Raw genomic sequence first — 56,209 nt, 5'->3', positions numbered from 1 at the left:
TCCGTAGCATTTTTCCCAAAATTGAAAGTACTCTTAATGATTAACGTAACGTTACGTGTAATTGTCTTCATATGGGCTTGTATATGGAGAAGCAAACTCACCATCATTTTACCAGTACATTAAAGCCCCTCCAACAGCACAAGCACCATATTATAAAACAATATGCCTGTGCCATCTTGTACGCCTGACAGCTTCCGATACAGCCGGTACAGATTAAAACAGTATCAAATTGAAATAAATTAAAATGAAAGCGATTGAATGACGCCCCGTATGGGTCTGTTTCCACCCCCTCTATTAAAAGGTGCGTTTAATTGAAATTACTCCATTAATTACTCAAAAATCCTTTGCCTGCCGCAGGATGTATCGTATCGCGGCATCCCGCCCATACACTGGGACGCTCGGAAGGCAGTGCAAAGAGTGACTGTCAGCCGAGACCGACCGAACTGTACCGAACTTCCTGCCTGTGCAATGGGGCCATGGGGTGGGGTTTTGGATGGCTTTGGGCTGTTTGTTGCCGCCACCGTAATTAAACATGCACCGGAGCCCATCGCAACCATTCGCCGTGGCAGTGTGAATTCTGCGATTTGTCACCCGTACTTCCCGCGTCCGGGACACACATACACATGCGGAATTGTGCAAACAATCGATTGTCTTGCCGTAACGGTGCACAAAACCGAGCGCTCTGTACGATATTGTCAAGATGCTTCTGACAAATGGCTTTTGTGTTTGTTATTGGTTTATGCTCACTTCAGTTCTGTTTTATACAACCTTGCTTCGAAAACGACGAGAAAAGGACCTTTTATTTAATATAATTTTGTCGCAATACGAAAGCTTAAAACAATGAGTGAGAACAAATGACAATATTTACGCTGACTAACTCATATTATTTGGTTATTATGTTTACTTTTTGACACTATAACATTCATAGCACTAGTCTTGAAATTATTTACCGACTGCCAGTTAATCAGCCCTGCATGCTGGTCGACTCGTGTGAAGCCCAACGCCACTATCACTGAACCACCGGGCGCCTCCATCGATAGTGGAAATTTCTAGAACATAAACGTTAGGATAATAATATAATTAAATAATTGCAAAATTTTTTCATTGATATTGCTAAAACTATTTTTAACCTTATTTCAAGTAATAATCTTACGAAGCGAAACACTGGCGTACTATGATATTTTTCTCAAGCATATAAATGATCAACGATAAGATGCTAGAGTACAATGTAAGGAGAGGAAACTGCCTGATTTCCAACAATCGTGTTCATTGTGGAAGCCAAGGGTTGCTAGAATGAGCTATGTACAGTTCTGTAAACCTTCAGCGATCTGGCCCGTGATTCGTGCACCTTAGAATGGTCCCTTCCGGGAATAAAAATTACACCCACACACACACACTCACAGACAGTACATAACAATTCGAAACACAAAACGTCACTGTAGTCGTATGGCTGGCAAAAGGCCAAGGCTAAATGTAACCGATAACGGAGTGGTGCGGATGGTACCGGGGAGGGGAAAAACCTTGAATGAAGAAAAAGTGAAGTTCTCAACTTCAGCCTACCAGCCAACCAGTGCCGAACCTCACGAAGGTATGAGAAGCAAAAGGGTGGCCGATCCGGGCAGATTTACACACCAACTTTTCCGAGGACGGTGGTGCGAGAAATTTAACAAAATTTGTCCAATGAAAGTTCGACTCACCGGGCTGGTGTGGCCGGTTCTCATCCCCACCAGCCCCCGCACGGTATATAATGGCCGATTCGGTTGGGGTGGTCGGCGCGTGGGCGCCCGGTATGACGACAACTTTGCGCCGACATCGATGACAAAGGATCGCGCTTATGTAACGCTTTCGTTGACTTATGCTTTTCGACGTATTTTATTTCACTCGAAACGCTCCACACCACGGGGCATTCCACGGTTGATTGAAACATTTTTCCACTTCACGTTGCTTTTTTTGTTTCCATCGCCGAGTAGTTCGCTGCTTCCATGGACTGTCGCGATGGGCCACGGCTGGTGGGGAAAAGCTATTAAAAAGCTAAAGTGAACGGCAGCGGGAACGGCGGGGAGAGTCTCGAACGGAACGTTGAGAATGAAACCACCACCCATTACTTGCAACGATGGGACGGCTCCGTGGGACGTCGTGTCCCCGTAGCTGTGCGGACATTTTTCCACTGCCCGAAGTTTCCTATTTCCTGCCTGCCACTTGTTAAGCGCGTACGCGGCTATGTGCAGTCTATTGTCTCAATTTACTTGACGGTAACGAGAATGGAATGAGAAAGAGAGCCCCAAACACGGAGGAAAAAAAAACCCTCCCGGAATCCAATCCGTTCGGAATGCCGATACCGATCTCGGATGGGTTTGTCCGCGCCCGAGGAAAACTGGATGGAAACCGAAGGCGAAACAAAAATCCAGACCGTTGCCAAGAGATCGGCCCGACGCTTTCCCCAATGGGGGTTTTCTTTGGGGGGACTTTGTACGGTTCCGAACCGATACCGGTCGCTTCCAACGCCTACTGTGTAAACACACTTGCTTAGTTTCACTTTAACAAGTGTCATCTTGCTGTGGTTCGGTCCACTCGACATTTCTCCCATCGTAGCATCCCTCTAACGACGCTTGATGCCGGGGTTTCTGGGCCGATTTACGATGCCAACAAGCGAAGGCAACGAACAAATGGACCCTTTTTCTACCCTTCCTTGTTAACTCGATGCCTTCGAGTGTGTATGTGTGTGTGTTTTTTTTTCTCTCTTGTCCTTCCGAAGCTCCCTTTTTGATTGGGGAATGAAATTAATCTCATGATGGTGTCAGAAGAGGAGGTCCCTAACGGCATCGTGGAACACTCCAGTGCATCCGATGCTAATGCCAATCGATGTCTTTGGCCTACTTTTCAACGCTGCGAACGTGGCAAAGCGAATAGAAGGAGGTGACACAGGAAATAAAACCATCTGCCATGCCGGCCGCACCGTACCAGTGCCCCAGCCAGGGGGGTTTAGCCGCTAATCATCAGTTTGCAATCAGTCCTTCAGAGATTAGCTCAGGCACATGCATAAGGGCGTACACGCATACAAGAAAAAAAAAACCGATGCCAAGCCTTCCGAACGCCCGATGGGTTGGTACGCGAGAATGTGTGTTTTATCGCAAATTCCACGCCTAATCAACTGATCAGCTTCATCGGATTGAGCATCCATTGGAATTCACTTAGGCGTTTGATTCGTAAAGGCAATCAGGGCGTAAGTCCGGACGGTTCGAGTATATGTCTCATTAGCGCGCGACTGTTGGCAGCAAGCGATGCCTCGCACGAAATGGGAAAATTATGGTCACACATTTGGTGCAAAGAGCTAATTGGGAAAGTTGGGCCCGCTGGTGTGAGTGGGTGTGTACGCCAAACGAGATGTGCTAAATGATTTTTGCTGCCAACATAATGTCTTCATTTTTTTTTCATTTTTATAGAGTTTGCTGCCTAGGGTTGCCTTACGATACGTTCCTAAATGGGATCAGAGAAAAAAAAACATAAAAAAAGATATTTATTAAAGCAGATGCCTAGATTACTATCACGGCTCTCCAATAGAGGGCGCCACCGAACAGTAAAGTAGGATTACAACTGTCAAATATGTGACAAGTGAAAACATTTCACAAGCTTAAACTAGTAAAGTAATTGACTTAGACTCAATTATGCTTTCATTCCATTTTCATCCTTTTACTATTATTTATTTATTCGTGCTTTGCTACCCCAACATTAGTTGGAAAAATGTCGGTAAAACTATGTCCAACACAATACTTGGGCACAAATGTTGTACTCCTCTCGGTGCTAAGTGCTATAGACCTTTTCAATTATTGGAAGCTTAAAGAACGGAATAACCAATTACCACGATTAACTTTCGTTGTTACCAAGCGATGGGAAATAGTTTTGACATTTTCATGGCCGGCTATGATGAAGACTAGAAGTAAAAAGAGATTCAGCTATGTGCTCGAATTTTATCTTAGAACTTCACTAGGAACTTATTCAAATTTACATTGATAAACTGCTTTAAAACTAAAAAAACGACGTTCTTAGTGCGACGTTTCTCCTTTGTACGTAGATATATTACCTAAAAAGAGGTATATTGTGTACAATGAACTTTTAACTACAAGCATCTTATAAGTTTCATGAAGTGTCATCGATGATTGATTGCTTCTGCTGAAATCATCCACCCATAAAAGATAAAGAAATATCATAACAGAGAAGCAGCTCTATCTATTCGTTAGGATTCTAGTGAAACACATTTAAATAACACAAATTAACATGAAAACTGCCTCAATGAATATTGAATTTCCTTTGAATTTTTAAACATACCGAACACTTCGGTTTCGTGATAAGCACACCACATTTGGTCCTTTCCAAAAGAACAAACATCCCCACAATCAATGAAAAGCTTTGCCTGTTCTACGAATTGGTCCATTCGTTCTGTGCATTCAATAATATTCCACGCGCTGAAAATGAATGAATGCCATCAGGAGAAGCTCATTGAAACACTATCACCATCGATCCAGCGGCATCAAGTGGAAGCGAAATGAAAATTTCCAATTTCCAACATTTACCAGCAACGCATTCAACCGAAAATGCTCCTTTCATTAACCTAATTAATCTCTGCCCTACCACACAATTTATTACCTACCGGTACCGAGCCAGAAAGAAAGCGCCACAGCCTACGGAAACATCACTCGACCGACCCAGGGGGGAAAACCGTTCAGCAAACGCACCATTTAATTGCGATTATTGTAGTACAAATCGTCACCAGGTGAGTGTCACAAGGTAGTCGATCGTGGCGGGTACTTGCAATTTCGGTTGTCCTTTAGACAGCGAGTGGAATTTACCACCGTCATGTTCGATTCCACGAACGGTTTTGCTCCATCACTACAGGGCATTTTCAACCCAAAGACAGCCTTTGCCGAAACTGGGGTATTTAAGCTCTAAATGGACTGACTGACGGACGCGATGAAACGGTAAAACGGAACGTCGCAACAAATATGGCCCTTTCCGAACACGGGGCATTGTTAATCCCTTTCACGACGGATAAAACACTGATGAAGGTTTAGGTTAGCCCCTTGTTTACTTCATTTGTCTCTTTAATGTGTCGTTTTTTCACTGAAATAATTTATTATTAGTCTCTTTTTGATAAGCTTCTTCAACACAAAGGCGGTCGGCGCGTGTAAGTCGTGCTACTTAGGAGAAAAAAAGGAATTGTGTGTATTGTTTGTTGGGGGTGTATAATTACTTCGAATTGTTCATTTTGTTACTTTGGTTTTTATTATTTATTTACTCCTCTTCTATTTAACTTAGTGATCTTCACACTTGTTTCGCACTTTTTTTATCGCTTTTTTTTACTTATTTTTTCTTCTAAATCTAATTTAATTTGGCGCGTATGTACACTGAATAAATGTTTTAAAAATTTTTATATGCTAATGCCACAAATTTCCATCATGTTTTGTTATTTCTATTAGTATAGTTTGTTTTCTTATGTAATTTCTCTTTTTTTTATTTGGACAATTTCTTTTTTATTTTTTTTTCTTCATCCTTAATATGCATTTATTTTATTTATTATTGGAAAATATTTCAATATGTTGTGGATGCTTTATTAAAATTTTCCTTCCATTGTAATAGCAAAAGTGCAATAGCAAAATAGCTGTGAAATTGTTACAAGGCTTTAATTTCTACAACGGAATTTTCTGTTACTAACTTTTTTTTAAATTACTCTTTTTGACCCGGAAGGATTCACAAAGTTCATTATTTTATCATAAAATATAGGTAAAACCATATATCTACTACAAATATCTACTAAATTTAATACTAACAACTTTTTTCGGGGTTTTCTTAGGGCCATCTTTTTAGAATTCTACCAAAATCAGTGTTACCACCAAGCGTTGTGCAAACAATCCTAACGAAATGTCATAAAGCCCAATGAGTGACGCTTAAATCATACCAAACCCCACCGAATTAGTGCTATAAAGCGAGCCAGTATTTGCCAGCTTTGCCGAACGTCTTGCCGCAGCAGTTTAACCTCATTCCCCTATGCCGCATTATCTCCTGCACCTTTGCCGACGAGAGGCTTCCGCACTTAGTGTGTACGTGTGTCTATGAGTTTATTTTATAACCATACGCGTGAGTTTGTGGCACCAGCGTGTGCCTAAGTGTGTGTGTGTGTGTGTGATTGCTTGTGGTGCAAGGATAAAGTGAAATGCATATTTACCATCCGGTTGCGTCTTGTGTAATGCGATGTGTAATTGAGCAAACAATTAAATCGCACCAACACCACCGCCAGGAAGTGACAGTGAGCGACAGAAACGTATACCGACCGTGAAAAGGAAGCCATTTTTTGTTGGGGGCGTGGGGCAACAAAACGACAAAAAAAACGTGCCAGGAAAGGTGTGCAATCAAGCATCGTGGTTGGGCGGTTTGGCGTTAGTTACGGATCCTTTCACGGCGGATCTTTAACGGGTGGTACAGCTGTGGGACAGCGCCATCCGGCGAAGAGAAAAGAATAAATCAACCTTGATTCACCAGAGCCACCAGGAGGATCACCGTTCCCGCGTTTCCGGCTGCTGGCGAAAGGAACATGCCCGCGAACGGATCGTCCCATCAGCTACTAGACATCCCGTGGACATGAGTGTAAGTAGCACGCACAGACATTCGCGCACACACACATTATAAAGCAGGAGTACAATTTTCATGCTGTGGTACACCTTCATTTAACGGATGGGTGGCCATGTGCGCTTTCTTCGTATTAAATTGTGTTGCAAAATTATTCATTGACGTACGGTCGGTCCTGTGTTGTACCTTTCCGCCTATTCTTTCCACTTCAAAATTGCTTTCGCTAAAATGGAAGGCAAATTAATTGGGTTCGCAGTACACACACCCGTATAAATGATGAAAAGTTAACGCAGTCCATCAAACAAAAAATCTTTCACCGCTGTATTGTGCACAGGAGAAGTATGCCCGAGCGGCACCATTGTCGTACGCAGCCACAACTTCCCAGTTACGTACGCAGCCATCTGTTTCGCTTGCTTTGATCAAACCGACCCATCCTACAGTAGACACCACCACAATGTGGCTGCAAATGTTTGCGAATAAATTATGCTCACCGGTTTCCCAGGGCATGCTTCGCACGGGAGCTGCTCTTTGGTCGCAAAAATTCAAGTACAGCATTTTTCTTCCTTCACCGGGTTCAAATCGGCTTCAAATCAACGTGCTGGCGGTGACTACGTGCCCAGTGAGGTGGAAAAATGGGTCGTCACATTTGGGCGCACCGTTACCAGAACTGTGCGTCGTAAAAATTTAGATTCTCGCTTGGCGCAGTTAAAGGTACTGCTCGCAAGCGTTTGCCCTTAACTGCCACAGGGCTGCGGCAGTTCTTTTCGATTTCTTCCCATGATGTTTAATTTCTTTTCAAGTGTGCCGGTTTTTTTTTACTGCCAACCGCTGTGAATCGTTCAATTTTACAGAGGTTTTGTAACTGTTTTGGACGCCAATTCAAGGGTTTTTTAGATTTTTTTGAGATTTTATTTTGTAAATTGCTGCCTACGGACGTTTAAAAAATTAGTTTGGTGTTCTATAAAGTAAAACTTGCTAATGACGATAATTAGTTTATAAATTCGTTATTTATAGGACATTAGACAGTAGGACATTTTCATGATCTAAAAGTTAAACTAAATTTATAAATAATTTAAAATATCGCTCCATTTGATGCCATTTTTAACCCCTGTATATGAAGCTGTTCCGCCATTAAATTAACGATGATTTGCGCCTGGTCGTTAGTATCCCTGACCATAACACCCCAACAAAGAATAAAAATGATATATACCGGACGCAGCATATTTAGTGCGCTGAGCATGTGGCCAAAAAAGACAACGACTGAACAATGTTCTTGTTCTACCATCGCCAAACAGAAATAAATAATAAAAATGACCTTTAAAACTGGACCATTTAACTGTGCGCCCATCAGCATCTTTAATGTCAAGGCTCACTAGATTTTTTTTTTTGCTCGCCTGCTGTTGGAAAATTTCCCATTGCGAGAAAAACGGCACCAGTTGCAGTGCGAGGCAGTGACGCAAAACAAGACAGTACGAGGTACAAAACAGCTTTCCTTGCGCTGTTCTAATTTCTCGTCTTTTCCTTTCCTGTCTCTCTGGCGCTCTGCTTCGTCCCGTGGTCACGATTTTCTTTGTTTTCCATCCCACTTGCAAAGATTCCTTACCGTTCATGGTCATCCGGGAGGCATTAATTTGTGGCTGCCGTTGCGCCCTAAATCGGATTTGGTCGCCGCCGCTTGGTGCGGTTCCACCGTTCCACCCCCCAAAAACGGTTACTAACCGATCGCACGGGAATTAACAATCCGCGGTCAAATGCGTACGACGGTGGAATGCATAATTTATGCCCCCAAAAATTCGCTTTTGCGCTGATGCGTTTTGTAAATAATGTAAAGCACAACGGGCGTGTGTATGCGTGTGCGCATGAAAGTGGGGGGAAAAATCAACAAAAGCACCACACCCTTGTAAAGTGCTTTTCGGTGTAGTAGGGAGCAAGGGACAATAGCTCACTGTTCTATTTAGCTACCGCTACCATTAGCATAAATCATACGATACTGTTGGAGCGGTGTTAGCGCTGGAGCATTCTGTTCCTAAAATATTGTGTAATAAAGCATCAGCTAAATGGGGGTTTTTAATAGTATTCTCGTACTTTATAATGCTGATATTCATTAGAACTTGTTTCCATATAGTTTATATTATTTAAAACTTAGAATTTTGCTTAAATATATTGAGTATAAGACAGGTTAAGATCATTATTAACGAGAAAACGTAACTGGACAGCTATAATACTCTGATAAGATCATTTAACGCAATCTTTTTCGTTGCGTACCAAATACCTACCAAAAAGATCATTACTACCTTTCGGTACTACTCTATTACACTCTTCTCACGATTACAACCGTTCCTTACCACCGGAAGGAACGTAACGCAAAATCAAACAACAAAACGCTCCATGCTTCCGGTCCGGTCGCGTTTTTCTTTTTTCTTTTCCCGTGCCTGGCGTCGATGCCACCGACGCAAATGGGCTGGCAAGCCAGCACAATCTGACAGCGGTGTCCCATGTAAACAAAATTATCGGGATTACAATTTCCGAACAAATGCCAAAACGGGTGGCCTCGCAGGCGGAAATGGATGCACGAGGCATAGAACAGAGGGAAAATGTTAGTATCTTGTTCCGCTGAATTTTACATGCAAATTGTGAACAGACATAAATAAACAACATTGCCTAAAGGAGATAAAAACGACAAAATGAGCAGGATACAGTGAACGAATAAATAAAACAACGACCAACAACACACAGAAAAAAAGACACACACACACACCCAACCCAGTTAAAGAGATTTACCCTGCAAGGGCAGTGTCGGTTTTTGTGCGAGGCGCTACAATAAACAGCCACCAGTTTTCCCGATGACAATGGGAAACGAATTTCAATGTTCTGGTGGCACAGTTTTTGTACTGATTCATCAGGTGTGAAGCGCTTCAGTATCGCTTTGCGTCGCCATTCTGTTCCTGTCACAACGGTCTTCATGTTTTTTTTTCTTGTTGTTGATTCCAGATTGTGCAGTCCCTTGTCAGCCTTACAATGATTAATTTTTGAGTTGAATTTTCGGCATGCAGCGAGGTGGAAATTTTTGGTGAATGATTTTCCATGACAAAAGCGGCTTTCCAACGAAGCAACACGACCGCATGTTTGTAGATGTGCAAAGTTTGGGACGGTTTTTTTTTGTGAACTTTTGCGACAGAAAAGGGATTGTTTGTGTGCGTCAGATATGTCACCAGTTAAGTAAATAGAACTCGCTTATATCTGTGTATGATCCATCCAGTATCATTTGCAAAGATAAATGGGGTACACCGTTGGACAATGTGTTGATGGTGGTTGGCAATGTGATGAATGATATCTAACAGATAACGATTAAGATAAACAAATGTATGACGAACCAATCCAAAAATATTGTTGATTTCAACAATCAGCAGCTGGGAATGTTTTAAACGTTTGCAATTTAAGTAAAGCTGTAACGAAATAGTGACAATCCAGTTAATTATCTATCAGAATTATGCAATGGGCCGTGCAAGTATTTGATGAAAATTCACAATAAATGTCATTTGTATGTGTTTGAATTTGCATCCAAAAAGATCACAACGTATATATTGAACTAGCAAATTAACTCTTATCTTAAAATGTTAATAATAGTTTGATCTAGTTGAGTATGGTAATGGTATAATATAGTTGCGGGGGCAGCATGTTGCTGGTGTAATGTACGAGTTTGACAGCTTCGGCAAACTTTGTTGACGACCAAAGTCAACTCGATTTGTTTTTTTTTTTTCGTTAACACACCTCAGCAACCTTTTTCCATTCTCATACCATTCTTCAGCATGTTGCGTAACTATGATGCCTGTACCGATATTAGACCAAGCTCTAAGTTGTTTTTAATACTCCAAAGATCCTTAATGACAGTCCTTGAGAAAATAAAGCGTACGTGCTTGCTTGCTCTTCTACATCTTAATTGGTCTGATCTCTAATGGACACAAATTACTGTGCACTTCATACGCTTCATACTCATACTGTTGTTTTGAAGTCAGTCAGTAGCAGTGATCCACTTTATTTAGATTCTGTTCACCGCACTCTTTGATTAAAACCAATTAAAATTAAACCATCATGTCCAAGGACGGACGTTTATGCTTCAATGAATGTCATTACACATGTCCTCGGTCTAAAACTCTGGCGAATGTAAACGATACACCGTAATAACATCTTGCTATCCCTTTAAGACATCCCGGCATACCCGTGAGCCACACATGGATCTATTTCAATTTCCAACCAATATCCCCCATGCGTTGAAGATATCCCACCGGCACTGGCAGCTAATGCGCCAAGCCCCAATCTTATAACCCCTTCCCATGATAGCGTTATCAGCCAAAGCCAAAGGAAGAAGCTACATTGATTTTACAATAAGCTCTCGGCAGCTCGACGGTGATGGAATTTAACCCCATCGCCTTTTTTTTTCTTTCATTCCCCCTCTAATACCTATGAAGACTCGGTCTGTTTTGTGTCTATTTTTCGCACCTTCCCGCTCTTCTCCAATGTGACCCCATAGTTGTTTGGGGAAGATTGGGTGACCCAAGGCAAGGCTAGCAATAATCCCAGCTTTTCAACACGATCCCTCGTGCGAAGGGTGAAGGAATGCTTTACCAAAGGAACAAAAAGGTGCCTCCATGGTGTAGTTTTCCCTGTGAAGCCTTTCAACATAAATCACGCACCGATGTTGAATTGTTCGTGAAATCGGGATAGGAAGAGAGCACCATTACATCCGGTACGCGATAGGAGGGGGGAGATATTTGGAGCTGTAGAAGAAAAGAATCAACACGAGGAAAAAAACCCATGCGGAGCAGCAGCAGGTTTTGACTATTTGACCCGCATACCCGACGAGACCAACGCTCCATGCCGGGGGCTGTTTCATACACGGAAGCAAACAGTACAAAAATGCGCACCTCACCGGAAAGCGCTTCGCAATAAAAATGCACGGTTTGGCAGCACCAGAATCACACACTGAATATTACACGTCGCATGAATATATTGAACGTTCCACGGGTAGTTTTCCTTTCAAAACACACACCAAAAAAAAAAGTCAGCTCCAGTTTCATCGTACGGTGAGCGAGAAGCTCACCGTTGGGGGTGTAATCTTTGAGTTTCTTTCGTTTGGTGACAAAGAGGGAAAGAAAAGGCGAACCTTGGGAATGAGATCGGTAGCACCGGCCCGAAAGTCGGGGCGAAATCGAATAAAAAGATTTATGCTCGGCAACCGGCGCCTTGAGACGGAAGGTGTGCTTTGCTTTCACGTACAGGATGGCGCTCGCTAGGCAACAAGCCCAAAACAACGTGTAACCCCGGGATGAAATCGAGCGTGTGTGAATGCAAAGCTCCCATGTACCGTACGTATAACAGGCCAGAATATTCCATCTGGAATAGAAAAATCTCTGAATGGCGCGATCCCATCGTTAAAATACATGCAATCCGCGTAGAATTTCACTCACACACACAAAGTGTCAAGCCAAACTTTTCGGCAGTTCCCTAAAGGGAATTCGCTGAAACCGCAGCCAAATAAGCTTAAGCTGCAGGGATCGTTAAAGTTTTTACAGCACTGCCCGGTGTGCGTCAAACGCGTAGCTCTCAATTTGTTGCCAAATTAGTTGGCCTCGCCTTGAAAATCCGTAGCATTACGTGCCATACCATAACCGAAAGCATTATCGGTGGTCAGACTATTGATATGCGTCTCGATACACCCGGGCGTAAATCCCTTGCGGATTTTGGGATGGATTTCTCAATTTCGATTGCAGGAAGCTGGCCAAAAAAAAGGAAAACGGATGCTGATTACGGTGAACGAAGCACCCGGCACCATTCCGGTTTTGTTGGGGACACCCGGAATCCTAAATGGTAGCAGTGTCCTCGCAGCGTCCCGTGTTATTGGGAACGCACATTGGGAAAACATTAGGTTAGAAAAGATCCCCCTTTTTTTTTTGTTTGTTACAGGTTGTCCATTAGTTTTTATTGCCCTGAATTACTGCTTCTTGAGAACTGGAACTGTGCACTTTATTAAACGAAAGAGATTTATTTAGATGTCTAGTATGCTCTTGAACTGTTTCTCGTTTCTTCTGTTGCTTCTTCTCCTTCCACAAGTGACAAGTTGTTAGTTGTTCAACTAAATCGTACAATAACCACAGCCTCCTTGTTCCATGACCGTCCATGCTCGAGAAGACTTGTCAGAGTTTGACAGCTTTTATACACTGGACTGCGGTTAAAATTTTCGAAAATTGGACAAATTTGTGATGGAATTCACAAAGCTAAGTAAGATCCACAACTAAATGCCTGCTAATTATTTATAAGCTTTATATGAAGTACTTTCAGTAATCATTTAAGTACTCTCCTATGGTGACAAAGTTTAGATAAAAACCAATTTGCCAACACGAAACGTAAATATCTCGAACATAAGACGATAATTCTCCATAGTCCACCCAATTTGCTCCTTAAAACCAAAGAATAAACAATCCCTGGCCGATTATTACAGGCCTGCCTTCATGAGTACATCTGTCACAACACTCTGGAACCTTCTCGTTCTCAAGGTCTTCCAGCACCTATTGACCGGAATTTGACCCTGATTCCTAGTGCACGTTGAATAAGCACTTTTATCCTCTCCGTCGTGTTTGCTTGTTTTTGTTACCTTCTTCCGTATTGTTTTGATGTTAATAATCCAGAGCTCGAACCTTTCGAGTTGTCCTTCCCATTAGTGCTGACGCGTCACGTTCTAGCGCTTCCCCATGTTTGATTTTATGGCTGGTCAGTGATCCCCGGGCGAAGACTCCACACTGGCAACAACAACAACAAGAAATGGTCGATAATAGCCAGCCAGCAGATGGAGCATCTGGCAACGTCCACAATCTTTCCATTTGCGAGTCTCCGATTGATGATGGCGAATGGGGACTTTAGCGAGGGAGAAGAAAAAAAAAGTGGAGTTGGGAAATAAACTGACACGATCAACAAAACGACCCAATGAACCCAATGAATAGCCGACAGCTATATGCTATATCCTTCATCATCATGCGAACTACTCCAGGGACTTTCCTTTTCAAGGATGTTTTCGATGCTCTCGGTTGCTCATTCTTGCTTATTTTTTTCGATCACTCCCTAGCATCGGCGCGGAGAAAAGTTTCCATTTCCAATAACGTCCACACTTCAGCTCGTCCTTTTCGCACTTTGCCAGACAAGAGGGCAACTGTTTGTGTTGTGCCTTCACACACATCGAGCAAGCGGCCGTTTCACTTGACCGACCGTTGAGCGTGATATTACTTTCCCGGTGGTTTTGTGTGTAAGAAACGAACACGCCTTCATCACCCAAACGTTGCCCAAACCTGGATGACTCAATGACAAAACATACCCAGCCAAAGTGGCAATTATGCAATGTTCGTACATTTTTTTTTCCTTTCCTTCCTTTGAACCACCTCGAGAAACGTCTGCGGACAGACGCAAGGTGCACACAACTTGTTCAACTGCAGGGAAAGGCCTCTCGTCTGCAGAATGAAACCCTCCGCCGGGTGCGCATCCTCAACTGCAAGGACCATACTTCAGCGCTTGTTCACCACTTCCCAACATTCAGCTAAAGCAAAAGAAAGAAAAAAAAAGAGCACAACCCCTGGCTCAGCATCGGGAACGGGGCAAACATCTAATCCTCCTGACAACAGCGGCATAAAAAACAGGCATTCACTGAAGCATCATCTCGGGGGGGGATAGATTTTCCGCGTTAATGAACTTTTCATTCCGCAAAAGACGAGGCGAAATGATGACGAGGATGATGATGATGATTGCTCGTGAATGACCTATCAAACGCTGGTGCGCGCTTTCCGTCTGCGGGGCAACAACGCGAGCGCTTGCCGCTCAAGTGCAATTTATGTTTTTAATGTTGTTCAGCGCGTCGGTGCCTGGTTTCGCTTCTGTCGCGCTGTTCCGTTTCCATCGGCACTCATTTTGGGCGTTCGCGAAAAGATTTCCCCGCTTTCAAGAGCGATTAGCCCTCAATTAGCTTTAAAGCGAGAAGATTAAGTGAATCATGCCCGTTCGGTCGATGCTTTTTTGGCACGCCGTTCAGCGAGCGAGGTGATAAATGATAAGTTCGATGTGAGATGGTGTGCGATGGTAAATGTTTGCTGATGTTGCTTTCGCTTCCAGGAAGATCATGAAAGGAGAAAGGACGGTTTGCAAATAAAAATTTAGGCTTTTTCGTGCTATTTACGATACACTTTAATATTCAACATTCAGCATCTCTTATATTAAGTATTCTACATATATTATGTATATTATATATATTATAAATTATATTAGTAAGACAAACTAATATAACATAAATTTGTGTGCATATTATATAATATAGTCCCGAGCAACCGATAAAAAGAATGTGTCTTATGTGTCTCTAGTTGAAAAGTCACACGTCAAACATTGCTGAACGTATGTTCGGACATGCTTCATTCGCCGAGTTCTTTCATCACTCAACAAAAAAAAAGCTAATGAAAGGAAACTTTTCCTTGAAGCTTACATCAAAGCAAGGTAAAGCTTCCATCCGATGCGTTGTACTGTTTACTGCTAAAATGTTAGTTTGACATTATCACTGCGCAAATTGAAGACTGACTTCCACGAACCTAACAGTTACAGCCTTTCAATCAGGTGTTCGAAGAAAAAGGTACTTCTCTCGCATGGTAAAAAGGGGTTTTTAGGTCACCAAAATCTAATTTGGTACCTTCCATTTGACATTCCATTTACCCTCGAAAAGTAGTGTGAATGTGAGCAAAGGGTAGTTGAATAATAGCTGACGCAAGCGAATTGTTAATGATTTTGCTGAACAAAATGCTTTATTGCTCATTTGGAAATTGTGACAAATTGAGTAAAATACTTTCATGCATCCATTGCAGGCCATCCAAATAAATCGGGACGCGTTTCCGGTTGCGCGTCAAGGTTTAACTCACAAGAAACACTCCGTAATGAACCCGTCCTCACAGCGGCCCAGTTTTTTCGTACAGTCCGCACAGCTATTGATGGTCGTCTGGAAAGGATAAGCGGCTCGGTAATGTTTATTTCCCATTGCATTTTAAAATAAAACTCCCCCCACTCTACCCTGCACACCTACCTGGTCGTCGCACGAGACTCCCTTCCGACTGAGGTACCCATAGCCACAGTAACGCGCTCCGATGCTTTTACATATCGCACACGTTGGTGCCTGTGGAAAAACGGTAGAGTAAAGGAAGCGAATAAGTGCGCCATATGCAGACCCATCAACGGTCGAGCCGCAATACTCACGTAGACAAACACCATGGCGTCCGCGACGGCTGCCGTACAGAGCAGCACCGCTAGCAGAATGCACACTTGCTTCATGTTTGGGGATTGTCTTTGAATATATTCGTACCACGTACTGGATCAAATCTTTGCCTGCAGAACACTGACGGAAACCCGTAACAGACGCGAATCTTTTTATACTGCATTTATCTCGCGCCCCTGTCAGCCCGCAGGTGATTCACGGCGTGATGGGAGCTTTTATCTTGCTTATATTGTGTTGATTATCGATGAGAATCCGGGTTTTGTTTTGCGCACAGTTAAATAATAGAAAAGAAGCAAACGAACTGTATCATATAGGGCATCTTGATAGGCTCTAGGATGTAACAGAGCGGATAAGATTAAAAAAACCAGCGCGTATTGCTTTATCGATGCGTATGTTCCGCCCGACATGAATCATGAAGTTGTTGATAACGTTAGGCCGCTATTGCAATATCGTGTGCGCATTATTAGTTTCTTTATAATAATATAATAAGTATTGACTTTGTTAAGTTTTAATATTAAATTTTCCAAAATTTTCTCAAAATTTAAATTTTTAAATTTTAAATTTTAGTTTTAAATTCATGTTTATATTCTTGTAGATTTGAAGTATGTACTAGTGATGTGCGCTCCGGAGGACATTATCGCACAGTGGGCAGTTTAAAAGAAATTTATGGATAAAATGAATTATTTAACAAATTTTTGTTTTTATTGATTATTTTAATTATTTATTTGAATTGTGTTGATTCTTCGCCGTAATTACTTTTTTAAATGAAAACTTTTAAATTAAATTTATTCCATTTTTTATCCATTACGTGGAGAGTAATGTTTTTTTACTGCTATTTCATATTATTCGATACGGCAACCAGAAGTAGTAGTCTCACATATCATCACACACACGAAGAATATTGCGTCAGGTGCATATTGAGAGGATCTCCTACTGTATAATGGTGTATACAGGCAGACAAACAGATCACGAACACAACTAGCTTTGAAAGCGACTGTTATTTTCCGTTGTAAAGCAGCTGTCAAACATCATCACCGGCTCCGGAACCGGTTCTAACATTTTTTTTGGAGCCAGTCGGAACCAGCTCCGATTCTGGAGCCGTTTTTTTTTCAATCACTAATATACAAAGCGTACAGCGAATAAGACTCGCCAAGCTCCGGTGGGCTGGTCACGTCATGAGAATGACACCGGACGATCCAGCCCGTAGCGTCCTTTTAGGTCGTCCTCACGGACGAAGTAGGCGTAGTAAACCCAAATTGAGTGATGGCGTGAAATTATTGTCGAGTGAAAAAGCATGTGGGATTATGCGGATTACTCCACTCAACTTTAACAAAAACAAACTCCAAGACTTCTAGAAGACTTCAAGAAGTGTTTTAAAAATGTTTTTCTATTTACGGTCTAAATTTATCACTTCTTTTAAGAGATCTCCATGACTTATGCATGACTTTTATTCTTTCCCGATTGCCTAATGTGGTTTCCTGTTTAGAAAAAAAAGATCACTAAACGGTTGTGTTACATGATGCTGTTGTTTAAAATAAATATGGTTTCCATTACGTGATCATCACAGCCCGCAAACACTAACACACACACAGCCGGTCCAATCAATTCGATTCCAATATCGTTTCCATTCGACATGTACGAACGAAAACAGTTCCATGTTGGGGTACGGGTGTGAGAGTTTACCAAACAGCGATATTAATTTCGCTGCTCAAGGTGTGCAGCTACGTAACATACACTCCGGCGTCAATCCGTTCGGTGACGGTGTGTAGCGTCGTGTTTCCAAGCGCATGTGTCCTGACAAACATGCGGTACGAGGTCACGGTGGCTCACGTTGTAACACCGTGCGGATGCTGATGGTTTTTGAAACTAGCAATTTGATAGAGAATTCTTTTGTACGATAAACGATATGTCAGTGTGCATGAACTGCTTTTGCATAAGCACTTTCTTTTCAACCGGCTATCATATGAAGACTCCACTTAACGTTGGTTGGTTCTATCCGTTCGCTAACTCACTTGAAGTGCGTTCAACTCAAGCAGTGTAAAATGTGCCTTTGTCAGTGGAGATGAGGTTTGGCGCTGAACAATTATTTTCATATCGACGCCCACCGAACAGCATCCCGCCCAGCCACCATCGCCATCTTGCATGCATTGTTAAACCCAAGAGCATCCGTTCGAGCGGCAGTGCATCATCCGTGGTCTATATTGTGTCAGTGCCGTTTCTTCCGCTGCACCCTCGGGCACGACGATGAGATGAGATGGCGATGAGGCATCGTGGGCAGCACCGTACGGACAAACCATCAAGAACGGCATGCAACGTTTCACGTGACACGCAATGGATCCCTCCGGGCCATCCATTTGCCAACGATCCATTTTTATCCCAACTATTTCGACAGGATGGCTGTGGAACGATAAATAAACTGACACTAACAGACCTGAAGAAGCGAAGAACGGTGCTAGTCACCAGTCCATGTCCTGGGAGCATTCGCATTGTGTGTCAAACGAGGGACTGACATGAAAGTGTGGATATCGCTATAAATTTCCTTCTTCAAACTGACGTGCAGGTCACGCTACGCGCGGGTGAGTAAGTCTCCCTTGCCTACTTATTGACCTGCTGGCGGACACTGTACCAGGCAGGTGAGAGATAGCAACCATCACTGTATCATGCTTTATCGCACCGTCGGTTGTTCCACAGAGAGACGCAATTAGTTTAAGCAAGGAAATGAAGCCTTTTGCGTGATGCGTCCCCTCCCTTTTGTAATTGTCTAGAAATCGTCAACAGCATCCATTGGCCTGCGAAAATGGTGTAGTATCTTGTCTGTGGAAGCCTCGCACGTCTTACGATACGAAAATAAGAAAATATCACTTGTGATACAACTTTAAACAAATCAACAAAATCATCTTGTAATATAAGCACTGCTTTATTCTGCTATTTCGTTTGACTACTCCATCTGATGCTTAACGTGACAAACCGGCGCGAATGGGTCGCCATTTCTTGCCTCACAAGATGCACGTCATCAAAGTTTGCGTCTGTTCGCAGGTGGCTCCCCTTCTCTTTGTGCACTCCGCACAGTTTTTGATGGCCGTCTGAAAAGGATTAGCGTTCGCCAATGCTTAGTTGCTCCGTTGCATTTTCAAAAAACCCAACAAAAAAAACTCTCCTCCAAACCTACCTGATTATGGCATGTGACGCCATTCCGTGACCAAAAGAACTCATGACCACAGGGAAAACTTCCGAGCGATTTACATACCGAACACGATTTAGCCTGGTTGGAAAGGGTTTGAGGAAAGAAAGAGAGTATGAGTCGCTGCGTGTGTGAGTACAAATCCATCAACGGTTCAGCTGCAACACTCACATAGACAATAATTTTCTTGGGTGGCAATGGAGTTTTGGCGGCTTCCATGCAGTGCAGCACAGCTAGAAGAAGTAAAACGAACACTAGCTTCATGTTCACGGGCGATGAATATATCTCGTGCGGGATCAACTTCTAATGTGCCGAGCACTGATAAGAAACCGTTCTTTTTATACTGTGGTTTTTTTTTTCTCAGCTGTATCATGCGTTATTAGTTTTTTAAACTATAGTGGTGTGAGTAGGAGAGTTTCTGAGCACAGTTGGACAAATAAGCGATCTGCTCATCTAGGTTAACTATAGTGATAAAATGAAATATGGTATGGTATGGAACGCCTTTCAACGCCGTGTCATGGCGATTTCCATACAGCTTCACCCAAAATCGGATGATGCGGCCCGGAACGTGTTAATGTACTTTTGTTTTTCAAAGATGGAAGATTCGCCCAACTAGACCCCAATAAATATTGATCTCTCGTTTATGATGTGGGTTTCTTTTCTTCGGCAACTACCTCAAGAAGTCTAGAGGCCTGCCTTTTCTGGCTTTCTGTGATTATAAAGTCATCAGTTACCGGTAGCTGGATAATCGACCCTGCGTACGGAGGGGATTGGTACGGATGAGATTTTGGTCTGGTCCATTCGTGTGAAGACCGGCGCCGCCACCAGGCCTCGATGTAAAATCTTCGCAACTTCTACTACTGAAACATACACAACTTCCATGACTTGGCAAAAATATTGATATTGACTTGCGTGTACATTGTAGTGATTGTTATACAATTACGCGAGATACACTTTAGGTTCCGAAATAAAGTTGGATAAACAATAAAGATTTGTTCCAAAATACAGCTTTCTTAAAATTTACTTATTTCTAGCCTGTCATGTCTGGGGATGTTTGTGTTGATGTTGGTAACATCGGGACGATCGGGTAGATTTGGTTTGTGCATGCGTGGGGGTATCCGGGGGCACCACTGGGTGATGTATCTTCGTGTAGATACGTGGCTGTTTCCCGTATCATGTACGCTTTACCCAGTCAACATAACGATGGGTTGATATGAGTGCAATTTCTGATGAGCTATAGATCAGGGCTGATTGTTTTTAGTGTACTAATTCCTGAATGCCAATGATTAAAATGTAGTTAATCTTGATACGCTGCAGTTGTTGAATCCATGTAATGCCTAACGAAATCATTCTAAAATAACTATCCATTTTTTCCAGTAGAGCAGAGTACCGGTTTCACACCGTCTCTAGTCAACAGGGAGAGAAGAAGACATATCTTTCTGATCAAATGAGAGAGAATATTTCGTAAAACACTTGATGATACAACGTTCTGTCGTAAACAAAACAGTTCCAGTACGAAAACACTATTCTGAATCGCGTAGGCGAAACATTCATTTGCATGGCCAAAGAGCTGTGCTCGTAGCATAATAATTGAGAGTCAGCAACTGACAACCGATGGGATTTATCGATTGTGACCTAACTTATCGTTTTAATCAACTCGATAACATCGAATTGCATACAACCTGTTTGCGTACACAAGAGAAGAGATTATTCGAAAGGTGGGACAATTACTTGAAAGTAGGATGCTGCGTCCTTGTGGCAACACATAGTACTAATACTTAAGAATACTAAAATGTTGCTTCAAATTAACATTCATTAGGCAAAGAAGGGCAAATATTATGGAACGATAAACTAACTGATTAGGATAGGCAATAGATGTAAATGGTGATGGTTAAGAAGAAATTAAGAATAGATGTAAATGGTAATGGTTAAGTGAGAATGGAGGCGGCTGTCTAATATTAATGACGATCTAAAGCTTTTGTAATGGTATTATTTATTTTATTTATTTGATTTTACTTTATTTTTTAATCTTTTATATTGACGGCTTTTTCACATTATCAGCATCGCTTGTGTTGAGTATATAACAAAAGCTGCAAGGCATTTCCTTCTTGTAATTTACCTTATCCCGGGCACATTACCGATAAAGACAACATAGAATAAAGGATGGATTAGAAAGGGATATGGGAAAAATGGAAATTAAGGATATTATTCAATGCAATGGTATTAATTCTCATTTCACATTGTTTATTCTTGTAAATTTAAAACATGTACAAAAAATAGCTCAGTGATCATAAGACACGATGCTGCTTCAGAAATTTGTATAACAGTAGTTGACAAAATTGGTTTTATGCTGTTATATACTTTACTTCACAAGATCATGCTATATCGCCGCTTGCTAATCAACAGAGAGACACATTTTATATTGAAAGGAAGTAAAGCCTTTTGAGGGATAGAGTAGAACACATTTGCCCTTGGTTTTGTCTACCAGAAATGTCATCAGCATCCATGGGCACACTATTTGTTCAACTGGGCTGTGAAAATATTGTTGGAACTGCCAGAAGCTATTGTTTTCCCCGTTAATACCTGTACGTTCCGCGATAGAGAAATAACGACACAACACTTGTGACCTAAACCTTTCTCTATTATTTAATTTAATTTCGTCGCTTTTAACGAATAAACAATCTGCTCGAATGTGTAAATTAGCAGACTACTGAGGTTTGGCGGGGCGCGGTCTGATTCACAATGTGCAATGCAGATTAAAGTTGGTAAAAAAACAACGGCCTAGTCTTCGTTGACAATCCGCACAGCTATTAATGGTCCTCTGGAAGTGTTGAGCGTTCGATAATGTTTACTTCTAACTACGTTTTCAAAAATACACCAAACCGTGTAAACCTACCTGACCGTCGCATAAAATTCCTTTCTGAGCTATGTTCCCATAGTTACAGTAGAGAGCTCCTACGCTTTTGCATTTCGCACATGTCGTCGCCTGTAGAAACCGTTAAAGGAAACGAAATGAATAAGTGTGGCATATGTGAGAGCAACCTCATCGCCGGTTGCCCTGCAATACTTACGTAGACATAAACAATGGCGTCCGCGACGGTTGCCGTGCAGAGCAGCACCGCTAGGAGAATGCACACTTGCTTCATGTTTGGAACGTCTTTGAATACACCACGTACTGGATCAAATCATAGCCTACAGAGCACTGAGAAGCGATCGGCCGTCTTATGGTGCATTTATCTCGAAAAAACAACGTGTTCCATACCTTGTATTTCAATTTTTAACTGCTTCCTGGCTGTTTTTGTTTGATCGGTTGCGAATCTGAAAATTTATGAGCACAGTTGAACAAATAACGAAAGCAAGTGAACTGTACGTGCAGGTCAGCTCTGCTGATACAACGAAATATGAGGTGCGATCGTGTAACTCGTTCGTTCCGGGAAGAATCGCTGCGGATGTATCGAAAATCTGGCCTGCTTTGATAAGTTGAACTGTTATACACAGTGATATTCGCTATGGTTTGTATGAAATGAGTTCGCAACTTTTAGTGGTGCGGATGTGTGTCAAAATCTGCAACATTTTGTTTATTAAAATCTTCATTTGATTTGTTTACGAAACTTAAACATTGAAGAAATCAAATCAATAATCATCTGTTTTTGTTTTGTTTTCAAAGCAATGATCATGTTGGATAAACGAATGCTCTTTCTGATGAGATAGGTATAGAAGGTCCAATATCACTGGTATTGACTATACTGATATGCAGAAGAAACGGTTTTAGGAAATCATGTTATATCATGGCGAGAAACTGAGAAACTCAATCAATGATGAAAGATAACGAAACCTTTTGGGTGATAGCAGGGAACAACGCATTTGTTCTTGGTTTTGTTTTTCAGAATTGTCAACAACATACACGGTGGCCTTTATTTGTTCAACTGTTTTGTGAGTATATTCCTGGATAAATGGCCCAACTATATTATCGACGTAAAGCTATGAAGCCCCCAACGTTTTAAAAATACGAACCCACCACTAGTGATGTAATCGCGATTTTATTCTGGAATTTAATTTGATTTCTAGCGCGTTACACCATCTAGCATCCCATTTCCCATACTACTCGAATGTCACATTCTTCCGGTGTTCGGTTTGACTCACAAGAAGCATTGCGAAGAGATAAAGTTCGAACACCGACCCTGTCTCCCAGTACAGCTTCCACAGTTATTAATGGCAGTCTGGAAAGGATAAACGGTTGGATAAATGTTTACTTCTCATTGCATTTTCAAAAAAAACCTTCAACCAAGCAAGCCTACCTGTCCAACGCACGAGACCAACTTTAAATATCCATTGCCACACTTCACCGCTCCGATGCTTTTACATTTCTCACACGTTGTCGCCTATGGAAAGTGAAAAGGGAAAGTAAGTCAGGCAGTGCGGTATAGGCGATTTATTAAACGGTGGCGCTGCAATACTCACATAGACACGTATATTGCTTATGGCGTCCGCGACGGCTGCCATGCAGAGCAGCACAGCTAGAAGAATGCACACTTGCTTCATGTTTAAGATGCCTGTGAATATACCACGCACCACGTACTGGATCAAAGCTAAGTTAACAAAGCACTGACAGAAAACAGATCTTTTTATACTGCATTTATCTCGAAGGCGCACCTTTTATTGGTGACGTCTGAAATCTGAAAATTTTATTGAACAGTTGGTCAAATAAAGAAAGCAAGCGATTGGTGCGTGTAGGTCAGCTCTACTGATACACCGAAATATGGTGGTGCGATCATGTAAATCGACAATCTGGCCTGCTTTGTTGGTTTCCAATAAGTTGAACTGTTATACACAGCGATGTTCGCTCCGGTTTGTATGCAATGCATGCGCGACGCTTTCGGTTGCGGCTCTGAATCAAAAACAATATTTTTTTTTGCTAAAATCTGTAGTGCATGAGTTGAAAAATGTAAGATAATTAAATCAGTGATCTTCAATCATTCGTTTGATTTACGAATTATCAAAGATCATTTCAAGATAATCTTAGACTTTCTTTCTTTTTGGCGAAACGACCTCTTGTGTTCGCCTGTGATTGGTCCGAATTTCAACTGAACTGGTGTTGAATGTCTGTATAGAAACTGTTTTAGAGAATCATGTCGCGATTTTATTTTGTTAATTTGATGTCATTCCTTCCATTGTTTCCATATAGCATCTCATTTATCATACGAGTCGAACGTCACATTCTTCCGATGCAAGGTTTAACTCACAAAAAACACTCCGTAATGAACGAGCCCGAACAGCGACCAAGTCTTCGTTTGCAGTCCGCACAACTATTGATGGCGGTCTGGAAAAGATAAACGGCTTGGTAATGTTTGCTTTATCCGTTGCATTTTCAAAAAGCACTCGACCGTGCTTATTGGACCAAGCCTACCTGACCATCGCATGAGACAAGCCTTCCATTCCCATAGCCACAGTACCGCGCTCCGATGTTTTTACATATCGCGCACGTAGGAGCCTAGGGCAAGTTAAAGTGGAAAGGAAATGAATAAGTGAGAATTCATCAACGGTTGCGCTGCAATACTCACGTAAACATAAACGATGGCGTCCGCGACGGCTGCCGTGCAGAGCAGCACCGCTAGCAGAATGCACACTTGCTTCATGTTTGGGGGATGTCTTTGAATATACCACGTACTGGACTAAAGCTAAACTTAAAGAACACTGACAGATAACCGATCCTTTTATACTGGATTTATGTCGAACACACACCGCGTGCTATTACCACTTTCCTCAATTTTAATCTGTGTCCGTGTTGTTTATTTGATTGGTTGCGAATCCTAGAATGTTAGTGCACAATTGTACAAATAAAGCAAGCAAGTGAGCTATGTATTTAGGTCAACTCTATTTATACAGCGCAATATGTGGTCCGATCATGTAACTCCTTCGTTTCCAAATGTTCAAAATGCCCCGAGTGTTAATGAACTCACAGTTCTGTTCATACTGCCCTAAATGTATACTCATTTTTAATTGTGTTGTGTATAAGTTAAACTGTTATACATGGTGGCGTTCGTTCCTGTTTGCATGAAAAACAAATTCGCAACCTTTTTTTTTGCTGATTCAAAACAAAACTTGTATTATTATATTCTTATCGCTACAAATTGAAGTTTAATGATATACTGGCTAAGATATTAGATCTTTGTATAACTCTAATTTCATTCTTCTGTTTTTCATTTTGTTTAAAAGTTCTCAACAATCCTAGAGTTTTAAATTTGTTTTTGACTTTCGTTCATTCGTTCAACGTCCATTTCGCGTACGTTCATTTTTAAAACGATCGTCGGAAGCTTCCGAAGCGAAAGAGATACAACATCTCACCCATGCACATTGGGCATATTACGGGGTAAAATTTGTTATTTGTGAAAAAATCTTTGTATAATGGACTAATGTTGATGAATTTGGTGCGATCTTGAATTAATGTTTCCTATTTTTATAAGAATACATACTCGTGTTTTGTGATTTGTTAAAAGATTTCAATCAAGAATTAGCAAAATGGTTGTCCGGTGAAACAAAGAATTGAAAATTGTATTTGAATTGCATTTCATGTGTCAGGCAACAGGTACATAAGGTACTAGGCGTCCCCACAAGGACATGACAAATTGTTGTATTTGATTCTAAAATAAATGGTTTTAAAAAAAAATTGGAAAAATTGGGTTTAAAAACAGATGGACCAAGGCCAATGGGAGGTAATGCTATAACTGGGAGTACATGAACATGTTTTTTTGTTTACAGAGCAAAATTGAGTTTGTATCTTGATTTAAATGCATTATTTCTAAGCCAAATGTCTTAACAATGCCCACTTAAGCTCCTAACTTAAGCCGAGCTAATGATGCAGGATTACATAATAAGAGTTCGGTCGTAAACCCCTAGCGTAGAAGAAAGAATTCATTTTAAGTTGCTTAAGCCGATGGCACTTTAGTTGAGTGTCCCTGGCGCTCACCAACTGACAGTTGATCGGACTTATCGCTTTGGACCGAACTTATCGATTATCTTGTCACAATATGATTGTATACAATCCTGTACAATTGGAATGATGTACTAGAAGCAACTATGGATGGAGGATGCAACGTATAAAAAATCTTACTAATAACTTCAAGCGGCAGTAATTAAAGTATTGCAATCAAGAGAGGTTTCCGCAGTACAAATATGTAGTAAAATTAAGTTCTCCTTACTACATCAAATGTTTTTTAAATATATATAGAAGGTTCATGATCTGATGCCAAGGTTCGAATCTCATCTGAGCTGGTGTTGACTACCCGATTATTGATCCGGCCCGATAGGCAGTGCAGCGAATAAATAATTTAGGCAGCAGGATCAAGCTTCATCACCGCTAGTAATTTCACTGCGAGACGCAATCAATGCTGAAAGGAAGGAAAACCTTTTACATGATAGCAGGGAACAACGCATTTGTTCTTGATTTTGTTCTCAAGAATTGTCAATTGTCGATGGAGACAATATTTGTTCAGCTGTTTTGTGAGAATATTCCTGGATAAATGCTCCATCAATATTGTCTGTCTAGATTTGTGGCAACACCACGTTTAAGAAACACGAGCCCATCACTTGTGATATAAACACGATTTTATTCTGTTAATTAATTTCATTCCTAGCGCGCTATACCATGTAGCATCCCATCTTCGGTTCGGTCAGATACATTCCGGCTCGTCGTATGCAAGCGGAAACGGAGTTTAGGTGCTGTGAGTTCGAGGAAAAAAAAACCATATTATTGTACACTTTACATTCAATAATCAATTTACATCAACTTACCATTCCATTACACTGGACGTAGGCCCGGGTAACTGTGGTACAGGACTGGGGTGTACCACGCATCCGGCAAAGCGAACACGAACGGGCCTATTGAAGGTTCGAACAAGCCAACATTATTAATCATTCCAGCATTGTTCTAGCGTCATGCACTACAAATAACGCATCACAACAATACGCCCGGGCACGTAAGTTTACTCACGTAGATGGGGATCTCGTCATCGGCGAAACATAAACCGACGAAAACTGCCATCAGTGCTAAAATGATCAACGCACACTTCATCGTGACACGCGGCTACGCTGTACAGCTAGTTCGGCGCTACTAGCGTAAATCCGTTCGCTGTCACAGTGAGTTGCAAGACGCACGCCAAACTTGGTGTTGTTGATACAGCTGATTTGATGTTTTGTGCACATATTTCACGTGCGTCTGTGGTTTGAATCTCCAGTCTCTATATAGTGGCAGGAAGATTTTTTTTCGATCGATTGGATTGGAGGTATACAGCCGCATGTCACCTTATCTTCCCTGTTACAGCGTGTTGGGGCGCTGAACTCGAACGAACGGAAGAGAAACTGCGGTTTTTTTTTTTCTTTTGGTTTTATATCCAATGACAGAGGAACTTTTGTTGGAACGGTGAGGCACGCAACGGTTGCAACGTTACCTGTGGAAACATCATACATTTGTGACAATGCTTTACAGCCACATACCGTGACACACCGTAACCTTCTGCAGGTGTCTTTTCCGGACAATAAGAAGCAATTTTAAATGAATCAATGAAAAATGTTTCAACTAATTAATGGATAATACTTTGCCATTCCAAATAAAGCCATATTAGGTCTGTAAATAATAGACAATTGCGTTCCACTCAGCTTTATCGTGTGTTTTTTTTTTCTTCTTTCACCTCTCTTCCGTAACTCTACACCAGGCAAAATTTCATTAAAAACCCCAAACAATAATTAAAAAGAATCTTTACCCCACGTTACTTCCATGCCGTTGCACAACAGCAGCTCAGACGATACACGAAACGTTACATTGGCCCGGCTCGCCTAATACACCCACAGTGTGCCCACGAAGTGTCCCAGTGTCCGGACATACCTGAGCATCGAGGTGACAAGAATGTGAACCACGGCAAGAAACACTTTCACGACCATTTTATCACGTTTCAAAGCGCTCCGTGTGCTCGGCTCGGTAGTTGCGCAAACATGCTTTGCCTCAACCGGCGTTCACAACCGGCAAAACGGTGGGCAATCATTGGAACCATCAATCTCAGCCGTTGGCAAAACCCATCTTCCTGCCAGCATCGAGCGGCAGGCGGTGAAAGAAAATTTAATTTATTTTCCACACTGCTTAGAACAGGAAGGTGGCGCCACCGGCGGCAGATGTTTGTAACACGGAAACGCCTTGTGCATCGCTTATCGCAACGGTTCACGATCGCGTCGCCTGATGCCGGAAGCATCGGGGTGGAAATCTTATCGATACTGACTGCAGCTCGGGGCGAACACTTGGCACGGGAATGTGTCCCGGTCACCTTGGTGGAGGTGTTTGGCTTTGTTTTTTTATCTTATTTCCTGTCTCCGCCCCCTGTCGCCATGTCCTACAAATGGCATTTTACGCCCATGCTGGAAGCTTCTGTGTGCTGCTTACAGAAAACAACCTCAATGATGATAGCTAACCAGGTGCTGCAGGAATGACCATCATCCCAGCGGTACTAATCGTTCTGGCATCTAAGCAGCCCACGGGGCCGAACGCATTTACGGGCGACGCTTAATGAAATGGAAGTAAAATGTTCTTTAGTCATTCCTTTGACACGTCCTTATTCTTTCTTTTCCGTTCTTCTGTTCTCCACACCTAGACAAGCGGTAGCGGTCGAAAGTTCAAGGTTTGGTTGGTTGTTAGTCGCCACAATTTTATAAAAGTTTCAAATTAATGATGCTAATTTATTTTCAGCACTTCTCAAAGACACTTCCAGCCAAACAATCAATTCATTCCGGTGTACAAACGTTCTTGTTTTCTAAACCCTATAGACCTTCACGTTTTGCTTTGTGTTTGTGCGTAATGGCACATTTCTTACAGCCCACACCGAATGGCCACAAGGAAGCAAAACAAACGTTTGTTTTTTTTGTTTTCTTTATTTTTACTCCATAAATTACGTTACACACAGAACCATTAGTGAAGCAAATTTCATTCGCAATGTTTGTGTTTTATTTTCTCTTCTCTTCCCCGGCACAGGTCCCATGACTCATCGCGATGCATAAAATTGCGTTATGGCCCTGGTTAGCCATAGCCTGGAGATGGAGAATCGTCATTATATTGAATTTGTTAGCACAAAGCTGGTGCGCCGGCTCTGTCCCGTCAAGTGGTTTAAAAACAAGCGATGGAAGTAGCATCGGGGACGGTGGCGAAGGTGCCAGTAGCCGTGGCCACACGCCGGCCGGTGTACCCAGCCCGGTGGAGCAGGACGGTGTGCTAGCGGGACCCGCGACCATCTATACCGAGCGTCACCCCACATCGCCGACGGAGGTAAGCCATCACTAGTGTCGTCATCACCATCATCATCATCAATCATAGACCGCGTCCTTGAGTCCGTGAAGAACGTTTTCCGCCCGTTTTACCGCTCAATTACCGCCCTACCCGCAGTAGATTAGGGGGGTAACAACATTATCCTCTAAACGCATCAAGTTTCCTATCGATCATAAACTAGTGCAACAGCTTTCGCTGCTTTACGCCAATTCCCGAACGCTATACTACGACGTTCCCTAGCGGGTCATTAGTTTGAGTGTGTATCGCAGTGGCAATTTATGAAAATCAGGTACAAAATAACTCACTTCCCAAGCTTTCCTCTCGACCTCTGCTAGGCGTCATAATACCAGCGAAACCACGTGCCCTTTCAAATTGTCCCTTTTTTGTGGCTCTCAGCTCAAAACACGTTTTTCTTGGCTAAAAAAACCATAGCTTTGATTTAATTAAAAGCTTCATTTAATTAACAGCGTTGAAAGGAAAGCTACACTGCGACCGTGCTTAGTTGCGGGTTAGACCTTTGCAGGTTTCTTTAAAGTTCAACTTTGTTAAGAGGAACCAGCGATAATAGTGTTCTAAAGGTCGTTAAAAACTTCCGGCTCTATTTATAGGTAATGGTGTTGATGGCTATCGTTGGTTCGTTTTTAATTAATTATTAGATCTTACTAGATCACTACAACAAACATACGCTATTGTAGGATGTACTGTCTTGAAGGATAGTTCACTTTGTCTCAAGTAGTCGAAGATCAAATAGTCTCGCTTGCCAAGTTGTCAACAATTTAAAGTTTATAAAAGTGGATAAACTATGTCAGTAGTTCCTGATATTACTGCAACAGTACACACTGCCATATTCCTTGCTGGATCAACTGTACGAGTCGTATATTTCATATCTTCTATATATTTGCATCTTTTTTTTTATAAACTCTTCAGTGGAATCTTCCAGCATAATATTGTTTTAGTAAAAAAAAAACCACCACGACTCATTTTCCCCCAATGTCGCCCAAAGCCTTATTCTCTACTTTGGAGTTCTATAGAACTCCTCACCGGTTTCTGCACTAGACACAAGACCTGATCATTGTAGCGTCTTGCCGAGATGCAAACCATTCATTGATGTCCATAATATGGAGTTCATGATGTCTGTCACCCTTCCACTATCCAAAGAAATTGAGGTAGCTTCAAAGTTTGACTCACAGAAAGCAGTCCGTAATGAAATGATCCGAACAGTAACCCCCCCCACGTCTACAGTCTGCACAGCTACTGATGGCGGTCTGGGAAAGATAAGCGTTTGATAATGTTTGCATTTTCGAAAATCACACAACCGTGCAATCCTACCTGGCCGACGCATGAAACCATATGTCCATACCCAGTACCACAGCGGAACGATCCGATGCTATTACATCTCGCACACGTTGACGCCTATGGAAAGTTATAAAGAATCGGAAGTGAATAAGTGAGAATTCATCAACGGTTGCGCTGCAATACTCACGTAAACTAAAACTAAGCCGTCCGCGACGGCTGCCGTACAGAGTAGCACCGCTAGAAGAATGCACACTTGCTTCATGTTTGGGGGACGTCTATGAATACACCACGTACGATGTGCCACTGGATCAAATCTTCGCTTACAGAGCACTGATAGGAAACAGAATCAGGCGCTAGCCTTTTTATACTTCATCTTGCTCCAATGCTTTCTTGTCGGCGCCAAAATGATTCACCGCCGAGATGAGAACTTTTATCTCGCGTCGGTCATGTTTTCTGTACGTGCGCAACCTATAGGGACTTTTTCGCACCGTTGGATAAGAAAAGAAAGCAAACAACCAGTTTCTAGCACTCAGCGATGAGATTGGATAAGGTTAATGCAGCATCGCGTTAGCTTCCCCCCCCCACATGAGTCATGCATTCATTTATAACGAGAACGGTCCTATCTGCACTGTCAAAGATCTTTAAAGGTTGAATCTTTAAGGCGATTGTACAATCACAGACTGTACAATTTGCATGTAGTACAGTATCTTCCCTTTGTCGAGTTCATGCAGATTTAAAGAATGCACGATACTAAGTAACAGCAAGAGATCGAGTAGAAATAGGGTAAATAGTTATAAATGGCGGGGATTTTTGGTTCCATATAGCGACAATTGCGTTTCGAATAGGAGTAGCACTCGGGCTTGTCAGAAAAGTACGATCAGGAAGCCCGAGCGTTGTCGGGTTAACTGTGTCAACCTATTCTATCCTATGCTAAACTTGTAAAACAGATCATTTTTTGTCTGAAAGAGTTTACAATCTCATTGAAATTTAACCTTATCAAAGACCTTTTCTACGAAATCAATTCTGATTCCGGAACCGATTCCAAAAACGGAATCAGAACCAGGCAGTTCCGAATCCGAGTTCCCACCACTACTCTGCAGTGAAGAGACAGCACAAACCTCAATGAATGGAAATTTAGAAATTCATGAAATTCTACTTTATCCGTCTGATAATATCGATCACAAACTATTTCCAGCGGTGTGTTAGTATGTGAGATCACACACTTTAAAAAAATATAAATTAACTAAATTAAGTAAATTACAAAAATAATCTTAAACGATAAACTTAGCTCTACACAACTAGATTTGGGTGCAAGCAGAACGGTTGCTATAAATTCCCAGAATGGCAAATCTCGTAAAGTTTACTTACCGAGGCAGAATTCATAATTTAACTCTCTAAACGTGCTCGAAACGAACCCCATTAAAAATTCAGAAACAAAAGCGATAATAAACTGGGCTCATAAATAAATTGTACTCCCGAGCACTTTATGGTAATCAAACATCGCTCTTCTCCCAACCACGGTCCACAGATCCATACAAATGTGTGTAATGACGTCATACTAATCACATATGTAATACTCTAATCATGCTTTTAGATAGTTTTTTTTTTTTTGTACGGATTGTGACGTTTGGAGACTTATCCGGAGCCAGTTTCGCAAACAAATTGGCAAGCCTAATTAACCAAATGAAAGACGGTTATATTGTTGACTTACTGAAAGCTTCGGTCAGTTGTTCAACAAATGTCAAAACAAAGCAATTTTTTAGCAGGTCTGAACCAGTTTAGACCATATATCCCGTATGATGGAAATGTAAACAAAAATAAACAATAACGGCCATGCATCAACAATTATCAATCATTAACATTTCAAATAACATCTAAAATATTTTATTTATTTCAAAATCCTGAGAAAGGCACTAAACTGCAAATGTAGATGATTTGAGTTACAAAATTGTTATTGTAGATCATTTTAATTATCATTTTTATATATTGTTCCAAATGAATTGAATTTAAAGATACGTTCTGATTTTCCTCTAAATATTGTTTCTCGTAAAAATTATGTCTTCCTTTATGTCAAAATGTTGTATCTTTTACGAATCCCTTCAAAATGATACAATCTGGTACCTGAATTATTTGACAGATGCCATGGTAAAGCTTAAGTTACTTAATTTAAGCTATGATCCGTCCCATTGATTCAGAAGAAATTGCCACCGTATTCGATCTCTAGGCAACGACACATTTTACCAAAATGTCGAGAAGACTTAATTTCTACACATCACTTGTTCAGCAACTTCATAGTGACCGGGAAGGATGTGGAACTCCTCATAAGATCTGTGTATCCTGCACAAGCCACATGATCCGTATTGATGATCAATGCATCAATGATCACTGTAGCATTGACGGTTTGGAGTTCAGGATTTCTGTTACCTTTCCACCGTCCAAGTTCCACATGAGTTTGACGCTCATGTCACCCAGCCGAATGTCACCTTCTCACATGAAGCACTCCGTAATGAACGAGTCCGAACAGCGACCGAATCTTCGTTTGCAGTCCGCACAGCTATTGATGGTAGTCTGGAAAGGTTAAACGTTTGGTTAGGTTTACATTCCATTGCATTTTCAAAAAGCACTCAACCGTGCAAGCCTACCTGTCCGTCACACGAGACTCCTTTCCGGTTGAGATACCCATAACCACAGTACCGCGCTCCGATGCTTTTACATCTCGCACACGTTGGAGCCTGTGGCAAGTTAAAGTGGAAAGGAAGTGAATAAGTGAGAATTCATCAACGGTTGAGCCGCAATACTCACGTAAACATAAACGATGGCGTCCGCGACGGCTGCCGTGCAGAGCAGCACCGCTAGAAGAATGCACACTTGCTTCATGTTTGACGGATGTCTGTATGAACACACCACGATCTGAACCAAAGCTAAGCTTAAAGAGCATTGACAGAAAACCAAACAAGACGCGAGTCTTTTTATACTGCATTTATGTCGAACGCTCGCTGCTTGCCAGCGCAAAGGGGATTCACCGCCGAGATGGGAACTTTTATCTTGCGTCCGGCGTGTTTGTCGTAGGTGCGAAACCGGGGATTTTTGCGCACCGTTGAACAAGAAAAGAAAGCAAACTGGTTGTACGTACATCTAGATCGCCGGTCGAGCGATGCTACCGAGTGGGTAAGGTTAATGCAGCGCATGTATTTCTTGCTCGACGCGTTACCTTCGTCTCACATGCGTCATGCAGTCATGTATGATGTGAACGATACCACCTGCAGTGTTAAAGACCTTCTGTTAAAGGCTAAATCCTAAAGGAGTTTTAACAGACTTTTCAATTCTTATAGCATAGTATCTTTCATTCTTCATGTGCTTGCTCAGTTTGCACAATGTTACGTTACAATATCATTTGATTTTGCAGCAGAATCTGAGCAAAAGGGGAGTAATAATAAGCTCCAAATGAGTGGATTTTTGACCCAACATACCAAAGATCGAGTTCTCGTTGACGTGTCAAGTTAGATTCATATTTTTTTTTTCAAAGCGTAAAAGCCTGGGGAGGTTTCCGCTAGGGTTTTCTGAAGAAGTTCCTTAATTGCTGGTCGGTTCAACCACACCATCGAATCGTCGTCTCTGTTGTCCCTCATTGATGTCTACGCACCATCTCAATCTCTCAGGACTAGGGATGTTCTACGAATGCCCTAGTCTCGTCCCTTTACTGGGCGATCTGGTCCAACGCTTCGAATGTCTGCCGAATTTAATGGAATCTCTGTTGTGTTTGACTTCAGCATTTAATCGCAACACTTCACTTATGACTTCGTATTATCCCATGGCTGTTACAGTTCTTTGGAATTGTTCTCGACTTTGTTATTTTCGTTTCCTGAAACCGGTTATCTGCAACAATGTTTATCTTGATTAGGCTTAGAGACCCATTAAAGATAAACGATTTGCAATTCTAACAAGCAAGTGTCTAACACAGCTTGTCAAACTAAACGGAGAGCCAAGCACGCTTCATAATGGCAATGTGTGAAATTGGAATCATTTTGTATAACATTAGAGTTTGGCTATAGGCATGATTATCTCTGCTATATTTTGTCCTAAACCACTAGCCACTTACAGTGCTAAAAAAGGTTTTTTGCTCTGCTGTACCTTATTCTAAGGCAGGGATCTCCAAACTACGGCCCTCAAGAGTCTCCAGTGCGGCCCGCGACGCTGTTGCTAATATTACCATTGTTATGAAAATGTCTAATTTGGGAAAGTTGTATTATTTCTTAACTGCTCAATTTAATTACTGTAATAGTTAGCAATAGTTAATAGTAGAAATTATGAAATAAAAATCATCTCGAGCGCAACATCTCTCTAAATTACCCGGAAGATACAGAGTTTTATAATAGATAGAATCTGACGAGCGCAACTTAATGATTCGCGTTAGCTTATAAGATAAACTGGAAGATTGATAGTGCAACACAACGCATTTTACTGAATCGCAAATGCTGGATAAGGAGTCGCGAGCACAATTTAGTGAATGTCAAATCCAGCCGGACTGTTTCCATATCTGCCGGATTCAAGAGTTGAGATAGAATATTCAAAATTAATGTACGAAATTTTAAATAAAGCATGTGCAAACTATCGATTAAAACTTAGGTTTAATGATGATAAATCCCTGAGATTAATTTCCAACTTCATTTTGTAGTTCAACACTTGAATCCGCCTGTACGTAAACAGGCTGACCGATTTGACATTCACTAAATTGCGCATGCGTTTCCATATCCAATTTTAGCGATTCATTGACGTTTGTAGTTTTTGTGTCTATCTTGTCTGTTCGTGCGATTCAGTAAGTTGGATTCGCCATGTAAAACCCTGTAATGTGTAAGTGGCCCTCACGCTATCGTAGGCTCAACCAATGCGGCTCGCGGGTTGAAAAGTTTGGAGACCCCTGTAATAAGGAATCTTTTGAACAATTCATGGTTTCAGTCACTGTGCAACTCGTGATACCGATGCTTGAGTTCATCGTAGAATTGGGTTCAATTGTATGATCTAATAACAATTAATGCGTACCTACTAAACGGATGGACTCAACGATAAAATCTATAAAATTGAACAGAATTGAATGCAGGATTTCTCGAACATAACTTCCGTGAGTAGTCTTGAAATTCACAAGTTATTCCCAACATATCTTTACGAATATCGGTCATCGGTCACGAGGTTTGGATTATTCGTGCGAAGAAGCCTACAAAATTAAACGTCGTAATAAGCTTATTTCTACACAACTACAATTGGGTACAAGCGGAACGGCTGCTATAAATTCCCAGAATGTCAAATCACCCAAAGTTTGCTCTCCGAGGCAGAATTCATAATTTACGGAGTCAAATCGTGCTAACCGTGCACCGTCAAAACGAACCCCATTAAAAATGCAGCAACAGAAGCGATAATAGATTGTCGCTCATAAATAAATCCTGCGCCCGAAAACGAGGAGCAATTTATGGCAGTCAAAAGGTCCCTTCCCTTCCAACCACAGATCCGTGCGGTAAATGTGCGTAATGACGTGCGTTCCTAATGCTGTCAGTCGTCCTAATAGAAAGTCACACGAATTTACGATGCGCATTCGAGCGCTCCATGGACAGGCGTTAATGAAATATTTAAGAAAACAGAACAGAGTCGTAAACGAAAAGTATGCCTGCAATGCTCACACCGTGTTAAATGTTATGCCCCGAAATAGTAACTACAACAACAAAAAAACCCCATCACTACCGGGGGACCCTGGTACGGGGCCGTACCGTACACATCCACGATGTCTGACCTGTTTTAACGCAGTCGTCTTTAAGTACATGCCCGGATATTGGTACAAACCGGTGAATTGGCTGCATAAAATATTCAAAACTTCAAACCAAAGTCGCACGAGTGGTGTGTGGCAGCGCGAACGACCCATCTAAACTCAACTACGGCCGAACATGCTTCGAATTCTTGGCGAATGTCACGCCGTCCCCAAAACGTGTGGCTCACGTGGTGTGCCTTTTTCGCGTCACGTTTCCATTTTGTGTGTGTGTGTGCTTTGCAGTCGGCACGAAAATCGTTTCCGTTTTGATGCGAACGCTTCAAACAGCCTTTCGCCTTTCTTATTTCGCACTCAAAGCCACTTAAATGCCCATGCACACAGCCAAACACACACGTACGGAAATTAGCTTCCTATCTAACGGCAGACGGCTTCCTCTGGCCCCGTAGTTGGTGCCGCACGATAAGGCATTTACTTTGCAGAACGGGAGAACATTCTCCGCGCGTGCCAATCCTTCCCCTCGGGGTGGCCTCGCCGGTTTCATGATCGTTAACCGCATCCGCTTTAAGCGCGTGGAAGGAAATCTCGTCAGAGCCAATTTCTGCACAATCTCGTGCTTTATTAGCACAGCGTGCGCCACACTCTGGTCGCATGCGTCCGGTCCCATCACGTCCGCAACCATTGCCTGCGAAAGATGATCATACGTGGCAGAGTGTGTGTGTGTGTGTGTGTGTGTGTGCGTGAAATCGGAAACGGATGCTAATCGATTGAAGTGTCATCGGCCTCCTAGTTTCGTCCTAAAAGGCCTTCTCTTTTTGCGTTTTTTCCCCCTATATTTTGCCGTGCTCTCTTTTGTATGGTAATAAAAACAAAAAACGAAATAGACAGAGAGCGAGTAAAATCCGTGTTGACGCAGCATCATTCCTTTTTCCCCCGCTTTCCCTAACCCTCCTTCCTCGGAGCGGCACGATTAATATTTCATTCGACGCGTTGATTAGTTTCTGTGCGGTAAAGTGTGCCATTCCAGCAAGCAAGTGCCTCCCGGGGAGGGTTACAACAAAAAAAAAGCGTACGAAAGATGAGAAAATCAGCATTCCCACGGGGCATTTCAATAAACGTGTCTCCAGGGAAGCGTGCTACAGCACAGGCCGGCATTCACAGCGCAAGAGTGAAGGTTCTTCTTTGTTTTGCACCCGTCGGTGAATAAATCAAGAGTGCTTTTGACGGTGGACAGGGAGTCGCTAAATCTCGGCCACAAGAAGGATGCGCACCCGGCGTGCTGTTTTTATGTGTGATCGAGCAATGTTGGGGCATGACAAAAATGAAAAATCAGAACAAAAAGGATGCACAGCTCTCGAGCGTACCTTTTGAGGATGTACCGTTTCCGAAGGGGTATTTGATGGGACGGGGAAAAACGACTGAAAAAAAAAACTGGGTCGAAGGTATGCGGGAATGACAAGCTTTTCTGCTTTTCCGAACAGTTGCGTCCAGCCGGTTTGGGTGAGGGTCTTAATCCGTGGTGGGTTTGATAAGAAAACGTCACACCGGAACGTGATGCAAAAAGTGACTTTCAAACGACTAATACATCATCATCATCATCATCATCATCATCGTCATGAACCACAGCCAGGTGGTTGCCGTTGAACCGAGGAAGATTTTCCCTGCCACCCTGCAACCAATCCACCTTTCAATGGAACCGTCCGAAAAGACTCCGCCGGGATCGGTGATGAATAAACAAAGTCCGGATTTTGAACTGTTTGGGTGTCAGACGGTTCCCAAAAGAAATGACTTTTATCCCGCCGGTGACCAACGTTTTGCATTTACTCGACTGTGGTCACCAGAGGGCTTAGGCCGGAAGAGGGTCGTAGATGTTTCGTTCACTATGGGTATTTTTTCCTGAACAAAAGTCCAAAATTCTTTATGCATTTTTTTAATTTTATTTCTTCTTTTTTGGAAGATTTCTTTAATTAATTTGAAATTAAAATTTTATGCACATGAACATAAACATTTTGATCTCTCAATAAATTTAATTGAGGAAGAGTTTTAGTCTAGGGGTGCAGACATCTCAGATGATAGTAAAAAATATAACTGATAACTGATCAATGCTCTGTTAAAGTTAAACTCACTAGACACTAAGAGTCTTCCTGGAGTGTTTTTGTTTCTCTTTTTAAATTGTTTATTATAAAGAACTTTAGAACTATTTTGTTTGAAGGATAATAAAGCGAGAAGTAGTACGAAGTAAGCAAAAGGGACTCGCCCAAAAGATTGTTTTACCTGAGCGATACTTCCCAATCGGAACGTAAGATTGATTTTAGTATTAACATACAATGGTTGTTAATTTTAATTAAAAATATTCTTACAGAGTTTAACAAATTACTTTGCAATGTGTAAAAATGACATGGCATACTTTGCCGGTCTTCAAAGCCCGAAATCCTAGTGAAAAAGCTAAAGCAATCGTCGCGAAAATCATATCGTGCCAGCGGATTTACATTTTGAGCGAGAGGAAAAACTTCGTAGGAAACGAAATACACTTCCGACGAAGTACGCCATTCGCGTAGCAAAGTGGTTTGTTAAACCCTGTATCGATCAAAAACTATTTTCTAGCCAACATTTGCTGATAACGACCCACTGTGCAAATGTGCAATTCTATTTTAATGCTCCATCGAGACAACCGTAAGCATCTAAATCCATCAAAACCATGAAGAGCAAAAACAATCCCTCACCCACGTTCATCTGGTCGTTAGCTTTGCTGGAAAACGTTTATTTATTAAAAGGGAAAATATTACTCTCTCATCTCTTGGGGCCAAAACGCATTGGGTACGGATGGTTTATGAATTTTAAACTATCACCTTTCATCCATTCACGTATGTGTACTTTCAACTTACAATTTTTCGCCCATTACCTATCAACCGGGCATGCGGTAATGTTTCGCAAGCACACAGCAGAAATGCGCACATCTACAGTGCCAACGCTTTAAATGAAGATAAAGTTTTCGGAGGTAAATATAATCATGAAGACAAACCCCGGTCTTTGCCCCGGTGCTTTGTCCGTATCGCGTCTAGTACAACAAAGACCGTCCCACATCATTTCACCGACAAAACAATGGAAAACAAGATCAAATAAACCACCCCACACCGACCGAACGATTCGCTCGACGGTGTGCGTTCTAGTAACGTTTGCGTGTACGTCATCGTTTCTCCGCCCGGGTCCGTGAGCTAGGCTTTACTGTTTGCACGCGCCTTCCCCGTAGCCATTCTGCCACTGTACCTCTCCTTGCTCCCTTTTGTTTTTCTCCCAGGAAGCCATCGAAGACTCTCTGCAAACAATTCACGACATCGCGACGGAAAACCTGGGTGCCCTCTGTCTGACGAAGCTCTATCGGCCACTCAAGATAACGCTCAACCCGGAGCGCTACACCGGTGCCCGGCAGAAGGCCGATCTGGCCGCGGTCGTACTCCAGGACGTGGGTGTGTCACGCCACAACGGTAAGTGCGTACTGCGGGGGTGGAGGTGGTGCGGATCCACGATTAATAATTAACATCGCCATCCGCGACCGCGAGTGGCGAGGGGATGTGATGGGCGATAGAAAGTTTTCACGTTTCTCCCGTACCGAACACATTCATTTGACGCAATGAACGAACTGCCGAACGGGAACGTTCGGAAGGCGAATTGACGTATCAGAATGGGTAAAGGACCCTTTTGCTTAACAGCGTGCTGAGCATGTATCTAATGAGCTTCAACAACGAACATCCTTCCAATCACTAATTACTCTCAAGAAATCAATCTAATAACTGAAGGGTTCGATGATTGACTCGTTGGAAAATCGGCCACTCGAACCACGATTACGATACGGACAGCCTAGCAGCAACTAATGTTGTTGTTTGCCAATTATGATGCGTTCGATCACCATGGGTAATGTATTGCTTGGTAGAACAAAGAACTTGTTGCGAGTCTCAATGCGATGCGGCGGTTGGACGTCCTTACACGCCACTAATGGACACTTCACCATGAACTCTAGTGTTTGCGTACGGTCGAAATCATGTTCCGGTAGTTTAACACGAACAATTCAGATCTCTTTACCATAAGCGGTGCGTCCGAATCAGTTCTAATCGATGTATTATTCCGCTAAGTAGGATAATTGGTAGACAACCGGTAAAGCCTTGCTACTTGTGAGATGTAATATGATTAATGATTAATGCCCGATGCACAGATTCTGGTGTTTGGATTTTTATGATGCGAATGATGCTATTAGAGATTTATCACACTGGATTAGGAATAGTATTGATTGATATCGATCGGAATACAATCGCCGCAGGTTTGCTGGATGCGCTGGCGAAGGGTTTGCTATCCGACGCACACGTCACCAGTGCCCGCATCCTGTCGATCAACGTTAGCGATGGTTTGCTCACCAACTCCGTCTGGTGGAACAAGGAACCGGGCGGTATGGGTGGCCCGCTGCGCATCGAGGCTGAAGGTATAGCGATCGGTACCAAACTCGATCCCAGCTATCCATGGCAAGTAGCACCCGTTTCACCGTTCGGTGTCGGAAGATAAATCCCCTCCACTTAGCAAACGATTGTCGATTTTCATTAAGCAGGTTTGAGGATGAAACGTCGTCACCCGGTTTACGGTCGCCAAAGTTTACGCCAACACCGCCAAACATTTCGTACAAGGGCTGGTGGACCTACCCATACTATTCCTGCGGCCAGAAGAAGTGGATCCTCTCGTACAGCGTCGCAATCCCACCGATGGGTCGGCACGGGTAATTATCCCGCGCTGTCTGACATTCGGCCAGTTGTCTAACCCCTCGTCTTGGTTACATTTTCCACATTAGCATACGCGGTTTTCTAAGCATCGACATCGACATCAGTGATCTTCAAGTGAACCAGTGCAACAATCCGAATCGCTACGAAATCCTCAGCTACAACCAGCACCTGCGCCAATTTTACCCGTTCTTGCGGAACCTCAGGCTCGGCGAGGATGAACAGCTGCGGCAGATCGAGGCATTCCACGGTTCGCACAAGTGCCACGTGCACAGCATGCGCTGTGAGTACCGCCCGGTCGTCACCAGCGTTATCAGCTCGGCCGCGTCCCTAGCGCTGGGCCCGAATGGTACCGGTCCGGTAATGCAGAGCTTGGTGAATGGTTCGTCGAGCGGACCGAGCGTACTGCTAGCTGCCGGCAGTGCACTGCAAACTGTCGTGAATGGGTGGACCCGGGGTGCGTATCAGTGTCGCTGCAAGGATGGATTTTATTCGTTCCGCCACCCGGATGGATTCAATGGCAGCATCATGGAGGTGGCGTACCAGGAATATCGGGATAACATTAGCTCCTACTACAAGGAGGTGTTCGTCTGCGTTCGGTGTGCACCCGGGTGTGCCACCTGTACCGGGCCGGAACCGTGCCTGGCGAGCTACAATTGGGCATTCAGGTGAGTTTTAAAAGAAGCTATTGCGATTGCGAAACCTTTCTAAGAATACTAAAAATATGATGTAAAGTTGGGTCATGACGCTGCTAATGCGACGGTCGGTTGAAACTACAGTGTGTGGCATAACAATACGAACATTTGTGGTCGGGTGGGAAAAAAGCTTGATAAAATTGCTAAGCGATCCTACGTGTAACAGAACCCTTACTGAAACAATACCAAAAATATACCAAATTCATCGATTTTTAATACAAGCTCCCTGCCTTCTCGAGGAGAACCCAGCTCTGTACCTTGCTTTGTAGCCATGCTATTATTATTAACAACCAAAATTTAACAACATTATCGGCAAATGTGTAACGACCCCTACGTAAATAGTAAAGCATACGTCTCTCTGGAAGTTGAAATAACCGGCCAAACAATGAAAAACAACTCAACTTTGTATTGCGAAAGTGTTTGTCAAGACCAGTGGCCGGTAAGCGTCCTCCCATAAGGACGGGGAGTTCAAAATTATTATTTAATTCAGTAAGAGGCATTAGCTAAGGTTCTGGACAGGCGGCGTTTGGCCACCTTATAGAGCTTCATAGCATTTTTTTCGGTATGAATATGATTCTAGTGAACTTTATTGCATTTATCTACCTTCATTTATTTCTATCAACTTAAGTTTAATTATCAATTAACTAACTGTTCGTATATATATGTCACGCACTGTATCGTTTGACCTGCCAGAAGATAGATTTATTTGAATTTAAAGTACCTTTAATGTGAAATCGAGCAAACCCGATCGATCGAAATACGTTTCACCCTGCTTAACGGGGCTTCCTCATCTTCCAACTACACCCCACAGAACGACACTGCTCACCTTCTCCATCATGTGCGCCGGATTTACCGTCGTGCTCGCACTGTACATGTATCAGCACCGGAAGGTGAAAGTGTTCAAGGTGGCCAGCCCTATCTTTCTCACCATCACGCTGCTCGGTTGTGCCTTCATGTACCTGGAGATGGCGGCCATCTTTCCCATCCTCGACACCTACGCGTGCATCGCCACCAAATGGACGCGGCACATGGGCTTCTGCGTGACGTACACGGCGCTGCTGATGAAGACCTGGCGCGTTTCGCTCACCTACCGCGTCAAATCCGCCCACAAGGTGAAGCTTACCGACAAGCAGCTGCTCCAGTGGATGGTCCCGATACTGCTGGTCATGTTTATCTACCTTGGCACCTGGACGCTCTCAGCTCCACCGACGGCGGAACGGGTAAGTTGACACGAGTGAAACATTCATTCCACCCCGCGCCAGCACGAAACCGGATTATCTCTACCGAAACTCTGCGGTCGGACGCGTGTATGTATGCGACATACCCAATTATTAGTCGGGAAAACGTGAGCAACCCAAGGGTCTAATAGAATTCTGTATCGTTCCTAATTTACGCCCACCCGCTGTAGTCGGGCCACTGTAAGCGTTTCCGGTAAGGTTATTATTATTCTACCTTGCGCAGACAGCGGAGAAACCAACCATCCATTGATTGCGGGTCGATTCGGCAGCGATTCCACTGACCGTTTGCCCGTGTGTCGGGCTGCTTCCAACAGTAAACGCCCAGCAACGACGGCATCGGGACGAGCAATACATTTTTAATAATCCGCTTAATTACTCCTCCGGGCAGCCATAAAATCATTATCACCAAACTTGTTCCGGTGTTGCTGTTTTCGCACGTACCCAGCCAGACGGACTTTGGTCTGCGCGGATGCTTTGGTAAGCTCGAATGCCTACACGATTGGGTAGAGGTGAATGATATACCCGGCTGGTGAATTTTTGTTTTCGCTCATTAAACCAAGTCTGGGATGGAAGGTCCTTCCATATCGTTTTATTTGTTATGCTGAGCAATAAACGAAGCCCTATACGGGGCTTCCTAGCTGCTGTGCTGAACTGGATCTGATAACATTTACTGGGATTATGATTGGATCACGTATGAGAGACAGATATCTAGATAAAACTATTAGCGAAAATGATGACCGTCGGCATTAATTGCTCGAGTGAAATATGACCTAATACCGTTCGAGAAGACATACATAATTAGTTGTAAAATAACACCGAAACAAACCGGGTTTTTGGATGGTGAAATAGAATGGCTCCCCATGTGTGATTGCAAACATTCCCCATAATGATTCTAATCATTGCTAAATACGCACAACAAGCTAATAAATGTAGGGCATGAATCACCCTGTGCTTGGTGACAGTTGGTGCGAAGTGCTGGCAACACGGTTGTCAAAAAAAAAAAGCTAGCGAGGATAGCGACAGAGCAGTCAAGATCGGGAACTGCACTAGGAAGATTATAAGAATTGATCGATGTTAAAATAAAAAAACTTTCTCTTTTTTCCTTTCATCCTACATAAATATCGTGGTGTTATCTTAATACATATGTGCCACATGGAAGAAAGTTAATTTTAGGCGCCTACAGCACCATCAAATTTTATCAGCTCATAATATAGAACTTTCAGTCGATCCCACCTAGTTGTGGGAATGGTTTTAGAATACAGAAACGAGCAAAACTGATTCTTAATTTCGAGGCATAGGGAGTGGATGTTTAAAAAACTCATCAAATTTTTCATACAAGTAGTATTTGGTTCGGGGAAAAGAAATCCACAATTCCAATCCACAACCAGGTTCTACTGTGTATTTGGTGGGACTATGAGGAAATCATTTATTATGAGTTGCTTTCCGTACGGCCAAACACTAAATTCAAATGTTTACTGTCAATTGAGAAATTGAGCAGAAACTGTCATAATTGGTCATCAAAAGAAGTTGTATGTTCCATCAGGACAATGTCTGACTTCAGAACGTCTTTAGTAACACTCCAGAAACTTAGGGAGCGGGAGCGGTTAGGATGTTTAAATACAACCACTATATAGTCTGGACCTGACTGTCCAAAGTACGTTAAATAAAATCATGAACCTTTTACTATTCATTATATGATTGTATATATCTCTTTATAAACTCTAACTGTTATTTCCTATTGCAAACCGTCCAAAAGCTAATGTTTATTTCTGCTAAATTGGCTGCTTGTTTGCCTTCATTTCCAGATCGAGGACCAGTACGGGTTGATATTCAAGCAGTGCTCGTACAACTGGTGGGACCACAGTTTGGCCATCGGCGAGGTACTGTTTCTTGCCTGGGGAATACGCGTCTGCTACAACGTGCGCAATGCCGAATCGCTTTACAACGAGGCAAAGCTCATCTCCTACGCCATCTACAACATTGCGCTGGTCAACACGACCATGGTAGCATTTCAGTGAGTATCGATTATCGTTCTTCCATCGCCATCGCCATCGCACGGTGCTTGGGCGAGTTTTAATGCCATTTTTACTGGCCCTGTTAAGAAGCGTGGGGGCGGTTTTTTTTTATCGGTTGCGTTCAAGCGTCATGGAATGGCCTTCCTTGGCCGGCGATGGTGAGGACTGCTGTGGACAAAAACTCTTAACTTCTCAACCCCATTAGTGGATGGTTTTTAGCTGAAAAATTAATCCTACGCTTCCTATACATTTGCTCTTCTGCGCTTGCTTTCAGCCTGTTCATTTTCCCCCAGGCTGGGCCGGATATTAAATACCTGCTCGGGTTCATACGAACGCAGCTTTCCACCTCGGTCACGATAGCGCTCGTGTTCGGGCCGAAAGTTTTGCGTATCCTGCGCGGCCAGGGTGACCAGTGGGATCAGCGGGCACGGAAGCGTGGCATCACCGCGTCCTTTTCGCTCAACGGCATCGGTCTGGTGCCGGAGGAAACGGCCGACCTATATCAGGAGAACGAAGAGCTGAAGGTGAGCGGGCCGGGATATGAAATTGTGATAGCTGACCGCACTACCCGGTGTGTGCGTCCACCGTGGCAGCTGATTTTTCAATTTTCCCTTCGTGGCATTTGCATTCGACACTTCACTTAACCGGATTCTATGCATATTGTTTTTTTCTTCCTTGTCGTTTCACCGTTCCTACATATTTTATTTAAAAAAATACCCCCACTGGACAAACACCCATTCAATGGCACCGTACTGATTGCGGCATACTCCGTGTACGTGGGATTTTTTTTTCTTCTCCCAAAGGAAGAAATTCAGAAACTCGCTGCTCAAATTGAATTCATGAAAATTGTTCACATGGAAATGAACAATCGCCATCTGAAGCCGAAACCGGGCGGCTACTTTACCATGAAAAGCCCACTCGGCAAATCGTTCGGTGGCGGCGGTACCGGTGGCGGTGGCAGTGGCAGCGGTTCGCACCGGCACAAACACACCAAGGATGACTCGGTGAAGGAGCACAGCGGCGTCACGGAGGATGGGCACAGCGGTACCAACAGTTGCTACTCGGGCACGGCTAACTCCATCGGGTGAGTTTTAGGTATCAAGTCTCTCTTGTTCCGTTCCCCCACCGTCTCTCTCTCTCTTTCGCTCTCTATCGTCATCACGTCATAAGCATAAGCGAGAAACCGATCTCCAATTCAAAACCAAACCAAAATCCAACATTTGCATCAAAATCGACATCAAAAACACAAAACTTTGTAGTACTTTTTTTATTCTTCTTTACCCTGCTGATACCTCGGTGATTTTACTTGTGGTTAGAAATTTGTTGGTCTACAGCGAGGTACCCTGTTTGTGTACGTTTATTGGGGGGAAAATTGTTTGGCATTGCCCGTGGGATATTTGTGTACTTAAGTGGAATGAGAATCGACGATGATTTATGTCTTAAAGTGAGTTTTTATTGATTTCATCGGAAAAGTTGCAATGGTATAAGATTAATGGTTTACCATTGATGGTAAAATATAACTGAACATCGAATCGATTGATTGGTGGTAGCTTTTATACCTGCATTCCGTCATAGAGGATTGAATATAAAATATGAATATTATGCTCATCTCACTCATGGCTTTTTTTTAACAACTGAGATAAATTCCACAATATGTACGAACGATAAACCAATTTCAAGTGTCTTTTTCATAATGCAAGCTCATCTGTTATGAGAAGATACGTCACCAATTCAACATGGCTGACAATGGAAAAAATTAAAGTACGCAGCCAATTACTCAGTGAAAGGTACCAGGCGTCTCCATTCAATCGAACGAAGGGGAAAATCAAATAAATAGCGTATCGATAAGGAAAAGTAAACAGCGTTTTAAGCATATGAACCAATTGATTTACTACCATCACCTGTATGCATTTATTAAAAAAAGGCCTCAAATTATCGAAATGATAACGTTTTTATTAAATTAATTTTAATAAAAGCATCATGATTTTATCTGCATTTCTAATTACTTTCATCTGGTTTTGATTTGCCAAATTTGATTTACAGTTCTTCTGTAATCTTTGTGTTAAGTTGCAACTCCAACGTATTCATGGGCATAAGCATGATTGCAGTTTGCATGTGGTGCAATTTGATGAAACGACTTCTTCTGCAGTACCTAACCGTCCGATTGGACGCTTGCCTTTGAAGTTGCTGCCCGTACTCGTTACCATATCTAACGAATGGTTGCACGCCACGCTCGTGTTTGTCCCCTGCTTTATTTGCTAAATTTTCTCGCCCATTTTCTTCTACCGCCCGTTCGTAGCTTTACATCGCAACCGACCACCGCGGCAAACAACAGCAGTGGGATGACCGAGAAGGTATGACAAGGCACCCGAGATGGACACACGACGGCGGAAGATACCGACACGAGCCCACACCATTCATCGTCCAACTCCGCCACGTACACGGCAACGGACAGTACGAACCATCCCGGCGTTAGCTACAACATCAACTACAGCGTCAACCAACCGACCCGGGTGAAACTTACCGTTGGCGGCGCAAAAAATGCCAACCCGGGCTCCGGTATCAATCTCAGCAACGACAACAACAATGGCAGCTACAACAACGGCAGCAGCCATGGCGGTAGCAACGTAAATAACGTTCCTTACACCACCGTCAGCCACGCTACCGTCGGTGGTCATCCGTGCAGTGGTGATCCTGTTCGCATGATTGCTGCTGCCGGTGCCACTAGCAACGATCACGATAACTGCAATAATAATCAAAGCAAGCCATCGGTGCCGGGCGCGTCTCCGATCGTGGCAGGGACGGCACCGGAGGAGCATAATCGACTGAACAACAACCACATCGTGCCACGGATCGGGGATGGTGCCGGGTCATCACCTGTACCATCCTCGCTGCCGTCGCCGTCGGTTTCGACCCGCAGCTCCGTACCGCGCACGGATGACGGCTCTATCGGGCTCGACTGCACTGCGACCATCGATACGACCGATACCACCAGCACACACACCACCAGCGACACCGTCGATCAACGTTTACCCGTGTACGTATGAGATTGCGATTGTGGCAGGCTGAGGCACCGCTACTGACACGAGATAACTTGTTGTCCTTTGGTATTGTAACTCCCTCCCACTGTTGCCGCGGACAGGCTGAATGATGTGCGGACGTACCCTCCAGAGCGGCGGAACATAAATCCTTCCGCAACACGGCGACAACCGGCAGCAGCAGTGCGGCATTAAATATGGCCGCAGACACCAAAGCACATGCCACATGAAACTAGGGAGCAGGAGCATGGAGGACACCCTCACAAAAACCATCTCAAGCACGTGATAATGAAGAGAAACAAGTGACACGATGTCGAGCGAATTACATTACCAACCATCCAGAGCCAATGGTTGCGAATTCGCTCGCATTTATCCCACTTTTTTTCTCGTCCACGCCACCATTTTGGAACCGGCCACCACCATTAAGCGTTGTTTTCCTGACGATGCGTGTGTGTGTCTGTGGGTATGTGTTTGGTGAGTTTTTTTGTATGTGTGTGTATGTGTGCCGGGTTTGTTATTACTGCCAACTGCCGTCTGTTATGCTTGTTATCTTGTCCTGACTGACGAGGGGCCGGACCACAATTTCTCATGTTCCAAACGCGTGGTCATGTTTTATGCTTAAGTTTGACGCTTTCGCCTCCATCCAGAGCAACCGCAACGCAAAGCAACCAGCAACCAAAAAAAAAAAAGGCACGGAGCAAACACTCTCGGCTAAACAAAGGGCATGTTGTTGTAGCCGCCAACCAGCGGGATGAACCGTTTTTTTCCCTCGTCCTCATCGCCGTACAGTTGTTTATTTTGTGCACTGTAGTTTGCGGATGCAAATAGAAGAGAAGGAGCGATGAACCATCCCATACGACACCCAAGGACGATGATTTATGCTGGTTGAAACAACGGTGAAGGTGAGGTCCTTTGGTTGATAGGACGATTTGTCTGAAGAGTGCCGCTCGTAATAGTGGATGCAGTGGAACGAAGCCAACGTACACACCACCTCTCACAAGGTAAGTAATTGCAATGGAAATTCTAAGTAATGTTATACATAAAGCGTTAGTTAACATCCTTGGAGGACTGTTTTCGATTGAACTGTACAAAAAAACTCCCTGTATTTGTACTCCCTTGACTAACACATTAAAACATTGTGCTACATTTACTCATTTTTACGTGCCTAATGATTATTTAAGTGACTTTTAAATATGTCCACATTTAACCACAATGATATAAGGTCAAAAATAGTGATAGATTTGTTTAATTAATCGAATAACAAATGCTGCTTTTCAGAAATAATAAAACAATTGCAGTTATTAACTTCAACAACAGTTTGGAACACATGTCCAATTTCGAATATTTTACAGTTGAAGTCTTACTATTATGTTCTTCTTGTATTATATACATAATTTGTTCAAGACAACTTTCAAAGAAATGTCCAACAAAGTTGGATATTGTAAGAAGAAAAAAACGCCACTGCCGGCTACTGCCGGACATACAATGTTGTACACCCACCAAGTCCCTCGGCAGTCAAACACGCGCCAATGGATGAACAATTTAAATAATTGCCCTCAGCACGCCTCGGCACGCTGCTTTCTAGCTCAACCGTGCTAAAAAGGGGTAAGGTTGAGCAAACACCGACCCACCAATGATATGCACAACCGGAAGGCACAACGCACACATAAAAAAAAAACGAGGAAACAATCCTACGTGTAACTAAAAAGGGCCAAGAGATCCAAAGTGGGTGACGAAACCTCCAAATGGACCGGAAACTTGACCATGACAAACCCGGACGTGAGATTAAAGGATTTTCCAGTACACGACGGGATCGGTCTGGATGTCTATGCGTGTGCACGGTGCTGTGATGCTGATGGGAAATTACCGACACGTTACGGTTGAATTTATTTGTCCTCGGTTCACTGACGGGTCAAGGGGAACGGACCATGGGTGCCCGCAAACTGCAATCCGCACGAGGCGGATGCCGTACTCCCGTTGTATAACCACTTGTCAGATGCACAAATAGATTAGTGCAGTTGAAGCAGGATAGCATGCTGAAGCTTCATAGGAGTGGTACTGATCCGGGTTCAAAGGGGAGGATCTATTTTTGTAAGGAAATAAAAAGATCATCCATGTGTTTATGTTTTGCGTGCGGATAAATAAAGTGCTCATGCTAGATAATGAAGCTGTCCATTGATTGCCCGTACATGGAAGCTGTCTAACATTGTTAATGCCACTTCCATGTAACAGAACGCAGCTAAATTGTGGAAGGGCATTATTTGACTTACTTAACTGCAATACTATTCCACCTCTTGAACAAACATGTACATGTCGATGTACAAATCAAAATATCAAAATATTATGTAATTGCATACTAACTAAGTACTGCATAAAAAAAAAAATATTTGTTTTGTAAATTAAATATGTTACATGTTTAATATGTCCTACTTGTATGAGAAGCTGACTGCAGTTGGGAAGTTCTATATAAGTAACCACTTTCTCCTGCTGCATAGTGTGATATTGCTTTTCAATCTGCACACCCCTGAAAGTATGCAATATTTATACTTCAAATCGTTTATTGCATACACACAGGCGTTGCTAATTTCGCTCTTGCGGTTAAAATAAGAATTAGTTAAAACCAATTACAAAAATAGATTTTTATGTCCCGTTAAATTGTATGTACAGCAATATCGTACATGAAACATGCATTCAATTTTGCTATCACACCTTTATTTTTATCCACCCTACACATTCTCCAGCCCAATAACGATAACAATGAACGATTTAATCAAAAACTCCCTGCAAATCGACGCGAACTGTTGATGTATCGCTTTTTTCCCTTTATTTCAATCAATCAACTCCAAAGCAAAAAATAAAAACCCGTCAACCTAAATGGCCACCGGGCCGGTTCGGGCTCCGGCTCGTAAAATCTGTTGATGTTTTTACTGTGCATCGGAGCACGATAAATTTATATGACTGCTGCGCAATAAAACCGAGACTCGCCTGTTTGGTGTACATCGATTGGCGCACTCCTTGTACGGCGGGCGGGTGAATTGATTCCGAAACACATCAAACGCATTTGCTGACGAACGGCGGGCCCGATTATTTAGTGTCACTGATTTGCTGTTGAGTTGCAGATAAGAATTGCTTGGTGTAGTGTTGCGCTGTAAGCAATCAAAATTTAGTCATACAAGCAGGAAATTATAAACCCAAAGCCCCAGTGTCTGCTTATTGCAGCAAAATATGGGAAAGTTTCGACAGCGGTAACACTCAATTGTTGCTAAACAACTTTCCTCAACAGCTGCAATCAAATCGCAATTTAAATAATTACAATTCCAATGTAACACAAACCACGTGTACCATCCACTGACGAGTTGGAAATGGCTTCCCATGGGACACTCCCGGGTTTCCCAAAAAAAAAAAACCCCCCGAGACGAAGACACAACTTCCTGTAGGGAACGGTGTGGTTCTGTTTTGGAAAATTGTTACTTCATCGCTTCAGACTTATTGTCACCCCCTGGTTGGTTCGGGTTGGGTTGGGCCCCGAGTTGGCCGTTTGTTTGACGCACAAAATGCTCTTTTCTCGCCCAGTAAACACTCGCAGACTGTTGGCTCCCGTTGCCTTCCAACGCTGGCCTTACTGATTAGTTCCCAACTAGTTCTGTTGTTCGTGTGACTGTGTGTGTGTGTGTGTTTGTTCTTCCTCCCCCCCTCCTCTTTCTCCAGTTCAGCACAGCCAGAAACTCATGCTGCCATGTTTTACATGATGCTTCTCTTTGCCTTTTTTCCTCCGGGCAGCTGGGAAATGCTAACAAGTGTTACGGAATTATGGTCGAGGTTCGTCACCCGCACGGCAAAGCTCGCTCGCTCAACAAAGTACTCGACAACAGCACACAAACTCAAACCCCTTTTTTGTCCACCGGGGCGATGGTGAGGGACGGTAAATGAATCAAAAGTGAACAATCCGCTGGAAGGAGGCGATAGAAAACAACACACCGTACGCCCTAGAACCGTTGCTCTTCCTTTGTGACATCCCTTTTTCCTGATGGGAGAGCATCAGTTTTCCCGAGGTCCCCGGAAACCCCGCACACGCCCTGGCACACAGCTGCAGCATCGTTTGCGACGACGGGTAAAAAAAAACGAGAAAACTTTCCCATCAACGTGAGTATCATCATCAATCAAACTAATTAAAATTTAAATTACCAACAAGCCAACACACGCGCCGTCCACATCTGGGTGTCAGTATCCACCGGTGTGCTTTGGGCACGGTTCTACCTTACGGTAAACCTAGAATCGAATCGAACCCGGTCTCACCTAGTAACCGTTTGACCTTTTTTGTTTGCAAAATGGCCGTACTCCGTGCGACATCCTTACACGGTCGCCATCTGTGAACCACCGATTGGGTGTCACGGGGTTTCGAGGATTATCGTAGTGACAGTATGTCGGGCAGAAATTTATAATCCCGGCGTGGATCTCCTGATTCTCCCGGATCGCTCGTTATCGAACGCAATCGAGCCGAACGGAAACTGACGAACCAACGGCACAGGGTATTGGGAGCTGAACTGGTGGGGAATGCAGTGGATAAACTAGCAACAAAAACAGCTCCTAGAACTACATGCCACAAAAGCCAGTAGCGGTGAAGCTACTTACTGTGCAGCACGTACTTAATAACGCTGAAGCAGCACTCCCGTACCGTTTGGGGATCGGTAAAAAGTGTCCTACACTGCCAGTGCAATGGCATCACAATCACGTAAGGCTTCAGCCGAGGGTTTTGAACCACGACGAGTCCCTCGTGAATTCCACGCATGTGGAACACTCCGGGCAATCCGGATAAGGATTACTGTGAGGTACGGGACTGCGGGACACGCTTGTCATATCTGGCATTCCGCTCTTAATAAAGAGATGAGTGATTTCATTGCAGCGAACTGCATACATTCTTTTTTTCCCTGGATTACGCCGTCCAGACGACGTACGTCCCTGAAGCACAACATGTGGTTGTAGCACATTGCACGAAAAATAATCTCGAGGAGATTGCAGGTGATGTAGTACGAATGTGCAATACCGAATCGATCAGATGAAAGGGAATATTTACAAAAATAATGGAAATGTACTCCAAGTTAGGTTACCTGTCAGATTTTAATACAGGGTCTGACGATAGATAATAATGGCGTGCCAAACTTATTGAATCGCGCTAGTGAATAAGAAAAAACGGTGAGATTGATAGTGAAATACAAAACTTGCACAATTTAGTAAATGTCAATTCGGCCAGGTTGTTTACGCACATACGGATTCAAGAGTTGAGATGTAAAATGAAATTCTTGACGATTAAATTAGAAAAAAAGTAAACACAGTTATTTATCATTATTGAACATAATTTTTAAATTCTATTCTGCACATCATTTGCTTAAAATTTCGTAGAATTTTGTATACTATATGTCAACTCTTGAATCCGCGGGAGCGTAAACAGCCTGGCCGAAGTGACATTCACTAAATTGTGCTCGCGATTCCATATCCAGTTTTTCGATACCGTAAAGTGTTTCGTGTTTCACTATCAATTTCACCGTTTTTTTCTAATTCGCTTGCACGATTCAGTAAGTGGGGCCCGGCGCTTCCTATCCATCGCCAGACCCTGTAAGCTTAAACTGAGCTCACACACAGCTGCTCTTAATGAAAGCTCTTTTTCGGCGGATCTCTTCCTTAATGCTACGCAAGATGCTCGCCTCAAATGATCCCATACAGACGATGAAATACGTAAAATTGTACTAAATTTTATAGTTATTCAACCAACCAAGAGAACACCAACCCACATCACAATCAGTTTATCCATTTCATTCAGGATACGCGCAGAAAATAAATAAGTTCATCGGGGCAAGATCTACAAATTTGCTCCGAAATGAATTGGAAGATTGGAATTTACCGCAAAAATGGTGTAATTTATGTACTATAGCGTTGCCCATTCATGCGGCGAGCCCGAAGCCGCCATAATCGTCCCACGACTGTCTATCAGACCTGATATCCAAAGCACTCCAAAATCATACCTTCCTGGAAACAAAGCGCGTACGGTGCGGCATAGTTTCGTACTACCCTGGAACCGGGCTAAGTTTTCATTAAATTCCACTCATGCGTGTATCCGTAGCCTGGCCCAACCTGTTTATGCCTTTCCACTTCAACAAAATCAAAGCCACTTGCCATCCCGAGGGCTCGAGGCAATTTTTGGGGGCACTCCGATACGCAAAATCCGGAAATCATTCCGATGGTGTTTGAAGCGTGTACATTACTCGGGCGTGCCTTTTTTTTTTGTTTTGTTTTGCTCTTTTCACCACAGACTTCATTCAGTGCCTGAAGCTCGGTGCTGTCCAATTTGGTTCAAATTCCCTGCTAAAGCTGTAATCGGATTAAAAGGTTACTCGCCGAACCACTCGGGTTTTGATGGCGGGCCCGTGAATAACGGGTTGTTTGGGGCTGAGCCGTGCTTATAGCAACATTCCAGCAACGGCTCAGATTGGTATTAGACGTGGCCTCGAGAACCAATTAGAAGGTTTTGCGTTTTTTTTTTTTGTTGCAGACGATGGGTTCTTCCGGTTCTTTTCCGTGCTTAACGAAAAATTTGCTCAAGTTTAAACTTATTTACACGATTAGGCACGGTGGGGCTCTAGAGCGTTGAGCTCTGGCCTTTGGCAGAATGGTTTTATTTTTTTTGGGGGCACGCAAACAATAAAACTAATCGCCTTGCTTTAATGGACATCATTAGGGCAACAAGCTGTACAGCAATTGATCTTCGGAACGATATTTCGGTCATCATTAGTATTGGGGCATGCAGACATTTGAAGTCTGTTCAACATCTTAATCGTTTTTGGCCTCAAAGCTAAACATTTAGTACGTAATGTTTAATGTCCAGAACAAAGCATACTGATCTTGGTACTTATTCTTACAAATAACACTGTAACTGGCAATACTTAGATGTGTCTTACGGCTGAGTATATGCGGAACGCAGCCAATGACGCAAGCAGTCTAATTAACTGCTGCGTATCGCAAACTGACAGCATCTCGACATCACGTGTTAAGTAGCTGTTATTAAGCAACTCGCCTCAGCATTGTCACTAATTAGACTAATACCAACGAGATCATCATTGGTCTTGGTCATGAGGGGATTAGAATGGACTCATATTCACCAGGTATTTAGTTCTACGAGTCCATACCACGGGAAATCGGTCCGGGTGGTACTTGTTGTCTACTCGTGAGACTTCTCGATTGTGACTGACCTTTTATTCTTACAGTACACAAACACACACATAACCACTTATTACTACGTATGCACTACTTAAGCGCTACTTAGTTACACATATTGTTCACTCACACTATTTACAACTCTACAGGACTAAATTAAGATCTATCGGTATATTCGACATAACATGATCAGGTTAATCAGATCGATCGTTTCCCTAAGCTTACTAAAATATGTGTAATACGGGTTTAGTATAACACAGCATTAGTATTATGATTCTCGAGCCCTAACCTTGAGGACTGTACTACGACTTTTTTCTTCTTCAGCGGCATAACAACCTCAACAGGTCTGCAATAAACAGAATACCATTTCTGGCTTACTTTGACTTTATTTAGTCAGTCGTCGTAGTCCGGATGGGATGTTGGACCGGTCGTGTCTTGTGAAAACCAGCGCCGTTACCAATACACCACCGAGCGACCCCTGCTCCTGTGCTACTAACTGGTCTTTGAAGCTTTAAAGTGTGCAATTTGTTTTATGTTTGAAACTTCCCATTCGGAGGAGCTTCTCCATATCAAAATTCATCCATACAGTCCATACATTTGATTTAAAACTCGTAAAGTTGAAATTCTTATTCAACCTCCTGTCGAGGATTTAAGCATTTCGGACGACTTCTATTTGCGAAGTGAATTATAAAACCCCGTCGTATTTAAGTGTTATTATCATGTTTTTTTTTCTCTCTCATTTTCATCCTCTATTTCCAGATCTAGCACATCATTGGAGACGAAAAGTGGGGCAAGAA

The 56,209-nt window shown here is 42.8% G+C and overlaps 7 protein-coding genes across 7 annotated transcripts; 1 reads left to right on the top strand and 6 right to left on the bottom strand.

The window, feature by feature from the left end:
* Positions 1–15,562: 15,562 nt before the first annotated feature.
* On the bottom strand, positions 15,563–15,972 carry LOC128713799 (uncharacterized). The gene is made up of 3 exons (XM_053808668.1): positions 15,898–15,972; positions 15,728–15,817; positions 15,563–15,643 (listed from the first exon to the last, which is right to left on the bottom strand). Exons 1-3 carry the CDS (start codon positions 15,970–15,972, stop codon positions 15,563–15,565), a joined length of 246 nt encoding a protein of 81 aa, XP_053664643.1.
* Positions 15,973–21,834: 5,862 nt separating this feature from the next.
* Positions 21,835–22,243, bottom strand: LOC128711035 (uncharacterized). The gene is made up of 3 exons (XM_053805903.1): positions 22,169–22,243; positions 21,994–22,083; positions 21,835–21,918 (listed from the first exon to the last, which is right to left on the bottom strand). The coding sequence occupies exons 1-3, from the start codon at positions 22,241–22,243 to the stop codon at positions 21,835–21,837; spliced, it is 249 nt and encodes an 82-aa protein (XP_053661878.1).
* Positions 22,244–23,236: 993 nt separating this feature from the next.
* LOC128711031 (uncharacterized) lies at positions 23,237–23,639 on the bottom strand. The gene is made up of 3 exons (XM_053805899.1): positions 23,559–23,639; positions 23,396–23,479; positions 23,237–23,317 (listed from the first exon to the last, which is right to left on the bottom strand). The coding sequence occupies exons 1-3, from the start codon at positions 23,637–23,639 to the stop codon at positions 23,237–23,239; spliced, it is 246 nt and encodes an 81-aa protein (XP_053661874.1).
* A 697-nt stretch (positions 23,640–24,336) lies between these two features.
* On the bottom strand, positions 24,337–24,733 carry LOC128713494 (uncharacterized). The gene is made up of 3 exons (XM_053808353.1): positions 24,659–24,733; positions 24,505–24,588; positions 24,337–24,417 (listed from the first exon to the last, which is right to left on the bottom strand). Exons 1-3 carry the CDS (start codon positions 24,731–24,733, stop codon positions 24,337–24,339), a joined length of 240 nt encoding a protein of 79 aa, XP_053664328.1.
* Positions 24,734–29,130: 4,397 nt separating this feature from the next.
* LOC128716006 (probable G-protein coupled receptor CG31760) lies at positions 29,131–47,525 on the top strand. The gene is made up of 10 exons (XM_053810929.1): positions 29,131–29,403; positions 39,753–39,939; positions 40,770–40,968; positions 41,052–41,216; positions 41,289–41,885; positions 42,724–43,132; positions 44,956–45,164; positions 45,440–45,689; positions 45,969–46,249; positions 47,465–47,525. The coding sequence occupies exons 1-10, from the start codon at positions 29,131–29,133 to the stop codon at positions 47,523–47,525; spliced, it is 2,631 nt and encodes an 876-aa protein (XP_053666904.1).
* On the bottom strand, positions 30,588–30,961 carry LOC128716009 (uncharacterized). Its single transcript, XM_053810931.1, has 3 exons — positions 30,887–30,961; positions 30,733–30,816; positions 30,588–30,668 (listed from the first exon to the last, which is right to left on the bottom strand). Exons 1-3 carry the CDS (start codon positions 30,959–30,961, stop codon positions 30,588–30,590), a joined length of 240 nt encoding a protein of 79 aa, XP_053666906.1.
* LOC128716007 (uncharacterized) lies at positions 33,187–33,576 on the bottom strand. The gene is made up of 3 exons (XM_053810930.1): positions 33,502–33,576; positions 33,342–33,431; positions 33,187–33,267 (listed from the first exon to the last, which is right to left on the bottom strand). Exons 1-3 carry the CDS (start codon positions 33,574–33,576, stop codon positions 33,187–33,189), a joined length of 246 nt encoding a protein of 81 aa, XP_053666905.1.
* Positions 47,526–56,209: the final 8,684 nt, after the last annotated feature.

Source organism: Anopheles marshallii, chromosome 3 (genome assembly GCF_943734725.1).
Source record: "Anopheles marshallii chromosome 3, idAnoMarsDA_429_01, whole genome shotgun sequence".
Classification (NCBI taxonomy): Eukaryota; Metazoa; Arthropoda; class Insecta; order Diptera; family Culicidae; genus Anopheles; species Anopheles marshallii.
The sequence above is the reverse complement of the archived record's forward strand: the minus strand, read 5'-3'. Positions and strand labels throughout refer to the sequence as shown.

Bases quoted from the DNA above. Each gene is read 5' to 3' on its own strand.
- LOC128711035 (XM_053805903.1), bottom strand. From the start codon at position 22,243: ATGAAGCAAGTGTGCATTCTCCTAGCGGTGCTGCTCTGCACGGCAACC. The intron at 22,084-22,168 runs GTAAGTATTGCA...CGGTTTCTACAG, and splicing joins ACGCCATTGTTTATGTCTAC to GCGACGACATGTGCGAAATG. The intron at 21,919-21,993 runs GTAGGTTTACAC...CAACACTTCCAG, and splicing joins GAATTTTATGCGACGGTCAG to AGGACCATTAATAGCTGTGC.
- LOC128713799 (XM_053808668.1), bottom strand. From the start codon at position 15,972: ATGAAGCAAGTGTGCATTCTGCTAGCGGTGCTGCTCTGTACGGCAGCC. The intron at 15,818-15,897 runs GTGAGTATTGCG...GTTTTTCCACAG, and splicing joins ACGCCATGGTGTTTGTCTAC to GCACCAACGTGTGCGATATG. The intron at 15,644-15,727 runs GTAGGTGTGCAG...TATCCTTTCCAG, and splicing joins GAGTCTCGTGCGACGACCAG to ACGACCATCAATAGCTGTGC.
- LOC128713494 (XM_053808353.1), bottom strand. From the start codon at position 24,733: ATGAAGCAAGTGTGCATTCTGCTAGCGGTGCTGCTCTGCACGGCAGCC. The intron at 24,589-24,658 runs GTGAGTATTGCA...AACTTGCCCTAG, and splicing joins ACGCCATCGTTTATGTTTAC to GCTCCTACGTGCGCGATATG. The intron at 24,418-24,504 runs GTAGGCTTGGTC...TATCTTTTCCAG, and splicing joins TTGTCTCATGCGATGGTCAG to ACCGCCATCAATAGTTGTGC.
- LOC128716007 (XM_053810930.1), bottom strand. From the start codon at position 33,576: ATGAAGCAAGTGTGCATTCTTCTAGCGGTGCTGCTCTGCACGGCAGCC. The intron at 33,432-33,501 runs GTGAGTATTGCG...AACTTGCCACAG, and splicing joins ACGCCATCGTTTATGTTTAC to GCTCCAACGTGTGCGAGATG. The intron at 33,268-33,341 runs GTAGGCTTGCAC...TAACCTTTCCAG, and splicing joins GAGTCTCGTGTGACGGACAG to ACTACCATCAATAGCTGTGC.
- LOC128711031 (XM_053805899.1), bottom strand. From the start codon at position 23,639: ATGAAGCAAGTGTGCATTCTTCTAGCTGTGCTGCTCTGCATGGCAGCC. The intron at 23,480-23,558 runs GTGAGTATTGCA...CACTTTCCATAG, and splicing joins TAAGCAATATACGTGTCTAT to GCGACAACGTGTGAGAAATG. The intron at 23,318-23,395 runs GTAGGCTTGCTT...TATCCTTTCCAG, and splicing joins TGGTCTCGTGCGTTGGACAG to ACTGCCATTAATAACTGTGG.
- LOC128716009 (XM_053810931.1), bottom strand. From the start codon at position 30,961: ATGAAGCAAGTGTGCATTCTTCTAGCGGTGCTACTCTGTACGGCAGCC. The intron at 30,817-30,886 runs GTGAGTATTGCA...AACTTTCCATAG, and splicing joins ACGGCTTAGTTTTAGTTTAC to GCGTCAACGTGTGCGAGATG. The intron at 30,669-30,732 runs GTAGGATTGCAC...TATCTTTCCCAG, and splicing joins TGGTTTCATGCGTCGGCCAG to ACCGCCATCAGTAGCTGTGC.
- LOC128716006 (XM_053810929.1), top strand. From the start codon at position 29,131: ATGCATAAAATTGCGTTATGGCCCTGGTTAGCCATAGCCTGGAGATGG. The intron at 39,940-40,769 runs GTAAGTGCGTAC...CAATCGCCGCAG, and splicing joins GGGTGTGTCACGCCACAACG to GTTTGCTGGATGCGCTGGCG. The intron at 45,165-45,439 runs GTGAGTATCGAT...GCTTGCTTTCAG, and splicing joins ACGACCATGGTAGCATTTCA to CCTGTTCATTTTCCCCCAGG.